General features: G+C 31.1%; 3 protein-coding genes and 2 long non-coding RNA genes across 8 annotated transcripts in view; 3 read left to right on the top strand and 2 right to left on the bottom strand.

Annotated features, from left to right (window-relative positions):
• The window catches only part of LOC146999329 (uncharacterized), a 6,535-nt gene extending 5,853 nt beyond the window's left edge, over positions 1 to 682 (top strand). The window contains exon 8 of the mRNA XM_085822005.1: positions 415 to 682. Within this exon, the coding sequence (XP_085678131.1) occupies positions 415 to 599 (185 nt within the window). The 3' untranslated portion in view covers positions 600 to 682. The remainder of the gene's footprint in view (positions 1 to 414) is intronic.
• A 35,116-nt stretch (positions 683 to 35,798) lies between these two features.
• On the top strand, positions 35,799 to 38,632 carry LOC118180320 (uncharacterized). Of its 2 annotated transcripts, XR_015042603.1 has the most exons (3): positions 35,912 to 36,055; positions 36,837 to 36,997; positions 37,885 to 38,631. It is a non-coding gene; the product is annotated as an uncharacterized LOC118180320 (long non-coding RNA). The 2 variants fall into 2 exon arrangements; XR_015042602.1 differs by lacking the exon at positions 36,837 to 36,997 and having other exon boundaries at positions 35,799 to 36,055; positions 37,885 to 38,632.
• Positions 38,633 to 43,454: 4,822 nt separating this feature from the next.
• Positions 43,455 to 60,252, bottom strand: LOC118180323 (uncharacterized). Of its 2 annotated transcripts, none has more exons than XR_015042604.1 (3): positions 59,921 to 60,252; positions 55,620 to 55,767; positions 43,455 to 49,407 (listed from the first exon to the last, which is right to left on the bottom strand). It is a non-coding gene; the product is annotated as an uncharacterized LOC118180323 (long non-coding RNA). The 2 variants fall into 2 exon arrangements; XR_004756631.2 differs by having other exon boundaries at positions 43,455 to 46,062; positions 59,921 to 60,201.
• LOC118180322 (uncharacterized) lies at positions 55,774 to 59,912 on the bottom strand. Its single transcript, XM_035349429.2, has one exon. The coding sequence runs from the start codon at positions 59,239 to 59,241 to the stop codon at positions 57,946 to 57,948; it is 1,296 nt and encodes a 431-aa protein (XP_035205320.2). The 5' UTR covers positions 59,242 to 59,912; the 3' UTR covers positions 55,774 to 57,945.
• Positions 60,253 to 61,374: 1,122 nt separating the features above from the next.
• Positions 61,375 to 64,038, top strand: LOC146999328 (uncharacterized). Of its 2 annotated transcripts, XR_015042601.1 has the most exons (4): positions 61,383 to 61,628; positions 62,406 to 62,566; positions 63,517 to 63,661; positions 63,767 to 64,032. XR_015042601.1 is itself a non-coding variant. In XM_085821985.1 (3 exons), the coding sequence occupies exons 1-3, from the start codon at positions 61,520 to 61,522 to the stop codon at positions 63,840 to 63,842; spliced, it is 330 nt and encodes a 109-aa protein (XP_085678111.1). In that variant the 5' UTR covers positions 61,375 to 61,519; the 3' UTR covers positions 63,843 to 64,038. The 2 variants fall into 2 exon arrangements, 1 of the variants encoding a protein (XP_085678111.1); XM_085821985.1 differs by lacking the exon at positions 62,406 to 62,566 and having other exon boundaries at positions 61,375 to 61,628; positions 63,767 to 64,038.
• The last annotated feature ends 8,051 nt before the right edge of the window (positions 64,039 to 72,089 follow it).

The following is a 72,089-nucleotide window of genomic DNA, read 5'->3' as shown; positions in this document are numbered from 1 at the left end:
GGTTTTCCCCATGTGTAACGTATATACGAGCCAGTCTCCCTTAGAAAGTCCTCTATGAAGGCATCCCTCTCTTTAGGCAGATAGCCTTTCAGGCTTTGCCATAATCACACACACACACCTTAATTTAGTTTATTTCTTAATCTTTTAAGTTGAAGCCCGAGTGTCGGCTGTATTCTACAACTCCAAGTCGGGAGTTCTGTTAAATCTTATTTGAATAATAAAAGGGTCTTTTAACCCAAGTTTATTTACTGTCTTACAAACTCAAGCGTTGCTTCCTAGTTCTTAACATTTTTCACTTTCAACTGTAACTTAGAATTACACACTGGGGAATCCTACAAGCATGTTGAAATAAAACAGAAACTATCTATTATAAATTAAATTTTTAAATGATAATTTAAAAAATTTTATTTTTAGATACAGGTTCTACAATAAGAAATAGAAGAATGAAAGAGAAAAGGAAAAGAATGGAAATGGAGAAAATTGAAGATGAAGAAAAGGACATCATTCAGACTCAAAAAAATATCTGCTATTTATTAGCTCAGATGCACAATTCAAAAAAATATCTGCTATTTATTAGCTCAGATGCACAATTTATTTGAGAAATCTGTAGAAAATCAAAGAAAAATTATTGAAAACCAACATACAATCATAAATATCTAGAGAAAATGAATAAAAAATTTTAATATAACTTTATTTTCTATTCTAATATATTTTTTAAAAACATAGTTTTGAACTCAATACTGAATCATAACAAAAACTGATTTCTTTGCTTAAAATTTAGAAATTCACATATTTCTTGATTAGTTTTGGCATTATCAGATCTTTAATGATTATAACAAATTCACTTTTGACCAACTTCATGTAATTTTATTCTCACGAAACATGTCAGAGTGCTCAATTTGTAAATCCAGTAAAAGCATAATTATGTTACTAATAACTACACATTATGACCAATGTATAATGATACTGATCACTACACTTTAAAAATACTTTTATTTCACATAATAATCAAAACATAATGAAATAACATTGAAGAAAAAAACTGTATAGATGATCTTGCCATCTTCGAGAGGTAACACATTGGTCATAGAACTTCTTGGACGTTCTAATTTTCGTCAAAGAAAATCTGCAAGTATCCTAAAAGCACTTATTTTCTGAAAGCTAACCAAGCATACTATATAGACAGTCACAAAAACAAGTGCCATTGGGACTCCATACAGTACAGGGCGATACTATATTAAAATATACGAACGTCAATATACATTCATAATATTTTTGCACAGACATAAAACCATCATTTAACTGCATAACTCAAATTTAAACTTTTGTTTTAATAATAAAATATACAAATTATTCCTGAGAAAATTTCAGCCATTAATGAGATGAGGGAATTGAATATAATAAAATTCCTTAGACAACAAAAATTTAAAATAATTTTATAAACCTGCTTGAAACTGAAAACATTAAACATTAGAAAAAATCAAATTTGACTATGGATAAGATATTCAGATTTAACTATGGTTACACACACGATTAAATATAAAATATTTTTATCAAAAATATTTAAAAGATTTAATACCAGAGATTTTCTTCTTATTATAAAAATACACAGGTTTTATGCCAAAGTAAGTAGAAAAATAGTTGTCCATAAAAGCTGCTTCACATGTCTTTCAAAATCTGAGCAAATGGAAAAAATGAGCTTTATAATTCTGTACATTCAAAGACAAATATTCTTTAATCTATTTTGTCAGAATCTCTGGTTATAAGTATTTTACATCTCTTTTTAGAAAGCTTAACTCTAGGCACTAGAATATAATTATAATTAATATAATATTAGTTTGTATATAAAACACTTAATCTAAATAACACAACATACAGTATAAAACAGCAGAAAATGATTAAAAATGACTAGAATAATTAAAAAATCAAGTCAAATAACAACACCTATAACCACAGCAAATTCTGGAAATCAAATGGCAGACAATGATCTGTATGTCTACTATTGGCATAAAAATATAACTAAGGCAACCTTTCAACCAATATCGCCAGGTACACTTTCCGTGTTTGTCTGTACATAATTGTGCAAATTGTGTAAAGTAAAATGTGTTTCATCAAAGAGTAAAATCTTCTATTAATGATTTACTATGAATAAATTATTAGTAGTTATGTGTACATTTGAGAAAGAGTATGAAAATCATCAGTACAGCGAATATGTTATACTGATATTATCACTTAACGCAGTTACCATTTGACTGTTAATAGACAAAAATATAAAAATTTCCTCAATTTATTTGCAGAATGAGTGTGGATGAATCTAAACAACATAGGAACATTTCTTTAGATCAGGGGTTTTCAACCATGGTATACAAAGAAGCAAAGTATTTTTAACTATTAATTAAAAAATTAAAACCCATCATCCTGATTGAGTTTTTTTTCTAACACTCGTAAATTTATATGATTTGAGCTTTGTTCAGGAGTGGTGGTGATATTAAAGGTTTTCAATTTTTGTTTAGATGGTACGCGTTAGTCAAAAGGTTGAGAACCGTTGCTTTAGATTAAATATTAGAAAAAAATGATAATTGCAGTTTGTCTAATTTGTAGATTTCCACAATGATTTAATATTTTGGGGGGTTAACATTAATATAAATAACTGTTGTAATCTTAAAACACTGATGGCCCTTAAAAGCATAACATTATTGAAGACGGGAGATAAAGCCATATTTATTATACAAATAAATTTTAATACATGGCTTAACTGTACATGTGTAAGCAAATCAGTTAGACTTAAAGTACATGGTTTAAAAAACAGTTAAACTTGGAGTATACCACCTCGTACAGCCATTGCATGAAGATAAACAGATAATGGATGTGCACCTAGAATATGTGAGAAAAGTAGATTTCAGTTATTACCAGTTTTCAGCTGATGTAGCCATGGGTAGACTGCGGTACGTTAGTTTTTTTATAATCATAGGCCTGATATATTCAGTAGATAACAGATCTGATGAAATCATAGATCAAGGGATTAATAGATCAATAGAAAAAATGGTGGGAATTTAGGATTTGTTCTCTGTTATGTGCCATACATTCCTTGTTGATCACTAGTTCTAGACAACCTCTAAAGATAGACAGCAGTGAGCTTCGAAAACCTCAGAATAATAATAAATGATTCATCAGATTTTAAAAACACTGCCTTTTCATAAATGGTATACATACAATAATCAATTTTTGGAAATGAACTAGAAACTAAAAAATTACTTTATAATGTTCTAACGAGGGTTTGGTTAGGTTACTTGAACATGGCAAAGCATCTAAGGGCTGCTTATTTTTTCTACCAAAGTTAGCTGAAACAATGGTCACTTTAAAAAAAACTACTTTAACTTTTTGCTATGTAGCACTTACTTAGTTCTGAACTGAAGAATAATATAACTGTAACAGCCATACATACAGATTATGTATCTTAATCAATGAGTCAAACTAGTGAGTTCATTCACCAACTCAGGTAGGAAAACCAGATCAAGTAGGATAGTGCGTTTTTTTTTTTTTTTTTTTTTCCTTAACATAATTAAATATAAAGTATAAAGCATATGTTGTTTAAAAATGATAATTCAAATTGTGACAAAGGTATCTATTTATTATTAATACATGTCAGATTTTTAGAGGTAGTTATTTCCCAGCAATGATGTCTGTGCGTTTTCTTTGGTGGTAAAATAAAAATCTCATAGACTGAAATAATAATCATTCCAAAAGCATATTGCAATGGTAAAGTTCTGATATATGCAAATACATCATTATGTGGAAGAAAGGAAATTGGTTTGAGGGAAGCACAGCTTATTAATTTTTGTTCATCACAGTTCACAAAGTGTATAACTTACTCAAAATAATTCTAAAATGATGAATTTTGGTACTTTCTAATTTTCTGAACCTCACCAGAATGCTGTGAAAAAGTATTGATGGTCTAAACCATGATGCGAAGAAAAATTTATGTGGCTACACATGTTACTAAAAATCATTTATATGGCAACCCAAGTATACACATAGCATTCTCCCAGACAGCACTTCTCCAGATATTTTCACCAGTGCGGTTGCAGATTATGATCCCTCCTATGGGAATTTCAGTACTTCAGCATTCGGGTGGACCACATACAGCAGTTTCTGTTGTCTCTGGTAAAATCTTTGGCGATGTTGCTTTCTGCATGCATACAACATAAAAGGCATCACATGCCTCTCTTTCCTTTCTCATTTTAGAATACTGGTGCCAAAATTTTGCAATTTTCTTTTTTTTTTTTTTTTTTTTTCTTTTTTTTATTACACACATTTATAGGGAAAACAACGGTGAAAAAAAAGCCTAGAATTGTGCGTGTCTTGTATTGAAGAAGAAAAATGTAAAACAATAGGTGGTGGTGGATGCATCGTTGAAATAAATTTAAAGATATGCAAACAAACATCCCTCTCCTAACTCACCAACAAATTTGCAAATGCTCTTCAAAGTTGCCAATGAGTTCATGACTTACCACATCTGTGGTAAGAATGTAAATTCCATATATTTTATGGCTGTTGTTAAAGATGGAATTAAACACAGGAATTTTAATTTAAATATAGGAATTTTAATTTAATAACTTATATTATTATATTTGTTTCCCTTAATGGGAGAGCAAACATAAATATTGGTGCAAAATGTAGTTTAAAATATTAATGGTAAATTTAAAATACATTCAAAATGCAATTTGTCACACTAGATCATCCCCATCTTAAAAAAAAAAAAAAAAAAAAAAGGGGGGGGAAATGAAGTAGAAATAGATAATGGAAATGACACTGTGTATTTTAAAATATAAATGAAAATTTAGGATAATCCAAGCAATGTTTATGTGTCTAAAAAGTATATTCCTTACTACCTAATGCATACTAAAAGTTACTGATAAAATTAACTGACAAGTTACTTTTAAAACAAGAATATTAAGAGCGATTCAAAGGTTATATTTAATTTAATGGACAGTAGGCAATGTAGGCATATATATTTTGCTGTAAATTGACTGGCAAATGTTATTCAGTAAAGGCAAAGATCCCACGTGTGCTTTCTCTATATAACTACTTTGATCTAGTCCATCATTAACAATATTTTTCCTGGGATTCCATCTCAGAGTGAAAACCGAGATAAATTTAGGTGTATAATTGTAAACTTTGTAATCTTGTTCTTAAAAATGTGGTTGTATCACGATAAAAGATTAATAAACTATGTTAAATATTGTTTTTCCAACATTCCATTAGCAAAATGCTATATGGATATAACCCTCTCAAGCAAATAACCCATTTTCCTTCCTTTGTAATGATCCGGTATTTCTCAAGTGTGTATTGCATAAAGTGAAAATATATATTAACATATGAATTAATTCAGTTGTACATAAAATCACCTCTGACTTAACTGATTTTTTTAAAGGATTAAAACATAACCGCTCTAATCCGAACAAGTATGGCTGGAGTACGAGAAGCTTTACCACGTGACAAAACAAATGACGTCGAAAGCTCTATGTTACGTCTAAATTCTTCTAACCAATAGCAGCGAAGCAGCTCTCACAGCAGGAGGTACAGCGAGTACGTATTAGGAACATGCGCGCGGAATTTAGCTTCTCGTAATCAGAAAGGACAATTAGAGTTCCTCCTCGATTGGACTTGTGAGAATAATGTTTAATTTTTTATTATTTTGCAATACTCAATCCCGAATTTCATATTGCAAGGTGGGAGAATGAACAATATTTTGACTCTAATATTTTTGTTTATATATATATATATATATATTTTTTTTTTTTTTTTTTTTTTTGTAACTGCAGCTTCTGAGTAATATTGCACGAGCTTCAAGCAGATGTAATCGTTTTCTTTACTCTATAGGTTTTTTTATTCATTATCTATGTTTCGTAACAGTTCATGTTTCAGAGAATGGCAACATGCTATGATGTTCTTTTTTAGAGAGTTAAGTGTAACTTTTGTTTTCGTCATTTGAGAGTATGAATAAAAGAACTATTTAATTATTGTAGAATCTTAAATAACTAAAGAGATATAGATAGTTATTTTCGAGTAATAAATAGTTTTTGAGGTAACAAATTTGGTGAGAACAGCCAAACTGATACAACCCTCATATTGAACATGCGCGCCGCACTGTGACCCTGCTGTACCTAGACGCTTGTTAAACACCTTTTCCTCGTGAAGATCTTCTGCTATGAACGACTTTCGTAAAACAAAATATACAGTTTGTACAGGGCGTTCTGCGATTTGTTATATAATGTGTGTAACAAATTATTTGTATTAAAAAAGAATTTGAAGACGCACATAGGAGAAAACCGTTTATGTGTGATGTAAGGGAACTTTTTCAGACTAAAATATAGGTTAGAGGTGTATATACATTTTCACACGGAAAAGAAACCTCATGTATGTTGGAAGTTATTCTCACAGAATTTCAGCTTAATGTTGCATATGTCTAGCCATTCAGGAGAGAAACCTCATGTGTGTGATACATGTGGGAAATCGTTTACAATAAAACCGTATTTAACATCTCATATGCGTACCCACACAGAAGGAAAATCCCTTGTTTGTAATTTGTGTAATAAATCATTCAAAGTAAAGCAGAGTTTAATGTCACATATCTTTAACCATACAGGAGAGAAACCATATGCATGTGATATATGTGGTAAATCATTCACCCGAAAGAAATGGTTTGTGGCACATATGCATATCCATACGGGAGAGAAACCGCACATGTGTGATGTATGTAACAAACCATTTGGATTTAAGCAGAGTTTAGTTTATCATAGAAAAATCCATTCAGGAGAAAAACCTTACTTGTGTGATGTATGTGGCAAGCCATTCAGAAAAAAGATGCATGTAGTAAATCATATGTGTATCCACACAGGAATAAAACCTTACGAATGTCATGTATGTAACAAAACATTCAGTCGAATGCATAGTTTAAAGCGTCATATGTGTAGTCACACAGGAGAGAGACCTTATGCCTGTAAATTATGTGATGAAACGTTCACATACAAAAGGCAAATGGAGACACATGAACATCATAAACATGCCAAAGAGAAATCTTATTTGTGTGATATAGAATTGAAATTTTCTGAAATGAAAGAACCAGAAAAAAATTTGTGTAGTTGAAAACAACTAATATTTTTTTATTCATCAGTTCAAAATTCAGACAGAATTTTCGGCTTCCTATGTGTAATATGGAACTAGTACAAAAGTAACTTGAAATATTCATTCAGTGATTTCAACTTTATATCTGTAATACTAAAGTAGCTTGTAATATCTGATACAAGCCCAGATAAGAAAATAGGCTTTACTTCTTCTGGAATGTGTTCGTAGCATTTCTGTTTTTATTTCTGAAAAGCTAATTTGACAGTGTCATCCTTTATAATTACAATTAGGGAATGCAGTAGTTAAGTTTTAAAGAGTATTAATAAGGAGTTTAAAGGTTATATAAAAAATATATTATGAAGTTTAATTTTACCTGCTTTACAAGAGTTTTGCAAATATCTTGTTTTGGTGTAGTTTGAGCAACAACAATCTGAAATAAATTTTCATGAAAAACTATATTGTAATATAATCCCATACTTCCCAAATTTGGTACTTAAAACTCATGTATGAATCACAACAATATACTAGATTTTCACTGTATATGATAATCTGGAATTGGCCATTTATCCATGAGAAAAAATATTTTTTATCTTAAAACATAAATAACATTTCTCATAATAAATTTTCAAATAAATAACAACCTTAATTGAGTAAAACAGTAAAATACAATACTGTGATGTTCTTGCATTTGCTGCATTGAAACAAAAATAACTTATTATCTTGGAAAAGCATTATCATTACACTAGTCATAGGATACCATCCTTATTCTTAACATGCCCATATGGTTCAGAATGTTATGTATTGTGCATTTGTGACACATTTTGACTTTGAAATAACTTCTACACTGAAATTACAATGTAACAAATATGATGTGCTAAATGGTGTCTTTCAATATGCCTACACAATTAACAACTCAGTTTAGCCAGTGTTATGTTTTTATAAATGCACTGTATATAATATATATTATATTAAGGATAATGAAGGGATTGCAACTCATGTTTCTTTAAATTCATGAATCTGAATTAAAATTTCATGACCTCAATATTTTGCTTTGTAAAGCATTTGGAATCATGACCCACGGTTTAAGAAATGCTTTACTAAAGCAATAAATTAAGAGTACTCTGAATAAGATTAAAATTGAAGACAAAGCAAAAAAAAAAAAAAAAAAAAAAAAAATCCATACTTAAACATCCAAATTCTGAAAATAAAACAAAAACTTTGGAAAGTTAACATTATACTGTGTCCACCAAAATATACATTAAAAAAAGAAAAAGATATTACAAGGAAATATTAGTGATGTGATAAACTTGTTAGACAACAAGCGAAATGTCCGTACGCAAAACATATATGTAATTTAAAGATAAATTTTGATGGAATTTACAAAATTACTTATTAAATTAAGATCTATCTTAATTTAATAAGTGTCTGTAGTTTAACCTTTAATTCCTGTGACAATTTTTTTGGCGTAAATACTGTGAGCGGTCTCAGAGACCACTTTGAAGAAACGTGTAAAAATACATACTTTTATGCGTTTTTAAGGAATGTTATAGATACTTTATGCATATTTATGGTTATAGATACTTTATTCATTTTAATCAATATATTTTAAACATAAATCATTTAATTTTATGCAGTTAAATTCATATAAAATATGACTATTTTCTTCGTTTTAAGAAACAAAGGCTTGAAAGAACAAAGATTTTATTAAACACGCATGAAAATATGTGACTTTATTAAGTATTACTGTCAATTAAACCACAATTTTACAACAGTGAATTTAATTATTAATAAATAATAGATTAGTACGTCTTTGTTTATAAGGATGAATCATCAGATTATATACAGTGAAAACACATTTTTTGAGAGCACTGAAGACACACTGTTTCTTTGCATTCCAAGCATTTGCATGCTGTTTTTCTCTTACAAGGTGGGCACAGATTACATGTTTTACTTTCTTCTTGATTTGATAAATCAATTCTTTTAATTTCCTTCTGTCCAAGGATTCTTCTAATTGTTAACTTCAGTTCCTTGGCAAAAAGGCGAAAGTTATCCCAACTTCCAGATGCCGTTTAATAAGTTGATTAGCTAATAAAAGCATACAATTGTTTTCTTTTCAGTTTTGTAGCATCAGGATATAACTGGAACAATATGTATGAACATAAATTCCAAGCATCTTTGGGCTCTGCTCTAGAGCCTATTTTTGCAGGATGTTTCAAACCAGGGAGCCGAACTATTATGTTATGTTTTGGTGTTCATACCGCCCCATTTGGTTCACAGTCATTAGAAAAATTATGATATTTTATCTACAGAAACTTTTGCTTTTGCTGTGAATACTACATGACTCTTCAGAATCAGAATATTCTACATCAAAAATATTGTTGACAAGATACTCAATTTCTTTTTCAGTGAGATATACCGGACGTTTTCTTGTAAAACTTGAAGCCATATTTATCACTTTTACGAAAAACAAGCATTCCCATAAATAACATCTATCGTCAGTAAAACTGGTACGCATCTGTTGCAAGTGGTTTCCCAGACACCTTAAAAATTAAAAAAAAAAACGTGATAATTGAAACCATAATAAAGCTAGATGTGTGACCTTGTGGGATGAGTTTGGGAAGGCAGGAGAAAGGACAGGGACCATTCTCCATTTTTAGGGGTGGAAACGACGGTTAGAAAATCCTCAGCAGTCTATCAGACTGCTCACAGCAGTTAAAGGTTAATACAAATTTATATAAAACTGCAGACATTGCAATCCTTGTTTTATTTCAAGAACAAAGCAACTTTTTTGGATTATTACATTTCAGAATTGTAATTTTGCTAGACAATATATCTAAATATTTGTTATAGGAATGTGATAGATGGTTCTGCATAAATTTCAGTCATAAAATGATGTTAAGTTATGCTATATATTAAGATTTCATAAGCACAGCAAATATAGAACAATAACTATTGTGCTACAACCTAATATTATTAAAAAGACACTTCAAAATATATTTTATAAATTAATTCATATATATTAAGATAGAAACTATATGTTTCTAAAACTCAAGTTACACATTAAATGTTTTGGCAACTTTGAAACAGTGATTACCAAAATTCAGAAATAACAAATACGTAAGAATTGAGTTTTGCATTTTTCAGAATGTGTTACAAGACAGGAATAATACAGAAGCTCATTAATATAATAGATTTTCCATACTAACTGTAAAAGATTAGTAGTTTATTTCAAGCAGCAAGAATTTGATATCACAAAGCACTCCTATATAACTGGTTAGGTACACAAGGTTGCAGTATGGGGTCTAGCTTCTTAATTTCTGCATGCATGTATTCTAACATGGATTGCACTTTGCTTTGTTTAATGAAAAAGGTTTGTTTACACTTGGCTGTTCATTTCTATGAACCCTGTGAAGCATCATTTTAGATATTTTTTTTTTTTTCAATAAAAGTATTATGATGTGTCTTTCTTCTTGTTGCCTTAAATTCTTCCATGGTAAATAAATTCTTAAAACTTTAAAATTAATTCTTCCATGGTAAATAAATACCACTATTGTTAAAAAATATTTAGCTCTTATGACTCTTACCTTTATATGCTTTTCACCATTTTCTTGGAGTGTTATAAATCATGGGGAGTAGTGGCAAGCCAGGGTATTTATAATGCCACTGAATGAATGTCAAAATTCACTACTTACATATTTTTACATACTTACTCCATCCTTGCTAAGTGCTCTTCATTCATTGATCCCGCTGTTTTCCATCAAGGTTTGATAAGTGGTGAGTCATAAAAACGAACTGATTCAGTTGAGTTAGCAAATGGTTCTGACCTGACCCCTAAAAGGGTGATTTTCCCCATTATTTTATCTCTAGATCCACATTTTGACCCTCATGTGCATCAAAGTCTTTTAACGAGGAATGTCGGTAATTCTGTATGCTGTTACAGGCAGTTTTCATTTCTATCAGGCAGACCATTGATTTTTCTATACTACCTTTTCCATTTTTTATGCTTTTGCAAGAATTAAATGTATTTATTTGATAATTTTTCAAAGTCATTAATTACATTTCATAGCCATACTAGGTGAGATTTTTAAGTTACCAATGGTAAATCTACTGAACCTTGCTTTCTCTACAGGTTTTTTTTTTTTTTTTTTTTTTTTTTCTTCAGGTCTCACCACCACAGAGTAAGCATTTTTTTATTGGCCTCATATTTGTACTATTAGCTATGTAGTTTAAGATTCATAATTGCATCCAGATTGCATTTGTAGTGCCTAATTTGTACGTTATTAAATTTTATTTCATATATGTATCTTAAGAGTTTTTTTGGGGGGGAGGAGGGCATTTTTTACATGTGTAATTTACTAGCTAATGGTTACTCTTATAATACAGAGTGAATCTGAAAAAGTGAGCAAAACTTTACAGGGTGACCGAATGCAGGTGTATGTGCAATATTCATCAAGAGAGGTGTTGCCAGAGCTGCCGCGTCCGATTCCAACCCCCATCAGGCTGAGAACATGTTTCCAGCACAATGGTGCACCTGCTCACTTCAGTTTGGATGGGTGAAACCCTGTATATTCAATGTTCCCAGGGTGATGGTTTGGTCGGGGTGGTCCCATAGCTTGGCCATCAAGATTGCCAGATCTCTCATTTGGACATTTTTCTATGAGGCCATATGAACAGCCTAATCTACGAGTGTCCCACTGAAACCAATAGTATGGATTTAGTTGCCAGGATCACTGTTGTTGCCGGTGTTATTCGAGAAATGCCTGGTGTCTTCACAAATGTGCGTCAGTCCCTATCTCACAGGTGTGAAGTCTGCATTACAGCTGGCAGAAGCTCTTTTGAGCATGTGCATAAATTACTATCCTGTTAATAAAATGTTTTCTGAAGTATGTGTTAATTCTTTAAATGTCACAGTGGAAAATTACCTTTTAACTTCTCACCACTTGTGTTCCGATCATACCTTCTATGATGAATATTGCTCGTATTGCTGTGTACTATCACCTGTATAGTTTTGCCTACTTTTCCAGATTCACTTGCATTATTTCATATTTTTTAAAACTGCTAGTTGGTAGTTTAAATAAATACAGGTGGTCTTCTTAATTTTTCAGAAATACACATAAATTGAGCTTTAAAAAATAGACATCCTACTAATTAGGATCAACCGAAATGTATTTTTAAATAACTGGATTTTAGTTGAAAAATTAGGTTCAAACTGAACAACCTCCTGATGAAAAGTTTCGGAAGAAAGAAATAATTCAGATAAAATCAATTCTCTAATTTTTCTTGTATTTACTTTTTAATTATGCCTTAAAAAAATCCCTACCTTCCTCTCGTTTGAAATTTCTAACACTGTCTATCTTAGTTAAAGGCTGTTGACAATTATACTAAACAGTCTTTTAGATTATTTTAGTTTTAAATTTCAAATTTATTGCAAATTGTCTGTACTTATATTAATTCATTATTACACACGCATATGCACACATATATAAGTTTCAGTTGTTTTTATAAAAGAATCAGAATATTTTTTGTCTGAGAATCAATTTTAATATATACAGTCAAAAGTCTTTAATCCGGACTCGTCGGGACTTCGGTGATTCCGGATTATAGATCATCAGTTTAAATCTGTTAAGATGGCATGCAGAAATTCTAAAATTAAAAATATGAAACCGTAATTTATGAAATAAAGAACAATTATGATCTATAGGGTATCAAAATTTAGAAAAAAAGCTTAATATTTATTTGTTTACTTTATTAAACATTTCTTTCAACGCGCGCATGCGTAAAGCATACATTACGCATAGTCGAAATTAGAAAATTGCAACCAGAAAACTATTTGATGTGTATTCGTGATAAATATAATGACGAGGGATTTGATTTAAATCATATCAAAGACATAGTACATCGAGATGCAATACTACGAGGCGTATTCGGAAACTACGTACCGTTTTGAAAAAAATAGTAAAACAATTTTTTCGAATCCAATTTTATTTTTACATGAAAATGCATGTCCTAAACTATTTTTCAACATAGTTTCCGCCAATGATCAAACACTTGTCATAGGGGGTGACCAGTTTTTGTATACCATCGTCAAAGAAACTTCCCGCCAGTTTCGATAACCACGACTCCACAGCATTTTTCGTGTCATCGTCAGATGCAAAGCGCTTGCCACCAAACTCTCGCCTTATGTGCAGGAACAAGTGATAGTCGGACAGCGCCAAATCTGGGCTGTACGGCGGGTGATCGAACTGCTCCCAATGAAACCGTCGAATTAACAATTGAGTGACACCAGCAATATGGGGCCGAGCATTGTCATGGAGCAACACAATTCCTTTACTGAGCATTCCTCTTCGTTTGTTTTGAATGGCACATATTAGTTTTGTTAAAGTCTCACAATATCGTGCCGCATTAATGGTTTCACCTCTTGGAAGAAATTCAGTAAGCAAAACGCCTTTCCTATCCCAGAAGACAGTGCACATGATTTTTTGTGATGACATTGTCACTTTGAACTTTTGTTTTTTCGGAGAATGAGTGTGTCTCCACTCATTCGATTGTTGTTTCGATTCTGGTGTGAAATGACACACCCAAGTTTCATCACCTGTCACAATTTGGTTTAAAAAGTTTTCTCCCTCATCACTGTACCGCATGAGAAATGTCAGAGCACTACCAAGTCGCTTTGTTTTGTGAACATCAGTGAGCATTTCTGGAACCCATCGGGAACAAAGTTTGCGGTCAGACACAATTTCGAACAAAACAGTACTTGAAATTTGTGGAAATGCCTCTGAAAGAGTTGTCATTGTGAAGCGTCTGTTCTCATGAATTGCTTCATTAACTTTTCTTACCAAATCATTGGTGACAACAGAAGGCCGACCACTCCGAGCCTCGGCGTGGACATTTGTTCGACCTGCATTAAACATTCTTACCCACTTTCTCACCATTCCATCACTTATCGCATATTCACCATAAACTTCTGTCACTTGATGATAAATTTCGGCCGGTTTAACATTCCTCGCGTTCAAAAATTTAATCATGGCACTAATCTCGCAGTCAGCGGGAAAACCAATTGTCTTAAAATTTTGACCTTTATCCATTTTTTGCAGCAATTCCACTTTTTGTTTGATGGGCATTGAAACATGCTTTCACTTTGTAGATCCTTTGGCAGCTCCAGAATCGGAAATTCTATTTGACATAATCGTAAGTTCAAGCTAACTTTTATAAAATTGCTCTAACAGTCTGCAAAAAATAATAAGCCGGATCCAATTAGAAGATTAAGGAACAATGCAATCTGTACATTAACTGAAATAGATAATTAGACAATTTTAGCTTAGCTTATACTGTCCATTATACATTAAGCACGCATGCATAAATGCATAATCCGCTTACGCATGCGTAAAAAGATTGTAGCTTTGAGGTCCGGATTATAGATCATTCCTGATTATGGACTTCCGGATTAAAGACTTCTGACTGTATACACTTGTGGAATTTGCATAAAAGGGAAGAAATTATGTAAAGTTTTACACAAATACACTATATTTGCCACTAAATGTCTAAAGGGAAGTTGCTTTGAATCTGTTCTTTCTAAATCTGAAAGTACAAAATTTTAAAATAATATAAAAAAAAAAAAAAACAATTTAACATTTTATTCGATTATATATTTTCCTCCATTATCTACAATGTCTCACCATCTTACAGGCAGCTTTTTTATGCCATTGCTGTAGAAAGGCTCTGGTTTTGATGCAAAAAAAAACTTGAAAGTTCATTGTGTACATCCTGTTTAGAATTTAATTTTTCTCCCAGTAAAAAATTTTGTAAGGCACAAAATAAGTAAATTCACTTGGGGCAATATCTGGGAAGTAAGCAGGATGTGGCAAAAGCTCCCAATTAAATTCACTAATTTGCAGCATAGTTCCAGCCGCATGTGGTCTAGTGTTAATCATGATGAAACAACACTTTCTTGATATTCACCAATCGTGGGCATTTTTTGATCAATTCCGAGTTTAGACGGAAAAGTTGTTCACTATAAACTTCTGAATTAATCGTTTGATTTGGTTGTAACAGTTCAAAACGTCCTGAACGGGGTTCATCATCAATGCTGCTTTTTTCAACTTTAAATTTTTTAAACCATTTCTGGGCAGTCCTTACATTAATAGTGTGTTCACCATACACACTATCAATTTTTATCGCTACAAACCTGGCAGATTAATCACACGAAAATAAAAAATGTAGCACAGCACATGTGTACTGATTATCTATATTTATCTTCTATGGGTACTAAAATGTGTTTGATATTTACGAAAGTTGGTGATGAACTCAATAACAATATATTAATCAAACAATGGCAAGTTTTAATAATAGGCTCAAAATTGTATTGTTTTAGTAAATGCATAGTGAATTCCACGCATACTCTTAATGCGCATCAACTTATGGACTGACCCGATAATATCTGCCAAAATTAATTTTAAAAAAATTTTTCCGTTGATCTACTGATTGATTTTTGAGGGAAAAACTCAATTAAATTAACATTAACATTTGAATTTTTATTTATAAATAATTTTCAAATATTTAATAGCAATTTACAGCTTCTTAGAGCAGCTAAAAAGCTATATTATCCTTATACTTGTGTTAACTGAAGAATATCCATTACTGAACTTTTAAAATTTGCGGATGACAAAACTGCAATCATCTGTACTTCCTAATCATTCAGTGACAAAAACATTAAATAAATTTAAGTTGAAACCTAAAAATTGTCCAAATTAGTATAAATATATTTTTGAAACAAGTTATTGTTAATTATCATTCTGCAACAGCATCATGTGGAACAAAGGAATTCTTTATCATAAAAAAATTTACCGAAGCCTTCTGAAGATTGTGTAATTACACAGTTCAAGAATATTTAGTGAAATAGCAGAGGAATATTGGTAGAAATTAAGGATATGGGTTGCTAAATCAATTAAAAGTTAAAAGAGTAATAGCTGAATCAAAATATTTCAGAAAGAGTAATGAAATTAATTAAAACTCTGCTTGAATTGTGTTTAATTAAATAAAATATTTTTTGGATATGCAATTACTAGATTAAACTGCTATAACCAATATTGTGTATTAATAATTACTTATCCTCTTGTTTTTCCTTCAAATTTTTCAGTTCCATATTTCCTGAATATTTCTTATTTTGTAACATAAAATGTTGTTCAGCTCAGTAAATTTTTGTGAATGACCATTTCTTTCTTGTACAGTCAAAAGTCTTTAATCCGGACGTCCATAATACAGAATGATCTATAATCCTGACCTCAAAGCTACAAACTTTCTGAGCATGCGTTTACATGTGCGCATATGCCTTTACGCATGCACATAATACGTTTACGCATGCGCATTTAATGTATAACCAGTGGTATAAGCTAAGCTAAAATTATCTAATTATCTATTTCAGTCGCGTTATTTCAGATTGCATTGTTCCTTAATCTTCGAATTGGATTCAGCTTATTATTTTTTTGCAGACTGTTAGAGCAATTTTATAAAAGTAAGCTTGAACTTTCGATTATGTCAAATAGAATTTCTGATTCTGGAGCTGCCAAAGGATCTACAAAGCGAAAGCATGTTTCTGTGTCCATTAAACAAAAAGTGGAATTGCTGCAAAAAATGGATAAAGCCATGAAGAAAGTGACAGAGAGGTGATTTGTTTCTCTAACCATTCCGAAATCTGTTTATTAATTTCATGCTGCTCTGAGCGGGGGGGGGGACGTCGCAGTGCACAATGAACTGGAAGTTGATCTGTCAGCACTATCCTCATCTTCAGGGCAGATGTTTTTAGTTACTAAATGTCCTTACTAAATGTAGTGTTTCATCTCGATGTACTCCGATATGATTTAAATCAATTTCCTTGTCATTATGAATATCACGAATATGCATAAAATAGTTTTCTGGTTGTAATTTTATAATTTCGACTATGCGTAATGTATGCTTTACGCATGTGCGCGTTGAAAGAAATGTTTACAAATAAATATTAAGCTTTTTTTATGTAAATTTTGATACCCTTTAGATCACGATCGCTCTTTATTTCATAAATTACGATTTCATATTTTTAATTGTTTAATTTCTGCATGTCATCTTACCAGATTCAAACTGATGATCTATAATCCGGAATAATTGATAATCTGGAATCGATGAAGTCCCAGCGAGTACGGATTAAAGACTTTTGACTGTATAATGTTTTATTATTTTTTTTCCAATGGTAGGCATTAGCCACTATAGGCATTGGCTAAAGGCTAGAAGCAAGTAGTCATTTTATTACGGAGGCACCTAATATGGAGCAGTATTGTTTCCTAAGAAGGGACAATGCTGGCGGATGATCCGCTTCCGACTTGAGGCTGTTGCCAAACGGAATTAAATGCCGCTCCACCAAACTTACAATCTACAATGTGATCACCCCACAGACAACGGGCAGACAAGGCAGTACCGGTACGGTCCCTGGCGAGCCTTACTCTGTCTCGAGAGCCCTCAGGCCTTCTGTGAAGTCTGTTTTTATATCCTCGTAGTTGAGACTGCCTAGGTATAGCTCCTAACCAGTACTTCCCAGGCGTTCGACTGAGTCAACCCCTGGGAGGAACCTAAGAAGAGACAGAAAATTTACATCTATGCCTTCATCTGGGATTCAAAATGAGGCCTTTCAGTATGGCAGTCAGAGTCATTAACCACTTTCCTGTCTGGACAGCATGTACAGTCAAAAGTCTTTAATCCGGACTCGTTGGGACTTCGGATTATCGATTTTTCCGGATTATAGATCATCAGTTTAAATCTGGTAAGATGGCATGCAGAAATTATAAAATTAAAAATACTAAACGGTAATTTATGAAATAAGGAGCAATTATGATCTAAAGGGTATCAAAATTTACAAAAAAAAAATTATATTTATTTCTTTACTTTATTAAACATTTCTTTCAACATGCCCATGCGTAAAGCATACATTACGCATAGTCGAAATTAGAAAATTGCAACCAGAAAACTATTTGTGATATTTATAATGACAAGGAATCATATCAAAGACGGAGTACATCGAGATGAAATACTACATTTAGTAAGGAATTATAAGCCGAATAAAAAATAAAATCTGCCCTGAAGATAAGGATAATGCTGACAGATCAACTTCCAGTTCATTGCGCACCGCGTCATTCCCCCCTTTCCCCGCAGAGCAGCGTGAAATTGATAAACATATTCGGAATGATTAGAGAATCAAAGGATATGCCTTTATCCATTTTTTGCAGCAATTCCACTCTTTGTTTGATGGACATAGAAACATGCTTTTGCTTTGTAGATCCTTTGATAGCTCCAGAATCGGAAATTCTTTTTGACATAATCAAAAGTTCAAGCTTAGTTTTATAAAATTGCTCTAACAGTCTGGAAAAAATAATAAGCTGGATCCAATTAGAAGATTAAGGAACAACACAATCTGCAACATTAACTGAAATAAATAATTAGATAATTTTAGCTTAGCTTTTACCATCCCTTATACATTAAACGCGCATGCGTAAATGTATTATGAGCATGCGTTAACGCAATATGCGTTGATGCATGCGCAGAAAGTTTGTAGCTTTGAGGTCCGGATTAAAGACTTTTGACTGTATAGTGTTTTATCAAACACAGAAATGTTTGAAAAACTTTACACTACCATATGCTGTAGACACTTGCTCTAAACTCTTGATCTAATACAAAGTGAAGGTTCTCACAAGTAAATATACATACTCTACAAAGTTCTCAGTTTTGAAACTTTTTATAGTAATGTAATAGTTTTGAAACTATTACATAGGATTCTATTCCAGCAAGTTAATTGGTTACACAGCGCTTTATGTAGTTTTTCCACATACAGTGTAACTATTCCGATTCCCTTACAAAATCCTTCATGAATGTATTCCCCCCTTATAACAAGCAGCCCTTATATACTTTGCAATATTCAAATAAAGAAATCTTTGTTTCTGTGCTGAAAGCCTGAATGTGCGTGACTTGTAATTGTAGGAAGTAATGCTCAGAAATGTTCAAGTATGCAAATGGGAATCATTAGTGCAAAATTTGAATCATTTAAATCTAATAAAATATGAGTAATTTTTGCTTTAGGCCTACCATTTTAGCATCAGTGATTTATATGTGTGATTCACTCAGCCCGCCTTCGAAAAAGAGAATTAAAAAAAGTGCAGATATAGGTAAGCTACAATATCTAAATAGCAATTTATGTGACACTGCTGATAGACTTAAAAATCCATATCATATGCAGTTGACTCAAAATTCTTCAGTTTTTTTTTTTTTTTTTTTTTTTTTATAAATCTTAGATTTTTTCAATTTATTGAATTTCATAATATACCTAAATAAATTAAATTATTGGAAGCCATATTTAGAAATCTTATTGTAATTTTAGTTCCCCATTAATTTCTCACCTGCCTTTAGTCAGAAGTCTGCAATTATACAGTCAAAAGTCGTTAATTCGGACACCCATAATTCGGAATGATCTATAATCCGGACATCAAAACTAAAAACTTTCTGCGCATGCGCCACGTTGACACATGCGCAGAGGCGTTCACGCGTGCGCGTAAGACCTTTTACGACTGCGCATATGAGTGTGCGCAAGTGCAGAATACGTTTTCGCGTGCGCATTTTATGTATAATGGACGTATAAGCTAAAATTATCTAATTATCTATTTCAGTTAATGTTGATGATTGCGTTGTTCCTGAATTTTCGAATTGCATCCGGCTTATTATTTTTTGCAGACTGTAAGAGCAATTTTATAAAAGTAAGCTTAAACTTTCGATTATATCAAATAGAATTTCCGATATATATTTGTTAATATGTAGAGGATCTAAAGCGAAAGTATGTTTTGAAATCCGAAAGCTGTTTATCAATTTCACGCTGCTCGGCGGCGGGCGCCTAATGAATTGGAAGTTGATTTGTCAGCAGTATCGTTATCTTCAGAGCAGATGTTTTTATTTTATTTGGCTTATAATTCCTTACCAAATGTAGTATTTCATCTCGATATGCTCCGTCTTTGATATGATTTAAAACAAGTTCCTCGTCATTATAATTCGCTTCCGATAGCGAAGAAAAGTGACAGAGGTTATTGAAAACAAAAAAATTTCGATTGACAAATTAGTCGGTGTTCTTGACACAGCAATTATAGGACTTGAACGGCGGAACTTTGTAACTGAACAAGAAATTATGTCTGTTTAATAGAATTAAATAGAAAGTATCATCACATGAAACGAAGCAAAACGTAAACAACTTACATTGAAAGAAATGTTTAATAAAGTAAACAAATAAATATTAAGCTTTTTCTTTTTGCAAATTTTGATACCCTTTAGATCATAATTGTTCTTTATTTCATAAATTACGGTTTCACATTTTTAATTTTAGAATTTCTGCATGCCATCTTACGAGATTTAAACTGATGATCTATAATCCGGAAAAATCGATAATCCGGAATCGCCGAAGTCCCGACGAGTCCGGATTAACGACTTTTGACTGTACTTAACTTACACAAGTGTCAGGCCTGTTCAAATAATTATAATTTGTTAAGTCTATTGGCTAATGAATTAAGGTAAAGCTTATGAGCTCTTTAATAGGAATTATGCCATTGTAAAAGAACTTCTAAGGAAAATTTATTCATATTGATTTACAAAAGAAGAAAATAACATAACATCTATGCTTCCAGCTGCTTTTCAAACTAGAAATGAAAGTATTCAGCAAATTGATATTGCTGGCCAACAGCGAGGGAAACTGTCTAGAAGTGTGGGAATTGAACCAAAACCTAGGTTTAATTTTCCTACATTTGTAGTAGGAAACCTTCAGGTAAGGTTGCCGCTTTTTCGGATGGCCTAGAGTCTCCTTTTCCCATCGATAGAAAGACTTGTGTCAACGATAGGGGAATGGCCGGTTTATCGATTACGAGTTTCAAAGTCCGTCTCGTGTATGAACCTTTGTGTTTAGAGTAGTGCTGTAAAAGTAACGAGAAATTGAGTACCCGTATGTATTCGTTACTCAATGAATCAGTACTCGTTACTTTCGTATCGTTACTCGTTACTTTCGGTAGAATCGACTATAGTAGGTATAAAGCGTCGCATCGCATTGAATCACGTGAACGGCTGAATCCCGCAGGAGTTTTTTTGCATCGCATTTTTGGGTAGAAATAATTAACTTTCTTTTGGCTATTATTTTGTGGTACACTCATATCATTAAATATTTAATTTTCTATTGGTGTCAGGGCTTAATTTTTAAAATCAGTAGTTCGGAAAGCTACGGAATGACGTTAGGAATGCAGAAAAAAATAAAGAGGGAAATAAAATAAATTATACAATAATAACATAATTATTAAATAAAATGATAAAAAGTAGTTATTAAAATACGTAATAATTAAAATAATAAAAAATTAATTAATTCTTAAATTTATAATGAATAGTTAAATAATAAACTAAAATACCAGATCTCATCTTACTGGCTTAATAACATTTCGTCCTGTATGGTTTCATCCCAGCTCGAAAAAGTGTCTTTTTGTCCACTGCTTTCTCCCCAATTCCCTCTTTCCGTCCTCCAGGAAGGTATCCTTCCATTTAGGCAGATAGCCCTCGTGTGCTTTGCCATAATTAAATAATCCAATTCAATCCATCGGCTGTTCGAAAAACAGGTGTTCACTTTACAATAAGGCGAACGTCTGTTTACTTTAATTAAAATGGTTTCCAGGAGATAACTGTTTCTACTTTGACTTAGCTTTTCATTTCTAATACTATTTAATATTTTACGCAAACAAATTATGCTGAGCAGAATAATGAATTTCAGACGTGTTCAAAAGGTGTGTATGTGAATATAATAACATTTTTTATATATAGTATCCATTTTTTTTAATTTCACGCATTTCTAAAGCAGCAGAACCACGGTATCACTATTTTGACATGCACGCACACATACACACACACACACAAAAAAAAATGTGCAATTAAGATTCATGTTACATTCTTTATTAAAAGTAATGGGTTGTCTTTAAATGCAACTCTTCATGCTTTTAGAGAAATTCATGTGATGATCTTAAAAAAGGTGATGTTCACTACCAATGTATGTTTATGTTCTCAAAAATGCAGATCTCTTTTAGAAAGTGACCTCTTCGTTATCTTGATGTCTCTGATGTCGTTAATAGATGTCCTCTTCTCTTGATGTCGTTAATAGACAGCCCACCAGCGGCCGAGCGGTAAAGTCGCTGAACACTGGTAGTTCGGTCCGAGGTTCAAATCCCGCGAACGGGATGGTTGCATGGGTGTTTTCGTGGTTTTCCCCATGTGTAACGTGTATACGAGCCCATTTCCCTTAGAAAGTCCTCCACGAAAGGCATACCTCCTCTTAGGCAGATAGCCCTAGTGTGATTTCCCATAATTAAATACACCACTACCACACGTTAATAGATATTTTTATAAATATTTTCTAATAGATTATAAGGTATTTCTCCCGCCTTCCTAGCATGTATTCGTGGTGTAGTGGTTCTGCACGCTGAACCGGTATTCCATAAGTCCGTGGTTCCATTCCCAGCGAAAGCGGTTTCTAATTTTTCAATCTCCTTGCTTTCAAAAAATCCTAATGTCTCTACAAGATAATGGAATGAATGTAATTTAATGTCAATTTAAAAAGTGTACCTTTATATTAAGACAGATTTATGGCTCTAATATTTCTTTCGCAATTAACTGTTATGTAAGCTTAATTGTTTTCTTATACCATTTATTGTACATAAATGAAATATTTACTTTGAGACAGGCACACACACACACACGTAATAATAATAAATCCTATATTTACAATAAAAAAATCCAAAGAATATTCTCTATTACATTTTTATTTCACCACAGCAGATTTAAATTATTTTGGAAATGAATATGATGTCTCTTTTTGAAAAAAATTCAAAATCAAAATTCTCTTTTTCGAAATCTTTTTGCATACATGTACACATATATGTATGTTTCTCGCATTGTGTTAAAACAACGGTACCTAGAGCCATCCGATTTTGAATAAGGTACGTCTCCACCCGAATATGGGCATCTGGAAGCCCAAATTTGGATTGGATTATTTAATTATGGCAAAGCACACGAGGGTATCTGCCTAAAGGGAGGGATGCCTTCGTTTAGGGCTTTCTAAGGGAAACTGGCTCGTATACACGTTACACATGGGGGAAAACCACGAAAACACGCATGCAGCCAGCCCATTCGCAGGATCCGAACCTCAGACCGAACTACCAGTGTTCAGCGTCTTTACCGCTCGGCCGCTGGTGGGTCCCAAATTTGGAATTTGGAAGTTCTTTTATTTTCTATTTCATATTTTGTAAAAAATTTAACGAATTTTTGATTAACAAACTCAAAGATTTAAAAAGCGAGCAATGGCAATATTCTACGGGGGGGGGGACCTTTTTATCACCAGCGCGCGAAACTGTGTATCAGAAATTCTAAAGATATTCTCATTTTAAAATTATTTTGCGATATTACTGTAGAACTGAATTTTATGGTTTAAGTGCGAAGAACATGATATTTAATAAAAGATGACAACACACAAAACTTAAAAAAAAGGCCCCTTTGGACGTAATTTAATATTTGAAACCTTACAGATTTTAAATTTTTTTTAAGATCCAAAGGGACAGTTTGCCCTGAAAGACTATTAATTTCGTTTTGGATTTTGCGTTGGAAACTTTAAAAGGGTGCATCACTTTTCAAATCGTTGCCACCATATATTATCGCTCTGTCTTATATTTAAAGAAATTATATAATGAAGAATCTACATGAATGCGTGTATGTTCCTCGCATTGTGTTAAAACAACGGTACCTAGCGCCATCAAAATTTGGATAATATAATTTTCCATAGAATATAGGCATTTGGAAGCTTCTAGTTTGAATTCGAAATTCGTTTTATTATCCAATTCGTATTTTGTAACACTTCAAAGAATTTTTTATTAACAAACTAAACGATTTCAAAGTGAGCAATGGCAAATACTGTACGGGTAAAAAAAAAAAAAAAAAAAAAAAAAAAAAAAAAATCTCCAGCGCGCGAGACTTTCTATCGAAAATTCTAAAGATGTAGAAACATTAGGTTACTTCGATGTAAGCGATGTGAAAAATAAGCAATATCCTCGCCGGAAATTGTATTACCCACCTCTCGAATACGCGCCGAGCGTCCTGACCACTATACTACGAAAGCCTGCTAAGAAGGAGGGAGAAATACCTTATATTCTCACCCTTTTAAAGGGCGACTGGGGATTAGGCGACCCAGTTGCCAAATCATGGTGGTGGAGAATCATTGTTGTGAGCTCCATGATTTATATTTGGTAACGACATTCATCAGCCGTTGTGTTCCTTAGACAGTTATTTTTTTATTTTTATTTTTTTTTTCAGTTTGGCAACGGTAAGAAAGCTTGGAATAATGTTTTGATTTCCTTAAGTGTGTAAGAAAATAAAGTTTGGCTTTCTTAAGCAAGAAAACGTAATTGTTTATTTAAAATATTTCTTCTCACGTGTTATAGAATGGAGTCAAATTTAATTTAAAGGCAAGAACGACTGAATGAAACAATATTCAGGTAGATTCAACGCAACAATCATCATTTACCATCTTTTTTAGTTCGGGCGCCATTGTATAGACATCAGGTTGTTTCGAAGCGAGATGAAAAATGAGCAATGCCTTCGCCGGGACTCGTAACTACGGACCTCTCGAATACACGCGGAGAGTGCGGACCACTGCATTACGAAGGCATGCCAAGAAAGCGGGAGAAATACCTTATAAAGATATGCTCATTTTAAAATTATTTTGCGATATTGTTGACCCAAAATGTTCAAAAAACGCCTCTTTGGACGTAATATAAATCTGAAACTTTTCAGATTTTTTTAATTATTATTTATTAGTCCAAAGAGGCAATTTTCCCAGAAGGACTATTCATTTCGTTTTGGTATTTTGCGTTGATTCACATGCGTTGTTTCACTTTTAAAATTGTTGTCACCAAACACAAGTATTATCACCCTGTATTATATTTAAAGAAATTAAATAATGAAGAATGTGCATGTAAGTTTCTCGCATAGTATATAAGTACCTAAAGACATCAAATTTTGAATAACGTAATCCTCCTGAGAATATGGGCATCTAGAAGTGCAAATTTGGAATTTGTTTTATTATCGATTTCATATTTTGGTAAAACTTTAACGAATTTTTTATTAACAAACTCAAGGATTTCAAAGCGAGCAATGGCAACGCTTTACAGAAAAACAAAAAATAAAATAAAAAAAAATTATCTCCAGTGTACGAAAATATGTATCGGAATTTCTAAAAATATGCTCAATTTAAAGTTATTTTGCAAAATAGCTCTTGAACTGAATTTTATGGTTTAAGTGCGAAGAACTTGGTAAAGGTAACACACAAAATGTTAAAACGACGCCCTTGTGAAAGTAATTTAAAATCTGAAATCTTTCAGATTTTTTTAGTCCAAAGGATCAATTTACCCAGAAGAACTATTAATTTCGTTTTGACATTTTTCACCGCTTCACGATAAGCGTTGTTTCAATTTTCAAATTTTCGCCACCAAATATTAACTCCCTGTACTATATTTAAAGAAATTAAATAATGAAGAATCTGTATGAACGTAAGTATTTTTCTCGCATTGTGATAAAACAGCGGCACCTAGAGCCATCGAAATTCGAATAACGTAATCTTCCATAGAATATGGGTATGTATAAGTCCTAATTTGAATTTGCAATTTGTTTTATTATTGATTTCATATTTTGTAACACTTCACTGAATTTTTGATTAACAAACTTAGAGATTTCAAAGTGAAGAGTGGCAACAATGTACGAAAAAAAAAATATTTTTATCTCCAGCGCGCGAGACTGTGTATCGGAAATTTGTTCATTTTAAAATTATTTTGCGATATTGCTGTTGAACTGAATTTTATGGTTTGAGTACGTAGAACATGATATTTAATAAACAAAGGTAGCACGCAAAACGTTAAAAAAAGGCCTCTTTGGACGTAATTTAAAATCTAAAACCTTTCAGATTTTTTTATTTAACTTTTTTATTTATTTTCATCTCTCCTGATAGCCTTCCGTAGGCTCCATCATTTCTAATTTTAAAAATTAAACCCTGACTGCAGCCAACGATTGAGATGATTGCGAAAATAAAAGCCATATAAGGAAGATGGATATAATATTATATATGATATATAGACTATATTCCTCTAGTTTATATTTATATATATATATATACTTTTGCATTTAATTATAATTTATTTAATATATATATTTACGTTTGATAGTATCGGCGATTGCAATAAAAATGGGTGGTGCACATCTAGATGTTACAGCGGTCCCATATACAAATTTTCAACGTTCTACAAGTAATCATTTTGGAGTTATGAGAAATGTATACATACATACGTACACGTCATGAAAAAAATCCCTTTTAAGTATCAGCTTAGAATCATATCCCTTTAATCCTACTTAGGGGCGAATTCAACTGCAACGCTCTGATAAATTGCAAATGTTAGCTCGCAAGAGGCGTTCCTGCTATCGGCTGCTAAAGTCCAATTCAAGTGCAACGCTTTACCGCTCTGGTAACTGATGACATCAAAATTGCAATGGGGAGCTGGTTTGCTCTCGTGCCAGGAGAGCTTGTCCGATAAACTACATCAATATCCAATGAGACTGCGTGTCGATGTAAACAAAAAACATCAGCTCCCATGATTCTTCTGAGCTTATGGTGAAGTGTTTACTGCGTTGTAGTGTGGTGTAACGAAGTGTTTCAGTCCTGAAAACGAAGGAAATATACAGACATGTAATGTAATGTGTACAACTTTATTTACTTTATAGATTCCCTCCAAAGTAATCTAGAGCAACAGGTGTGTGTAAAATATATTTTACTTTTCAGACAAAAATACTTGCTTTTTTAAATATAAACCACAATTTTTCCCATTTTCAAATTACAGCATTTGGTTTTTATTCTTCTAATAGTAAGTTTAGTTAAAAATTCAAATTTGTGTTATATTTTTATTGTTCAATGTAGATGCATGATTCTTCAGTGACAGTAGGCATGTTTACCATATGAAATTTAACTAGTTCTTGAATTATATAGTAATTAATAAGCCCATCTATGTGCAAGCAGATAAGCCTGCTGAACACTGCTATCCCAGTCTCTCTTAAAATCCAGGTGAAAAAGCTAGCTGCATGAGTGTTCTCTTCATTTTTTTAATGTATAACATGAATACTAAGTTTTCCATGCAGGCATTCCTTCCCTTAGACATTCATTATGTGATGCAACGGTTAAGAGCAATTTTAAGGTTTATATTGTACATCGTTGGGAAAATATAAAAATGAAATTAAAGGTATTTCAATATAATACAATAAATAAAAATTATATGAAACTCTGAATTGATGCTAGTTCTAATGTGATATTAATGTAATATATACATCCAGAGTAAAGGTTTAATTTATAAATTATGCTTTGTGTTCTGCTCATTATATTGTGCATTTACACACTTCTGCTTCTTAGTGAAAGTTTGGACCCATTCTCGTTTGATATCAGTTATGTTCAGATTTATTTATTTCATAAAATTTCAAAAAAACAATTTTTTGCTATTAAAAGCTACAAGTGCAGAAACAAAAGCTTAATTTCTTTACTGTAACTGTGTCATGCTTCTCTGCTGATAATGAAAGTTGTCTTTTAATAAGATTTCTTTCATTTCATATATTAATTATATCTTTTACCATACTGGTTGCCATCTTTCATTGTGCATTCTTCAATATTTTTTGGTACTCACATATTAACACAAATACCTGGATCAGTTTGGTGGTCTTTATAAATGAAAAGAGAAAAATACTTATCAGGAGAAGTACGTTGTTTTTGCAGCTTGCTTTTAGCATAACCAAACTATCAATATTTATCTAAGTTGGCAAACATATCAAAGGAAAAAAACATTTAACAAATTTTAAAATACTAATTTGAATTATTAAATAAAAATTATATGATAGTTTAAAAAAATACATTTTCCACAAATTTTTTGTCTAATTTTTTAGCACTGTTCTTCACTGCTTGTGCCAAGTGATCAGTTTCCACTAAAAAAAAAAAAAATCAGAGAATTACATAAACTTGATACTGCATGCCTTGTCTATGTACCAAATTCATCTCATAGTTGTTTCCATTAGAAATTTTTGTACTAAAATATTCTATTCCTGCAGAACTTTTAACACAGCTTCTTCTTTTGATGGTAAGCTCCACAAGCAGTATTTTAAATCTGAAATTAATCTAAAACAACTATTCGTATTTAAAAACCATTGGAACTTGAAATACAACATAAGAAACACATATGAAAATGGTGACATTGCTTGAATGAAAAATTGTCATGAGCATGTTACCTGAAAAATTTTGATGCATAATCATTGCCAGAGTTTGGCACATTTTTGAAAATTTGGTAACTTTTATTAAGATGGTTTCAATAATATGCAAATATCTTTTATTCTTATGATTGCTTCATTGTATACTTTTCCCCTTTCCCTAGAGTGCAGTACAATATCACAAGTTTTCCAGCCAAATGCGGTATGCATTTCAAGTTTCTATACATTTATATAAATTTTAAAAGAGTAAAATATTGACAAAAACTGCATTAAGTTTTCAACTCTTGTTTTGTTTTTTATTAAAAATTTGCTACGATTACATATAATTCATTTTTTTTAATGTAAATGTTTTTAAGTATTTGTAGGATAAAGGCAAGTTACACTTATTCATTCTTTCTTTGATATAATACATGTAGCTCTTTACCTGAAATCAATGTTTGTCAAATTATTGTGCATAAATTAGAAGTATGCATGTTTCTCTTAAGTCAGTTATGTTTCAGGAACTATCTTTAGTGAATTGTATAGAAAATTGTGGACAAGGTGTTAGGTGTACAGGAACATGGTATATTATAAACATGTATAGTATCTCGTAGTATATAAACTCATAACTTTGATTATGCAGTATGCTTTGTATATTATTTCTGAAAGCATGCATATTTCAATCAAGATTGTTGAGTAAACTTTTCTGACTTTATGCTATCTCTGAAAGCATGTATATTTCAATCAAGATTCTTGAGTAAACTTTTCTTACTTTATGCTATCTCTGAAAACATGTATATTTCAGTCAAGATTGTTGAGTAAATTGTGCTTATTTTATGCTTTTTTTCTTTTTTACATTAGAAAATTCCACACTTTTATCACGAGGATGACATTTAGGAATGACAAGTTTGTATCTATTACATAAAATCTAATGTTTTCTGGATTCTTCTTTTCTTTTTCTTCCCAACAGAAAAACTTTAATGGTATAAATCAGTGGTTTTCAACCTTTTGACTTATAGTGTACCATCTATGCAAACACTGAAAAACATTAATACCACCACTAATTTTACAATGATTATTTTTCAATTCCTCAATAGAAATATTAAAAACATATATATATTGCCATTTGCACACTCTTTGTATTAAATATGTACACATAAAAAACTATTAGATTAAAAACTGATGATTACTTAATTATCAAAATTAAATTAATTGTTCACTTGATTTTCAAAATTTCAGTTATAATACTTTAATATTTAATTTCTTTATTTCTCCTCTTATTTCATTTAATGGTAAATTAGGATCCACTTTTTATTTTGGTGAGTATTTATATTTCAAATTTAACATGGAAAAAATCATTTTTCACACAAACAGGTCGTGCGAAAAGACGATACAAATTTGATAGCTTTATTTGAAATGCCTTTAAATTCTTTTTTTCGGTTCAGCCAAAAGTTAACAAGTGTGTCATTCAAATTTTCGAGTCAATTTCGATCAAAGGAAATTTCTATTAACTATTCTTTTCTTTATGAGATTTTTGAATTTAATAGTTAAAAATACTTTGTTTCTTTGCGTACCACCGGCTAAGAACCGCTGGTATAAATTAATTATAACAGATGTAAATTAATATTTCTCATACAAAAGAGTTATTTCAATTCTTTTATTGTGAACATTATATACAGAGTATGTCTATTATTAAGAACAAGATTTTAAGAATTTAAAATAATAATCATTAAATCCTCTTGATCTATAAACAGTCTTAAAAATTATAAAGGGAAAAAAATTGAAAGTTAAAGAAATCCCTATTATGAATTGTTCCTTTTTAGAGAAGTTTCATTGTTTAATTAATTATAAAAAGTGTTTTACATTATGAAATATAAAAATTAAAAATATTTGAATTTGAGTGAATATTAAATTTTCCCTCAGATAGAAGCTCAACTATTCGAAGCAGGAGACCGAAGAGAAAAAAGGAAGAGAGATGATATTACAGCTGCAGAAAAGGAAATAATTGAAATGCAGAAGAATATATTAATGTACTGTGTGAAATATGTGACTTGTATAAGCAATCAGTTGCAAATCAGACTGCTGTCATAGAAAATCAAAATATAATTATTAATTTATTAAAAAAAATAAATCATGCATTTCAAATATTACAGTGTTTTCATTCTTGTATATATTTCTGCAGTGCGGAATTCATATTTTAATTGTAAAATTTACTACTTCCTTAATTTTATTAAATTTTGTGATTATGAAAATTATTTAAAAGAAATTCACAGATCCATTATATGACATAAACATTATAATAATTTTAATACCACTATTATAAGTCTCGTGAAAATATTTATGCATTTTACACAGCAATTATCTTTTTCCTGGAGGAAATGAGAATATGACCTAGACAATGTATTAGAAATTTTAATTTTCAGATATAACATGAAATGAATTAAATTGTTTTTCAATTATGTTAATAAGTTATATGAATGAGATGTGGTATTAAAAATTTCATTTCTTTTTATCATTGAAGAAATAACATTCGATATCCTGCAGCTCCATAACAATGGCAGATAAAATTGGCATTCTAATTTCGAAGTTCTAAAAATACAGAGTAACTTAAAGATGACAACTATTAAAGTATGGCTAATGTCTAGTTTACAATAACAATGTTAAGTGAATCAGACTGTATTTATTTTCCCCTTCTCTTTTTTTGGCTGAAAAACAATTTATTATACACTCATGATTTTATTTAAATGTATTTCTTTTAATGGCAAACCCAGAGGTAAGTATGCAGTAAGTTATTATAGTGAATGCGTAATTATGATATAAATCTAAATTGAGCAAACAATCTCTCCCTTACTTTAATGTTTTAAAATCTAGAATTAAAAGAAAAATGTATGTTCTTTAAATAATACAAGAGGATATGGAGGCATAAATCATAGGCTGTTTATTCTTTACATATTATGCTAATCAGGAATTGCAGCAAAACCCTGCTTAATCGAAGAATACGCTCACAGGAATGGTGGAGGAAAATTGAACTGTCCAATATTTGTTTTGCCCACCACCAAGAAGCCTGGGTATACATAAACAGTATAGAGTGAAATAATTGTTTTTAGGAAATGCATTTAAATATCTTTGACAGAATATGTCAGTTTTAACTTGAATAATAATAAATAAGCATGAAGTTCTTATGCTATTAAATGTGTATTGTCACATGGAAATTTTCTATCTTGTCTCACGGAAGGGAAACATTTGACTTTTTGGAAAAAACTGAATTTTGATGCAGTAAATCTTATTGCCAAGTTTGAGATAAATTAAGTGCAATGCTAATTCATAGTGACTTACTATTGTAAATCATGACTGGCATACCAACACTGAAATATATATATATCGAGTCTATTAAGTTATTTCTGGTAGTCAAGAGTTTTTAAACATAAATGATGGAAACGAGAAATTCAGAGGGAAGAACAATAATGATAAAATTTGTCAGTATGCATTTGAAACCAGGGCAAATAAAATTATTTAGGATTATTATTATCAATTAAAATCAGAGTTGTGAATTTAGTTACAGGTTCAAATATAAACCATGGCTTGTGGGTCCCCAAGAATATATTATGAAAGTAATTTTTTCATAACAATGATTTATTATCCATGAAGGGGGTTTCACCTTTGCCAGAGGTTCATTGTTGCCCACTTTGGGTTTTTATTATAGAGTTTCAAAATTTAAAATTAATTCATTGTGCAATGCAATTTCAACATGCACTGACTGAAAACTTTCTGAAGGTACCAACTCATCATCTTCAAACACATCAATCTCAGGATTTTCAACACAATATCTTAAGCATATATTATGTAAAATGGCCACCAGATATGACCATTTTACATATTTTGCTTTGTGAATACAATAGTGTTCCACCAGTAACGTACAGTACCCTAAATCTTGATTTGATCTCTATAGCTGCAGGAACTTTTCTGTGCTTCTCATTATAGAGATATTCCCGTGATAAAATGGGATTATAATCCACTATCTCCCAAAGATATGCACAATGCGACAAAATACTATCTAGATTTTGTTAGAGTCCACTCAAACTCCATATAAATGCATCATGAGTAGTGCCTGGCCATTGTCCTACAGCATAGAGAACTAACTCTCAGACCAGCATCCCATACCTAGAAAAACATAAATCCTAAGTCAAAAGAAAGTTTCATCTGAAATTTTAATACACAGATTTTTAACATTGAATATAGTTGATATATTAATAAATCAGTCTTTTTAAGGAGTTTACTTTCCATTTTTAACAAAAATATGTCACTGTTTTTTCATTATTAAAAATATGCAATAAAACGTTAAAACAAAAAAAAAAAAAAAAAAAAAAAAACATTATAGCTACCCTTTTTTCATTAAATTGTAGTAAAGAGGTGATTCTAAAAGCTTTTGTATTATTTAATATCAATACTTCACTATAATTATAGTATAGATAGCTTTTTGTTATTATTATTTGAATAATAATAATAATAAAACATTCTTGCAGTAATTTGAAATGACTATAATATTATACTTATTATCATATATTTCTTACCTTTTCACCATTAATGGAAAATTTATTTTTCCGGTTAATGAAGACAAAACAAAAATTAATATCGCACCACACTCGCAACATCTGCGGTTTCATTTGAATGTAACCCAAAATAATTCTTGGTAAGCTAGGTAGAATCACATTTGTGATTGCACTCCAGTTCTTTTACAGCTGGTCGAGAGAATTAACATCTACTGTATGTGGAAATAGCGAACGAAACAGTAAGAAATTAGAACAATTACCTGTAGACAACTTGTATTCATAGCATTCTAAAATGAGCTTTTGGTAAAATTTGACCGCAAATAAAACAGTAGTAATGAACGAATGTTTTTTCACGAAGTGGGTCCAATACTTTCACAGCAGGGCTATTTCATGTATTCTGCAGAGAGACTGATGTATGGTTTGTTGTAACTGCTGTATACAAATGTCTGGCTCAGAATTCCACAGCAGCAATTGGCACAACTTTCATGGTTGATGGTATAATATGGAGGTACCAAAAATTAGTATTATCACAGTAACTGCAAGATGGCTTACATTTCTAAAACTCAGTTAACACATTTCATGCAGAAAGAAAATATTATCCAGTTACATACTTAAATCAAGGTCACTGAAATGTGGTAAAAGCAATCTGCTTAAGAAAAGAGATGCCTCTGTAGAGGACTTTCTATGGAAAACTGGTTTTCATTCCCATTATACATGGGCAAAACCAATGTCGTGTAATATAATAATCTATTAGTACAATAAATACATTTAATTTCTTTGCATTTATTTATGTCATGCTGCTTTTTGTGTAATTTAGTATGATAACCTTATAAGTTTATTTAATTCTGCTCATGGTCTACGGAAGTAAGTTAAGTCACCTGTTATGAGAATATCAAGTTATTAATATTTATGTGAAAGTCTGCAATAACTTTTCATATCATAAGAGATTTACGAATGTGTATATAACTTACATGTGTAGTTATTATGCAAGATCTATAGAAAGTATCCAAAATTACCATGACATTAATCACACTGTACGAACAGGCAAGTCAATATACATTAGGAGAAAATTAACTAATATTTTGGGGGATGAAATGCTATTTTACACATGGGAACTGTTTAAACAGCTGAGAAAAATTCATGCTTTTTCCCCTACAGTTACAGAATATATATATACATTGTTTCATAAGAATAAAAAGTAAAGTTAAATTTAAATAATTCTCATGCGCCATTGCTGCAAAGAATTAAATTTGAATTTAACAAATATTCTCTCTTCATATAAAGTTAATTTAAATTATGAAATTTTAATTGCATACATATCAAAGATTAATTATTGCTGTGAATTAATTTACTATATCATTGAAATTCTGAGAGCATATGTAAATTAAATGCACGTATCTAAAACCATGAAAAAATATATAATATTCCAAAAAACTAATCCCTAATATATACATATATATATATATCTCAAAGACAGGCATATGCATAATTTCTGTTAGAGAAACAGTTTCTCCGAGATTACGTTTTAGAGTAATTAAAACGAAAAATTAATGATGATATTATTACTGCATTCCAAAATTCGCAGTAATTAACGATTTCGATCATTACTACGAAAAAAAAACGGGATGAAAAAGAAAGAATCCTGATACAATAACATTAAAAATTTGTGTGTTTACGTATAAAAATATATAATATTCTCAAATAGGTCATTTAAGCATAGTCTTTGATTCGGAAACATTTCCAGAAGTATTTCAGTTTTCATAATCTAAAGTAAAAACAAACCTGCTTTTGCAGAGAATATCCATTGGCAGTTGCCTTCAGAAAAGGTTTCAATTCATTGAAGCAAACCGATTTAATCTGAATCAACTGATGAATTCACGCTCCGACATTTCAAAAGCATTACGACTGTCTCTTAAATGCCAAGGAATTTGATCAGCATTTTCCCGATATCTTAAACGTCTGAGCAAAATCACTTCAGCCATCTTGTTTACAGTCGCTGTTAAAAGTTTGCGGCAGGTCAGGAGTAGCCGCAAAATTCCTCTATGGTAGTGACGTATTTTCAGTAGGCGTGTCCGAAAAGCGTTGCACTTGAATCCGATTTTGCAATGCAAGTGCGATTACCATGACAAGCGTTGCACTTGAATTCGCCCCTTAGCAATCCGTTTTGGGAAGAAAGAGTCCTTCATTGTGTCCGTACGTACATACGTCACCCAAAAACATTATCCACATGGATTATGTAATGGTCAAAAATGGATGTTTCCGTAGAAATATGATGCCCAATATTTTTCGCGATTACAGTACTTACTTCCTTTTTACTTCGTACAAGTAAGTAAAGAACGTATATTGACCTACATATTCTTATATAAACAATACCTAAGTGCAGTATATAAATATTTTAAATCAATAAAAATATCCCAATGGCACCCTCAAGAGAAAATCAATAATTATTTAAATTATCCAAATTTTCAAATTACAAACATAATATGCACTATAAATCTTAATGTAAGTACAAAATAACGCTTCACGCTGTCAAAATGGCTCATCTTATTAAATATCATCAACTAAATATTATTTCAACTAAAATACAAACACATAATATAAATAAGAGTTTACCCGATGAATTACACAAAAAAGTACGAAATTATCAATAAAAAAAATATGCGCGCATTGTGACGCACAGGTATTGTTAGCAACCTCATCATTCGTATTCGAACAGCAACCGCATTCGTATTCGAACAACCGCATCATTCGTATTCGAGTAGAAACCGCATCATTCCTACTCGCATCGTATGAGTAACGAAATGGATGCGAGTAACGAAATTGATTTGTGAGTACCGAATCGGTACTTCGAGTCAACCGATGTACCCGTTACTCGGTAACGAATACATGCGGTTTGCTCCAGCTCTAGTTTAGAGGCAAAATGAATTTTGCGAAATCTTGGGGCGAATTTAAAGAAATACTTCGCAGACACGAAGTAGAAACTGTAACAAAATATGTTTACTACTATGGAAAGTCATTCGATAAAGAGAGTAAGTAATTTTTGAAGATGTAATGAGTAAATAAAAATCCTCTAGAATGTAAATGCTTTCTTTGATTGTTTAGTTGATATTTGGCCATTTTGTTCCAAAGAACTTATCAGCACTAATTTGTATTAATTTTATTGCGTAAGATCTAGTTGATGTTGCGAGATTCGGTCCAAGTTGAAAAAAGGGTTTATAGACGTTCATATTCATTAATTTTGTTGCATAACGTGTAATAGCGTTATGTTTGATTTTTATTTGGTTTTATTGTCAGGTATTGCATGTTTTTTTTTTTTTTTTAATAGCTGATGCTTCACGAAACATTCCGTACTATATTAAACATTAAACAAGATATACCGTGTTAGATTTGAAAATTTTTATTGTTGTTTCTTGAGAAACTCGACAATTGTCTCGATGACTACTATATTTTTCATCCTATTTTAGTGTATGAATGCAGTCTGTTGATTTGAAATATAATCATTTAATAGTCTATAAAGAAAATCCATTCTTTAGTTTTATCATTAACAACATGTTTCAAAATAACCTTATAATAAACACTACCAATTCAAAAAATATTCTGTTTTATTTTCAGGTAATAGTTCACCATAAAATTATAATGCATTGAAATATCAGGAAGTTATAATAATAAAGATATTAAATTTTAGAAAACAGGAAAGTTTTCTGAAATGTATATATATTTCTTTAGTGATGTGATATATATATTTCTTTAGTCAATGAATGCTACTTATCTTGTGTGTCAAATCACATTACTGTCTATTTTGACTCTTAGCACCAATGGACTAGCAGATAAGATAGCTGAATACTGGATGTTTGATCAAGGTACAAATACTGTTGAATGGATTAGCTGCATGGGAATTTTCCTGTTCTCCTTATATATAAGTGAATACAAGACAGTTTCCCATTAGACCTTCTCAAAGGCATCCCTTTTGCGTAAGGCAGCTAGCTCATTCTATACTTTACCTAGCATATATAATTTTAATATGAGACAAAATGACATATTTTTACATAATAGTTTAATGCTTTTAATATCTCTCTATGTTTGCAGTAGGTGCTGCTTAATGTGATTACATTTGCCCATTTTTGATAATATAAGATGATGAGAAAAGTATCTTTTAAAATAGGAATTGAATTAACTATAAATATAACTAGCCACTTTCTTAACATTTTAATTAGGAAAAATAAAAGTTTGTTTATCAATTGTTTACAGTCTTCATTGCAAAAGTTCATTTGAGTAGTCCATAATGTTTCTGAAATTTATTGGACCAATTCTATACCTATAATCTTAATACTTGGAGGGCATCCTTGTTTAAAGAGATTTTGCCAATGTAAAATCTGAAATTGGGCAAAAACGCAAGTGTATTTTGGCAAAGATGTTTTCAGGAATTGTTACCTCCCTTTTGAAGAAGAGGGAACTGTGCTGAAGCCCTTCCAAATCAATAGCTATTGAAAATTCGTATGAAATTAAGTTTTTTTTTATTTTATTGTTTTGCGCTTTTTTCTAAATGCTTGATTAAAATCATTTTCGTTCTTCAGTTTAAGAAATTTATTGTATAATATTTTGATTATATTAACCAAATTGAGCAAATAAAATTACAGCAAATGATGCATTTTTTATGTTTCCATGTATGAAAGAGCAGAACTTAGAAATTCAATAGCAATATACACGACATCAGCTGCAATACATTAAGCAGTGTCTACAGTATGTAGTATATATAGAGACAGTTAAATGTATATTATGTTTATAGAGATCTGTAATTTCTTTCTTTTAAAAATCAAAGCTTATCAAATTGTGATCTAAATCAAAATTTTCTTTCCAGTTGAACTAACTCCAGATTTACGATTAAACTGGTTAGATGATATTCCCTATTTCCACTTTGGGCGAAAAACCTATGTTTGCCATCAAGGAAAAGATCTGAATAAACGTCAAAAGGAAAATTATGCTAAAGAAAAAAAAAATGAAAAGGTAAAATAACATTGTTATATTTAAAAATTTATACAAAAATATCACCTCTTGGATTATATATATATATATTTGTGTGTGTGTGTGTGTTTTTTATTTTTTTTTCTTTTAGTGTCAAACTGATCATGCTTTTGGTAAAGCATATTCCAAGAACCAGACAACTAAAAAAGTTAATTGTCCAGCTGTAATTAATGTTACCCGAATGTACAGGATGCCTCAGTTCAGGGTAGAAGTTTATTTAACTTTTTGTTCTAAGATGGTCTTAGTAATTTTAGAGAATTTTTTTTTAAGGAAAAAATATAATTCTGTCACGTATGAGCAAGATGTATTGAAGGTATTCTATGATAAAGTATACATACTTTTTGACATAAAAACAAAAGGTATTTTTAGAGTCACAATGTAAAAAAGAGAAATGATTTTTTGTGTCTCTTTATTCAACATATTTTTCTAAATAGTTTTTTTTTTTTTTTTTTTTTTTTGGCCTAAAGAGGGTTTTTAACAGTAATATTTTCCTAAATAAATAATTCAGTAATTGACATGCAAATAAAATGATGTTTTCAGGCCAGAAATGCTAATTATATTCTAACCAATTTGCTACAAATAGAAATAAGTTGTTCAAAGTGAAGTTTTATTGGTTATGTTGCTTTGAAGAAGTAATTTGATCTATTGTTATAAAAATGGAAGATCCTTTTTACAGCTTTTTTTAAAGGAAAGAAATGACTCCTCTGTGTTTTTTTTTTTTTTTTTTTTTGAATAATTTGCTATGAACAGAAAGTTTTTAAAATTGAACCTTTATCAATAATTAGTTTTAGATGACTGTGCTGGAATTTCTAAATTTTACTGTGATAAATATGTTACAGGTAGTGCCAACCCGAAAAAGAAAGATTATGATATCTCGGAAAATTAAGGAAAAACTAGCCAATAAAGATAGTATTGCTGGTGAAGAAGTTTTCATGTTTAATTTACCTAATAGCCAAGATCATCAAAATCATCTAATGGGTAACATGGCTGCAGTAATAGAACCTATAGATGCTAGAGTGTGGCATTTCATAGCTTCTGAAGTTAAGAATGGAAAATGCAATGCCACTGTAATTGCAGAGCTATTAGAAGTATACGTTTCAACTGAATTGGGAGAAACTGATAAAACGCACAGACGATTTTATCCAGAAATGGAGGCAATAAGGAAAATAATAAGCCAAGCAAAATCCGATATTAGAACTAGTAAAATTGACCAGGAAAATACAGAAATGTTAATAAATAGCTGGGATACTTCCAAGTGTTCTGTTTTATTTAGACCATGTACTGAAAATACATATGATGGTACTGAGCCAAATGACTTTACAGATTCAAAACTAAATCTGCTATTTGTACATCAGAACTTAGAAATTCAATAGCAAAAGTGAAGAAATGAAAAATTTATATGTCTTATATGGTTCTAATCTTGTTCTTCTCGACGCGACCTATCGAACCTGTAAGTATGCTCTCCCACTTTATTTTTTAGTTGTCAAACAAATGTGAACTATCAAATAGTGAGCATAATAATTACACAAAATGAAACAGCCAAAGCATTAGAAGAAGCTCTTATAATTATTAAAAATTGGTCGCCTCTCGTTAGACCAAAATATGGGATGGTTGATTTTGCAATGGAAGAAATTACAAGTTTGGAAAATGTCTTTACAGGAATTAAGGTTTTTATATGTAGTTTCCATCGAGAGCAGGCATGGTCAAGATGGGCTTCTAAGAAAAAGAATGCAGTGGTTCCCAAAGAAGAGCTTTTGTGTAAATTACGTGCCATAGCAAATGCTCCAACTCAAGATGAAATGGTTGCAGCAATAGAGGTATTAAAATCATGGAACCAATATGAAGCTGTGAAATATTATTTTGAATTAACATGGTTCAAGGAAATTGAGAGATGGGCTTTGGCTTACAAACCAAATGACTTATTCATAAACTCGAACAATGGTGTTGAATGAGGAACTAAAATATAGATATCTTCAGGGATATAAAAACTGTATGCTGTCTGAAATAATTAAGATCTTGGTTGAGAAATTTCTGCCAGAAAGATAGAATTTACGTCAGAAAAATCTGAGTATGCTTTCGCAGGCCAGATTATACAATGAACATGTACCAAATTATTTAATCAATAAGCCAAAATGGTTAATTGATCACATAAAAACAAAATTAAGAGCTGCTGAAGTTTATGTGGGTAGTATAAAAAAAAATTCACATGGCTTCTTTAAAGTTTCTTCTGAAACTAAGCATGATGCAGTTTATTCTGTCACGTTTGATGAACAGAAACAACTGTGTCAATGCACATGCTTAGATTTCAGAAGGAACCGACTGCTGTGCAAGCATATTGTGTTTGCTGGCATGAAGTTTCCAGCCTGGAGTTTGGAATGTACTGCAGAATGGCTATTTTCAACACCTATTTTCAAAGTTGATGAAGATTTAGTCTCAAGAAGTATTTCAGGCACCAGAAAACGAAAATATTCATCAACTGAAACTCCTTCAGGTGGAACATCAGATAATTTACCCACCATATCTGAAGAAGCAACATTGAGTAAAAAAAGAAATTTGATCAATGAGTGCGATGCAAATTACAGATCAATTCGGTCACTCCTTTGGAATTTAGATAGCGAAAATTTACACAATGTAGCCAACTCTTTGAAGGAGATTTTCGAGTCTGCTTCAAAAACAGTTATGCTAGATGAAAATACTGGTCTACCGCTTCAAATTGAAAAAAAAAATAAAAGAATTGTCAAGAAGTATGGTCAACTAAACCTCCATCGCCGTAGAAATACCAGAGTTGGAATAAAGGTGGATATACATAAAGAAACCATTTCAGTAGATGGCCAGTAATTAAAATTAGTATAAAACCTAAAGCAGGCTACAAAGAGCCTTTGGCAAAGGTGACACCCCCACCTATGAGTGGATAATAGAGTAATCTCGGGGACCTGCATGCCATGGATACACTAATACTTATTTTCAAATAAAATAATAAATTTCATACTTTTAGGATAATCTTAAATACTGAATATTATCATACTTGAAATACTTTAGTATGTGCATTTATTTTCAGATTCTTCAGAATTTATAGTGAAAAAACTGCTACAACTATATACTATCAAATACCAGATTTCAGACAATTAAAATTGACGATAATTCAAAGTATAACATATAAGTTTTGTACAATTCAATAAACATAATACATGTTATTATTTAGTAATATTTATTTCCTGAACAACTTTACAAACACTTATTTGAGTCATATAACTTATTTCTATTCAATAATGCTGCAGCTGCATTGATTGTCACGATCAAGACATATGAGCAATATAGTATTTAATGCACTCAAAACTGAATCTGGTAAAGACTTACCGCATATTGGTTACCAAATGCATCTAAAGCAAACCAGTATGCAGGGTTAGTTTTACAGGTTCACTTGTTTTCAAATTAGCAACTCTGTAAAAGTTTTACTCTTGGTTGTACTGACACTGCCTCTTCTTTCTCATATCTAATTGTAGTTATTTGGTTGTAATATGCAGTAAAGGTAAGAACACTGGTGTAATATGCTGTAATTTTTATGTTAGATAGCCCAGTTACATGACTACAACATTTTTCCACTACTTTTTTTACACTGTAAACTCGGTTTAGAAAGTTATTTTCCATGATTTTGGGGTGTTGTATAATACATCATATGGAATAACTACAGTTAAATGTATTCATTCAAAAGAGGATATATTGTGTTGCTGAATTTTCCTGTACTTATTGTTTGATTTAATATTTCCAATGTGGTGGATTGACCATCATGGAATCAATAGCATCCAGTAGATCTTTCAATATAACTCCATTCAGATATTCACATTTATATTATTGTAAATTAACGTAGATGACAGATTGACAGATATTCTCAGTTCATAGTGCCAAAGTGTTTTTTAATAATGCTAAAATACAATTAAAAAAAAAAGATTACTCATCTTATTATGTAGAATTAATGTTAAAATTCCATACAAGAAAGAAGCATCGATTAATTGTGTTATATAGAATTAAAGAATAAACAGTCAGGTAGAAATTTATAAATGCATAAAACACAACAAAAGGCAGGGCTGCATTTATTCATCCAGTTCATTGAAAAAGTTGTGGCTTTCCTAGACCCCTACCCCTTGTCGAACATGTAGGTTGTTTCGAATGTTGTCATGAGTAACTACATAAAATATAATTTTTTCCCCAAATTAGTATGTTATAATTTTTGAATAAAAGAAGAGTGAGATAAGTGGTTATTCTAGCCGAAATAAAGTGTGCGTCGAGTTCCAGTAAAGACCCAAAAATGTCATCTGGGAAAGCTGAGAAAGGGGAAACGAGCTAGCTTTAACCTGAGTCTAGAGATGCATATAATACATACATACAATACAGATAAGTGTGAGTAAACTGGTGCACTTAAATTATAACATAAGTCACAAATGTACATTACAGGTAAAGCATGTCAATTTAAATAATATGTGTATTAAGTATGGCCATAGGCCATTTACAATTATTTGGGTCATTCACATTATAATCGTAAACCCTTATAACAGGGTTGTCTTCAAATCTTTAAATTCAGAAAAACTTCTAAAATCGTAATTTTTTCTATAGAAGAATTTCTATCCTCAGAAAAATAAATGTTAAAGAATTGAAATATAAAATTTGTGCATTTTATGCAGAAAGTAAAAAGAAATTCATTATTTCATTATAAATTTAATCATAAACAAAAATCTGCTTAATATTTTTTAACAATAATAAGAGAATTTCAAAGATTATTTCAAGTACTTCATTTTGATGTCCAGTGATATTAAAAATTGTTTTAAATTTTGACTTACAGATGCCCTAGAGGAGTTGCATGGTATCTAAAATTTCTGTGAAACACAGTTTGAAAACCTTCAGACTACTCGAAAACTTCAGATTATGTGAAAAAAGAAATGTAGATGTAAAGAGCAGTGATTAAAAAGTTTTAATGACCAAAATATTTTCATTCCATCAGATTATTTGTGTATTTTGAAGAAGGCACAATCAGATAATAAGATCACAAATAGAGGATAAGTTTTTTTTTTTTTTTTTTTCTTTTTTTTTGGGGGGGGGATTATTGCATATACCATACATTTTAACATATAGAATATTCTTGGATTGTCTACTGAAAAAAGTACATAATATATGTAAATTTTAATATATAAGAAGTAATGCAAATATTTCAATAAATGAATGGATAAAAAATGGCCTTCTTAAACAACCTCATGTTTAAATTACTTAGAGGAATTTATGCGAACATGTTTCTGTTGGCATTAATTAAACATTAACAAATGTAGATGAACACAAATTGCATAATGTATTTTAATTGAATATATGTTTTGGAATGAAAAATGTAAACAGCCTTAATATACTTAATAACTCGGATTTGTAATGCATATATTTTTATTTCCAATGGCAGACAAAAGTATTTATACAGACACACTATCAAATAAACACACACAAACAAATATATCACACACTAAATAAACAGAGAATAAGGAAGCCTATTTACTACTGCTTGAACATACTCTAGGCTTCCAGTAACAGCCGCAGAGATCCTGTACAAAGAGAGCCATGCATTTTGCAGATGGTGGAGGTTCGTATCTTGGGCTTTTATCACAAAGGACGAATACAGAATTTTTTAATCAAAAAGTTTTGCTGAATAATGACGAGTTAAAATACAAGTTATTATGATGGAATTAGCCTTTGGGTATCGGAAATGAATATGTAGTTGAAGAACGAAGGTTTGCTTTAAATTACAGATTTCTAATACATTAATTTAATTATGTGTTTTAAAAATATCATTTTAATATAATATTTTTCTAATACATTTATTTTATTATCCAAAATTATTTTCTAATTAACAGAAAGATACAGCATAACTTTCAGTGATCCATTGTCAAAAAAAGGCTTCTTCTGGACAGCTTAATAATAGTACAAGGAAATAAGCTTATTTTATGCATGCCTTGTGGCATGAGATAATGAATTTCTGAAGTATTTTAAAAACTGTAAAAATATGTACATATACCATAGAAATGATTTTTAACACTAAATAAAATTCAATATGTGCCCATAGTAAGATCAACTTATGAAAGCTTTTTTACCAAACTGGAAATCATTGCATAAGGAGGAAAATTTCCAAAAGCCATTTTTTAATTTTTATAATATGACTAACGATAAGGTATTGCTTTTTGATCAATAACATGGGTTGTTTGAACTAATAAAGAAAAACAGCTGAATGCGCATATTAGTAACCTTAAATTGCATCAGTATTACAGCGAGTTAATTCTAAATCACAAAACACTTCTGTAAGACAGTCAGACACAGCTGCTACAAAAAATTTTCTATGGAAGTGGTTGTCTTAGGTGATATTTGATGTCAATGTTATTAAATTACCACTTTTGTTATCATCATAGTGTGATATGCATCTCTCTGTGTATACATTTTGAATCTGAAATAATGCATTCAGCATAGCATATATACTTTAGGGATAATTGGGTGTAAAGAAAAGTCAATAAATACAAATTTATTCGCATACAAAAATAATTGTATGGTTAAAATGTACACAAAATGATGAAAATACATAGTTTTTTTTATTATTAATTACCAGACATAAACAGCGCATAAATCTTAACACTAAGCAGGATTATAATTTAAAAAGAAATCAATAGCAAACAAAAATCCACAAAATATTAGTTCACTTGAAGCACTACACATCTTAATATCTGCTGCAAGAATGAAAAAGAAACATGTGCCTACATGAGAAGCAACAGAAAGAAATTGGAGAGTATGGTTAAATAATAAAAACCAAATCCTTAATATCATCTACTGACAGAAAGAGAACAAAATGCAAATAAGAAGCAAATTTCTTAAAAGCTAACAATAAAGAAGAGATTAAAATTAGGATGAACTGTCATATTTTTATTGACATAAAACATCAGATGCCACTTGAAATCAAATGTTAAGTGAAGTGGTGCCCCCACCCCAGTATAATTTTTCGATGTAGAGAAATGAAAATCGTAGACAAAACAAAATTTATAAATTTCTTTCCTCCAGACATAAGTTTGTGCTGTTTAGTACAAAATTTAAGACACGCATCTCAGCTGTTCGGAGCAAAATTTTAACGCTGTCTTTGCTTGATCATTGTATATGAAACAACACAGTCAGAGAATATTATAGATATTCAAAGAAGTATTCAGTTGGTATTTCTCTAAGATTACATTACATATATAAGAAAGTGCTTGTGTGGTATAGTATTATAATGTTTATAATAACACACAATTATTTTACTAAATCAACCCAAGTTTTAAGGCCCGTTTATTCGTATATATATGCACACACAATTAAGTACACAATATATTAAAATAGATATATCCCTATGAACAAAACAAAAATTATGGGTCATTCAAATAAATAAAAATTCAGTGATTCTTTTGCTGTGTTCTACCCTACGTAATTATTACTTTAAATCGTACATATACAATCAGTAGTCTAATATATATTTTACAATCGGGTATTATTACTACTTAGTCAACAATACAGACATATCTAAATTTTCATTATTGTTTACACTCATTACATGCACAATTGCGGTTTTTTATTTTAACAACAGAAATGAACTAAACATATCAATACTCTTGATCATAGTATCAGCAATATGAGAAAGTTTCTGTGTATCATACAGATTTATTCGCATTGCGCCCAGTCTCGTATACCGCAAAAAAATAAATAAATAAAATAAAATATGAAGGTGAAGGCCCTTTTCCGTTCCGCAAAATTTCCACAATTCCGCCTAAAACGTAAACAGAGTATCGAGACTTCGTAATCGATTACAAAGTGCAAAGCTATCAGCTAGTCGTCATCGATGGGGAAAGGAGACTCTTGGCCATCCGAAAAAGCGGCGACCTTCAGGTAAACCCAGTGAGTTGGTTTTAGAAGTCTCAGAGAAGTGCTCTAACTTGAATGCTCATGAAGAAGCTACAGCAAGGAACATCTAAAATGTAAAACCTTTGATCACTAGAAACTTTTTTTTAGAAATTTTTTTAATGCTTTACACTTGCATATTTGATATTTTTTACACATAATACAATGTGTGGTGAATCCCGATTCTTAAATTTCACTTAAGCACTGAAAGTGGCATAGCTACAGAGGAGCGGACTTTCCTGGGCTGCACATTTTTACTGATCATGCACAGGTGATCAGACATGGGCTGATATATACTGACTACATGCAGGTGGTCTGCTATTAACATTTACCAATGTATGAGAAAGTACCTATACTGAAATTAATGTTGTAATCCATCTTCGAAAACATACTAGATTCATCTCTACAAATTCATCCAATATAGCTTTATGCTAATCCTAAAATAAACCTAATACTTGGATTCAGTGGGTATGTTTTTTGTTTAGGCTGATAAATCAACCTCACAGTAATATACAATTATGTTAATGCAGTGATTTTAGAATGTGAACTCTGATCAGTATTACTCAAAAAAAATGGAATTATACCATTTTTACATATTTCTCATATACACATTTTCACATTATGTATGAAGCAACAAAATACATACATAATCAATCCTCCATGTCCATTCTTTGAAGCAAATTGCAAAAAATACTACATATGTGATACAAATGCATGTTTATGTACAGTACAAAGTCCTAAATCCAGAATGATCTAAAATGTAAAACCTTTGATCACTAGAAACTTTTTTTTAGAAATTTTTTTAATGCTTTACACTTGCATATTTGATATTTTTTACACATAATACAATGTGTGGTGAATCCCGATTCTTAAATTTCACTTAAGCACTGAAAGTGGCATAGCTAAAGAGGAGCGGACTTTCCTGGGCTGCACATTTTTAGTGGCATCATTTTCTGCACGAAACAATATTTTATAATGTTTAATTAGTTTTGTCGTCAGGGCAGGTGAAGAATAATTAGGTTCTAAATTGCCACTAAATTATGAAAAAAAAAAAGAGTTTTGAGTCTAGATAAAATATTTAAAGAAGTCACAATGTGATTTCAATAGCTACATTTGCTTTATGTTTTCATTCCGTCAAAACTTTTTAACGCAAAATTGGAATGCCAACAGAATTTTGATAATGGCAATATTAATAAGGAAGAATTTTTTTCAAGTACTCTTCTGTTACTGGAACCATATTCAGAAATGTATGTATGCATGGATGGATGTGTTCATGCATGCATGTATATATGTATGTGCATGTATATACACACATACATACATTTCTGAATCCGGTCTTGATAACAGAAGAGTACCATTTTTCACTCAGAAAGAAGTACTTCAGAGTTTTATTTCCATTATTGCTAAGAAAATGAAAACAGGAACATAGAAGAGAAATACTTTTGAATTTCCACATTTTATTCTAAGTTCCAAATATTGTAATACTAGAACAAATTGTCCTCTCAGTTGCTGCGTTTCTAGTTGTGAGATGTATTTTCTGAATAAAAATCATTTAAGAAGTTTAAGAACTACAAATGAGTATTTTGTTTTTAAGGAATCTTTCTCTACTGTCTAGATAATAGCAAGAACAACCAAACAGACCTCTATAGTGTTACTGGCGATTCTGCGAACAAGGAAACACGTAAAATAACAATATAATTTTAAAATGCAGTAATTATTATTTTTTTCTTTTTTCAAAATTAAATGTAGAGTTTTAATTTATTTCCCTACATGTAGTTTTCACATTTTTTGTAATTATGTATTTGGATATCAAGAGCAGCAGAAAATTCTGGAACTGCCTCTAATGACTACATCATTCGACACTGACAACAAATTAGCCAATTATTATTTATTATTTTTTGCTTTCATTACCGGCAGTGATGTCTAAAGCAATTTTTAAAAAATGTTGGAACATTAGAGATTGAATACTGAAGAGCACGGTAACATTTTATGTTGACATATGCTTGCCAATGTTTACAGACTTAAGCTAACTCTGCTGTAAAATGTTAAGCAACCTGGCGAGCAAAAATTTATCCATATGCAAAAAATAAATTTCAGCCTATAAGTAAATGATACTCATAGGCCAAAAGATTATATTTAGTGCTACTTAAAGTGAGATTGACAGATCTATTAAAATAAACTCAAGACCGGAGCCAGAGTTGGTTTGACAGATTTAGGGCAGCCAAAATCTTTAGAATTTAGGGAAGGCACTGGGACATAAAATTTAGAGTCGGCAGAATTTTTAGAAATTCGGGAAGTACTTGGCAGCAGAACTTCAGACTTGCAGAGACTGCACCAGGCCACAAAATGTCAGTGCTAGCTCTGGATCAACTCTAAGTATATATGGGAATTAATTTATTCGTTACTTAGTTACAACTTAAGCATGCGTGAGAATCAGTTGCAAGTATAATAAATAATATAATTCAAGCTTAATTTCATCAACATATGATAAAGGCAAGGTGAAACTGGGTGGAACAACATGTCCTCAGTTGCCAATCTCCGGATACATCGCCAACAGCCACGTTTGAAAGTTTTTTGGATATCAAAAATAAAAGCCAAAATTTTCTAATTAATGGAATTTGTGAAGAAACAGGGAAAAGTGGTAATAACTGAAGATGATATGACAGAAGATTTCTATCGCAATGACAATCCTCCATTCCTCAGTCAACAAACGATGGACAGCAAAATCTGTAGTATGGTTTTAAATCCAGAAAACATCGTTACCAATAGCGGCCAGAGATTACTGAGGATGAAAAAATTTCAACTGACAATTCAGTAGGAATTCTCAATGCACCAATTACAAGACTTAAACAATGGAAATTTGTAAGGGAACAAGAAATTTTATCTACCTATAAAATTAAAGACAGAGTATTAGAAAAAAAAAAAAAAAAAAAAAAGCAAATAAAACAATTTACATTAAAATAAGCATTTAATAAAGCAAACAAATAAATATTGACCTCTTTTTTTTTATTAATTTTGTTTCCCTTCAGATCATAAATGCTTCATTACTACATAAAGCACTATGTCATATTTTTAATTTTACAATTTGTACATGTCATTTCAGTAGATTTAAACAGATGATGCAATCAGGGTTGCCATTCAAACATGAGAATGAACTTCCCAGACTTTTCCAGGTTTTCAACTGTATTTTAAGAAAATTCCACTCTGTTTACGTGGTGTGTATTGGCTGTGCTGAGAAGAAAATTAACTATGGTACCATTCGAAAACACAAAAATTTGGCAATTACATATGACTATATATATATAAAAAGCATTATTATTATAACTATAATGGGAGTTGGTTTCTCCACTGAAGATTGAGATAAGAATCTGCCCAATCTGGATTAAAAAATGTCTTTTTTGCAGACATTTTGCAGCTAAACGAAAAAAAGAAATCTATTTAATGGCTGAGAAAATTGCCTGAAATTTGAAAGTATTAGTAATTAATAACAAATAAATTTAGAGGGAAGAAGCCACATTAAATGATACAAATAACATTAAAATAAAGTTAATTACTTAAAAATTGAATTACAACAATCAACAACATTTTGGCGAATATAGTTCTGTTAAAATGGTTAGCCTAGATGACTGATTACTATTTTTTTATTTCACTACAAAATGACAAATAAGGCATTTATTAAAAAGGAAAAAAAAGAACTTTAAAAGATTTTGTGGTAAAATCTTAGTATACATTATGGCTTTGGCGCGATTTTGAAAACTGGTACATATACCAAAATAGCTGTTTACTGCTCATTATAATGTCGCCAAATCCCATACATACAGTATACTAGAATTAAACCGATTTTGTTTTATAAGAGAATGGGAAGGTATTTTCTTTAGTTCAACATGCACTGTACACACTCATGCGAGTCTCTTGATTCTCGGGGTTACTGGAAACCAAATTTCCTGGAAACTTGCTTTGCGTTTCTAAAAGACAATTTTATTGAAGTATTACAAAAATTGGCTCTATGGCAGCTGCCCGAACAATGCTTATGCAATACATAATTTGCCGAGAAAGTGATTGCTTCCAAAGTTGACGCAAAATTCACTTTCTGGGGGATTGCCGTATGAAATTCCCTGATATTTCCAGATTTTGACTAAAATATTTAAATTCCCTGACTTTTCCCGGCTTTCCAGGTGACGTGGCAACCCTGTCTAATATCTGGAAAAATCCCAAATCTGGAATCGCTGAAGTCCTCACGAGTCAGTATCTCAGACTCTGTACCGTAGTTCTTTATGGGAATACATATTTAGCTAGTTGGTACTATTTCGTTTTGAGGACCATAAAAAATCGCCAAACTATTGTTGATGCCAGTGCTGCCAAAAATAATTGTGGCAACCCTAATGCAAGAAAGGAAGTATAATAGTAAATAACTATCTAACGATTATTGTTTTAATTTAGATGAAAGGTTAATTTCATATAATACTTTTTATTATTATAATTTATATAAAAAGGCTAAACATAACTGAATGGAAGCATAAGAGTAAAGAACTATTTCAGATCATTATTATAATTTATATAAAAATTGCTAAACATAACTGAATAGATGTCTGCATCGCTATTTCGCTACCGAGTTATTGCTAAAGCACAATTTCATCTCATTGGTTGTTTAAACATAATTTACTATAATGAATGATGACTTTTCTTTGAAAAAATTCTCGGATAAATAAGTGCAGAATCGCCCACTTATTTGTTTGGTGCTTTTTACAAGGGTAAAAATAATTGGATTTTTGTCAATTTTGTTTTACTTTTCAAGTGAAAACAGGTCTATGTGTACATAGATAAAGTCAAGGGTATGTGCAATGCTATTTTTGTGCAATTCTGGGATTTTTATAAGAGAATGGAAAAGTATTTTCTTTAGTTCAACATGCACTGTACATGCTCATGCGAGTCTCTCAATTCTCGGAGTTACTGGAAACCAATTTTCTGGAAACTTGCTTTGCATTTCTAAAAGACAATTTGATTGAAGCTGCAAAAATTGGCTTTATGCCAGCTGCCCGAACAATGCTTATGCGATACATAATATGAAAGTGAAAATAGGTCGGTGTGTACATAGATGCCGAGTATGTGCAATTCTTAAAAACGCACCAAGCAGTTAGTGATTCTGCACTTTCCCCAAAATTTTATTGCAGACTTCTCGTCATGGGCAATTCCCAAATTGTTACATCCATAGGATATCAAAAAAGGACTTAAAATCAAAAAGCGATTTAAAAATTAAACTAGTATTTCAAACTCGTCTTAAGAAATATAGAACTATTGAAACATACGCAATTTGAAATCAGCGCGTACGCTAGATTTGGCGCACTGTTAAATGAGCATGTTTGCTAGATTTCGCGCTTTTGCGCATACATTTTCACAGCAATTTTTTACGGTTCTCAAAACGGAATAGTACCAGCTAGTTTTATAAGTATTTTTGTTTCAAACACTCAAAAAATTGCAATTAATTCTATACTGTTAAATTACGTATGTGAATACTAATGCAAATATTTACATATAGCTAGCTCTATTATGTTAATTAACTCTATATTGTAAATTATATAAATGCATACTAATGCATTTACATTATTATTATTTATTTATTATAGCTCTATTACTTTTACTCAGTTATTTCAGCATACTACCCATACATCTCAACATAAGCAACTATTTAGCGTTTAGTACGCATTAATATCTGTATCTGTATACAGTCAAAAGCCTTTAATCCAGACGTATACACTCAAAACTACAAACTTTCTGCGTATGCGCGATTATGCATGTGCATCATACCTTTACGCACACGCATAATAGTTTACGCATGCGCGTTAAATGTATAACAGATGGTATAAGCTAGACTAAAATTATCTAATTATCTATTTCAGTTAATGTTGCAGATTGCGTTTTTCCTTAAAGTTTTAATTGGATATGGCTTATTATTTTTTGCAGACTGTTAGAGCAATTTTATAAAAGTAAGCTTGAAGCATATTATAAAAGCAATTTTATAAAAGTAAGCAATTATGTCAAAAAGAATTTTCGATTCTGGAGCTGCCAAAGGATCTACAAAGCGAAAGCATGTTTCGATGTCCATCACACAAAAAGTTGAATTGCTGCAAAAAAATGGATTACGGCATATCCTTTGTTTCTGTAACCATTCCAAAATCTGTTTATCAATTTCATGCCACTCTGCGTGGGGCAATGATGTCGCGGCATGCAATGAACTGGAAGTTGATCTGTCAGCACTATCCTCATCTTCAGGGCAGATGTTTTTTATTTCATTCGACTTATAATTCCTTACTAAATGTATTATTTCATCTCGACGTACTCCATCTTTGATATGATTTAAATCAAATTCCTCATCATTATAAATATCATGAATACACATCAAATAGTTTTCTGGTTGCAATTTTCTAATTTCGACTACGCGTAATGTATGCTTTACGCATGCACGCGTTGAAAGAAATGCTTAATAAAGTAAACAAATAAATATTAAGCTTTTTTTGTAAATTTTGATACCCTTTAGATCATAATTGCTCTTCATAAATTATGGTTTCATATTTTTAATTTTATAATTTCTGCATATCATCTTACCAGATTTACACTGATGATCTATAATCCGGAAAAACCGCTAATCTGGAATCGGTGAAGTCTCGACGAGTCCGGATTAAAGACTTTTGACTGTACTATATTATGTTGCTTAGAAATGCATCTCAAGGCTTTCACTTATTTTTATTCATATTATCAATCCTTTTATTCCCACTGAAATAATACCCATTGTTTCCTTTAAAACAATAATTCTTGTCATTTTTTATCTACTTACACTCGCTGCCAGCAATAAATGAAAGTGGAAAAAGTCAATCTTACCTAAGGCAGATTCTGCTACAGTTAACCTGCGAGTGCGCACACTGATTCTAATGGACTATAATAAAATACTCGTGCATAATAAAACATGTGGCGAGTCCCGATTCCTAATTTTACTTCGGCACTAAATAAAATACTTCGTTACTGAAGAAACAATCATTTTAGCATTAATCTGTATATCAATAATTTAGATCCGTACCTGTGTATGTGCTTGGCATACATCTCAAACCGAAACATTCTACATAGATATAAAGTTGATTTTACGCCTACGAATATTTTATATCCCTGACACCAACCTGGTGAATAATTACCGTATTTGACGGCATATAAGACGCACTGACATATAAGACGACCCTTATTTAGACGGCCACACCCAAGGAAAAAAAGTTTCAATAGCGTGGTTTCTTTTAGTTCTCACGTTTCGTAAAAGCCAAATAAACAATTATTAAATGCAATTACCTTCACATATAAGAATGTGTCCTTCACGTATAAGACGCGGGTAACTTTTTTGAGACCAAATTTAGGGAAAAAAAAGTGCGTCTTTTATGCTGTCAAATACGGTATTTATTATATATTGCTTTCATCACCGCATGTTTATCAACACATGACAACTTGAGTAATGACTCGTGTAGTGACACCTAACCAATTTTTTTATGTTAGTAATTGAATAACAAAGAGTATGCTAACCTTTCATGTTGACATTATGCTTGGCGATGATTTAAGTTAAATGCGCTGAAAAATGCTGACAGGAAAAATTTAACAATAATTTCTTTCCATATAATAAAAATACATTTTGTTAGTGATACTCATAGGCCAAAAGATTACATTTAATACTATTTGAATTAAGAACAACTGATTTGTTTTTCAGATCCAGAACTAGCGCCAGAGCTCGTACGGCCGCACTGAGTGGCAGAATTTAGGGAAGACAAAAGGGAGGTTCTTGGTAGCAGAGACTTCATCAAGCGGTAAGATTTCTACTGCCAACACTGAATAAGCCTTAAGTATATGCGGAAATTTATTTATTCAGGACTCAGATAAGCCTTAAGCTTGTGCAAGGAATAGGCGTAAGTATAATACAGTCAAAAGTCGTTAATCTGGACTCGTTGGGACTTCGCCGATTCCGGATTATCGATTTTTCCGGATTATAGATCATCAGTTTAAATCTCGTATGATGGCATGCAAAAATTCTAAAATTAAAAATATGAAACCGTAATTTATGAAATAAAGAACAATTATGATCTAAATGGTATCAAAATTTTTTTAAAAAAAAAAAGCTTAATATTTATTTGTTTACTTTATTAAACATTCTTTCAATGTAAGTTGTTTAAGTTGCTTCGTTTTATGTGATAATACTTTCTCTTTAATTCTATAAACAGACATACTTTCTTGTTCAGTTACAAAGTTCCGCTGTTCAAGTCCCGTAATTGCTGTGCCGAGAATACTAACTTGTCAGTCGAAATTTTTTCGTTTTCACTAAACTCTCTGTCACCTTATTCATGTCTTTAGCCATTTTTTGCAGCAATTCCACTTTTTGTTTGATGACCATCGAAACACACTTTCGTTTTGTAGATCCTTTGGGAGCTCCAGCATCGGAAATTCTATTTGACATAATCGAAAGTTCAAGTTTACTTTTATAAAATTTCTCTTACAGTCTGCAAAAAATAATAAGCCGCATCCAATTTGAAGATTAAGGAACAACGCAATCATCAATATTAACTGAAATAGATAATTAGATAATTTTAGCTTATACCGTCCGTTATATGTTAAACCCGCACGCGAAAACGTATTCTGCACTTGCGCACATGCCTATGCGCAGTCGTAAAGGTCTTATGCGCATGTGTCAACGCGGCGCATGCGCAGAAAGTTTTTAGCTTGGAGGTCCGGATTATGGGTGTCCAAATTAACAACATTTGACTGTAATTAACTAAACTAATACAATTTCAGGCTTATCTTAGTGCACGATAGAAGCAAGATAAAATTTAGCAGAACAACTTGTCTTTAGTCGCCAATCTCATGATACATAGCCAAATATATACAGTGCACTATAATTTAAATTTTGTGATTATAGCCGCGAATCTGAAGGTTTTCGGATATCGGAAACCAAAGGTGAAATTTTCTAATTAACAGATTTTGTAAAGAAATGTGGAGAAACAGTAATAAATGAAGATGATATAAAGGAAGTTTTTCATTGTGATGACAATGCTCCTCAATCATCAATCAATCGACTGATGGTGAAACCTGTAGTATTGTTGTAAATCCAGAAAATACTGCTACTGATAGTGACGTTACTGAAAACAAAAACATTTTGATTGACAAGTTAGTCGAAATTCTAGACACAGCAATTACAGGACTTCCAACAATGGAACTTTCTAACTGAACAAGAAATTACGTCTGTCTACAGAATTAAAGAGAAAGTATTAGCACAAAAAATGAAGCATATTAAACAACTTGAAAGAAATGTTTAATTAAAGTAAACAAATAAATTTAAAGTTTTTTTCCTAAATTTTGATACCCTTTAGATCATAAATGCTTCATTATTTCATAAATCTCAATTTCATACTTTTTATTTTATTATTTCTACATTCCATCTTACTAGATTTAAATTGATGATCTGATATCTGGAAAAATCCCAAATCTGGAATCACAGAAGTCCCGACGAGTCTGGATGCAGAACTTTGTATTGTATCATGTATATTTATGCAATTTGGCACTAAAAACACATAATTATATGCTGATATAAATATTTGTACATACCTCTGTTACATGCACTTATATTCTGATATATATTTGTATTCTTTTTGACAATTTTTGTTATTGTATTCCAGTATTTTTCCTTAATATCAATTAGTATATATAACCAATAGCAGGAAAGAATTAAGCAGTTTATCTAGTAGACTTTATCCTATAAAAGAAATTGTTTAATATCATATTCTGCCCATGTTAAGTACAAAGAAAAAGAACAAAATGTAACATTAGCACACATGTATTTGTGAAATTAACTATATCTTGCAGATAACACTAAATAAGAAAATGCTGTTGTAAATATTTACATATATACATAAAAACATACTGCCTGTTTCAACATATTTGTGTCTCTGTTCTAATAGGTATTCTTGTATGGAAAGTTCTGCATTTATGTGTTTGAACACCTGTTTATATGCCTTGAGTATTAAAGGAAGGAATATTTATATTGCATAAAAGCATACTATTTATAGGAAATGGTGAAGAAAACAGATTACTTACGAAATGTGCCAGATCATATGATCTATGTCACATTCCAGAATTTTAGAAGTAGGTGATAACACCAAAATGATCCACATAACACAATCTGACAGGAAGCTGATACAGTAGAAAGTCTTTAATCCATTAACATTTAAAAGAAAATTATGGCTTTTTTTTTTTTTCCGCCTGCTTTGACAGAAGTGAAAAATGTTAATCTGCAGGACTAAATGGATGTCAAAAAATATATTTTCCATTTTTCTAAGCACAAAATGCTCTTAAAAGCATAGTTCAGTGTTTTAAAGTGTAGTGTATAATTCTAAATACCAGACTATATCTCAAAACTTTTCAATTGGGCCTAGACCCATCAACTTTAGGTTTTCCTTTATGTTACAGAACAAAGTCATTTTAAAGAAATGCGACCTAAAGCAATAAATGTTTTAGGTCATGGCATTTTTAAAATGACTTATTTATGTAGCATGCATGAAGATTTCTCTCTTGTAGAAACAAATACGATATTTTTAGGCATTTAAATCAAATTACAAAATACACACCTCACATAATGAGATTTCTTTACTACATGGAAAAGTCCTTACAACACAGAAATGCTCTTTCTTATTACTCTAACCTCTGCTAAAAAGATATCAGGCTTCTTTTTCTGCAGATGAACATATATTTTTTTGAATATTTCTTTCCCATGCACATGAATTGCTATATAAATAACCCACCAGGTTTCCCTTCTTCTGAGGAAACACATGCTTGTTTAAACGATGTTTTAGTACAGTACAAAGTCTTTAATCCTGACGTCCATAATCCGGAATGATCTATAATCCGAACCTCAAAGCTACAAACTTTCTGCGCATGTGCATAATACGTTTGTTTAATGTATAACAGATGGTATAAGCTAGACTAAAATTATCTAATTATCTATTTCAGTTAATGTTGCAGATTGTGTTGTTCCTTAATCTTCTAATTGGATCCAGCTTATTATTTTTTGCAGACTATTAGAGCAATTTTATAAAAAGTAAGCTTGAATTTTCGATTATATCAAAAAGAGTTTCCTATTCTGGAGCTACAAAGCGAAAGCACATTTCGATGTCTATCAAACAAAAAGTTTAATTGCTGCAAAAAATGTATTAAGGCATATCCTTTGTTTCTCTAACCATTCCGAAATGAAATCTGTTTATAAATTTCACGCTGCTCTGCGGGGGGAGGGGGATGTCACAGCGCGCAATGAGCTGGAAGTTGATCTGTCAGCACTATCCTCATCTTCAGGGCAGATGTTTTTATTTTATTTGGCTTATAATTCCTTACTAAATGTAGTACTCATCTCGATGTACTCCGTCTTTGATATGATTTAAATCAAATTCCTGGTCATTATAAATATCCCAAATACACATCAAATAGTTTTCTAGTTGCAATTTTCTAATTTCGAATATGCGTAATGTATGCTTTACGCATGCATGCGTTGAAAGAAGTGTTTAATAAAGTAAACAAATAAATATCAAGCGCTTTTTTTTTGTAAATTTTGATACCTTTAGATCATAATTGCTCTTTATTTCATAAATAACGGTTTCATATTTTTAATTTTATAATTTCTGCATGGCATCCGGAATCGCCAAAGTCCCGACGAGTCCGGATTAAAGACTTTGTACTGTATAAATAAGTTGTTAAATGCATGATGAAGTTGGAAATGGAAGAGATTGTTAAATACATACCTCTTCCATGTAAATATGCATGTTTTTTTAACTTATGCCTGAATAGGTTGCTGTATACCATATACAAATGAAGCTCCTTCCTAGTGTAGATAAGCATACACTCATTTAAATCACCTTCTTACCTAAACAACTAATTACATATTTTATATACAAGATTTCTCTCTTGCGTGAAGAATTAAATGTTGCTTTAATTTTTCATTTCGTCGAAATGACTTTTTACATATTTCACACACATAAGGCTTCTCACCCGTATGAATAAGCATATGCATATTTAAGTGACCCTTTTGTGTAAATGATTTGCGACATATTTCACACATAAAGGGTTTCTCTTCTGAGTGAGTAAGCACATGTATGTTTAAGTGACCCTTTTGTGCAAATGACTTGCCACATTTTACACACATATAAGGTTTTTCCCCAGTGTGGATAAGTATATGGATGTTTAAATCACGCTTTTGTCTAAAAGACTTATTACATACTTCACACACATATGGTTTCTCTCCTGTATGAACAAGCATATGATGTCTTAATCTATCTTTTCGCCTAAATGAGTTTTTACATAGTTCACACAAATACGGCTTTTCTCCTGTGTGGAGACGCATATGCACCTTCAACTCTAATTTTATTCTAAATGATTTGTTACATACTTCGCACGCATAAGGTTTCTCGCCTGTGTGAATAAGCAAATGCTCATTTAATGCAGGTTTTAGTCTAAATGACTTTTTACATATCTCACACACATGAGGTTTTTCTCCAGTGTGAATAAGCATGTGCTTCTTTAAATTGTCTTTCTGTGCAAATCCCTTGTTACATACCTCACAAACATAAGATTTCCTTCTTGTACGAATACACTCGTGCTGGTTTAAATCATCTTTTTGTCTAAATGATATTTTACATAACTCACATACATAAGGTTTCTCCCCTGCATGGCTAAGCATATGCTCATTTAAAATATTCTTTTGTATAAATGCCTTTTTACATACCTTACACACATGAGCTTTCTCTCCTGTGTGAATAAACATATGCTGGTTTAATTTATTTTTTTGCCTGAATGACCTCTTACATACCTCACACACATGAGGTTTCTCTCCTGTGTGAATAAACATATGCCTGTTTAATTCATCCTTTCGTTTAAATGACATTTTACATATTTCACATACATGAGGTTTCTCACCTGTGTGAATACGCATATGGTAACTTAAACTATTCTTTTGTGTAAATGACTTGCTACATACCTTACACACATGAGGTTTCTCTCCTGTGTGAATAAACGCATGTCTCTTTAAATCGTGCTTTAGTCTAAAGGACTTCTTACAAACCTCACAAACATGAGGTTTCTCTCCTGTGTGAATAAGCATATGATCATTCAAAGTACCCTTTTGCGTAAATGACTTGCTACACACGCCATACATATGAGGTGTCTGGCGTACGTGAATAAGCATATGGTCGTTTAAATCACAATTTAATAATGATTAATTTAATAATAATGATTGATTACCTAACACACATACGATTTCACTTGTGCGTAAATAACCGAAAACTCGTTTAAAGAAGGCTTTAGTCTAAATGGCTCTTTACAAACCTTATACACAGATGGCATTCCTCTGGTTTGTAAATATGCATGATTTCTTTTTAAATTCTAATATAAATTAAATTTTTCTAAATAAATATTTCTTTTTTCAAATGATTTCTCATGCACCTCCTAGAGAAAAGTTTCTTCCCTTTACAGTAAGTACACGATATCAGCCTCGGTACTGTTTTATCTTATTAGATACCACAATATTATTAGTATTTATCGCGGATGTAAAATGGATTGAGTCACAAAACTTTTATTCAAAGTAATTCTTTCCTTACTCACACAAGTTTTAAAAGAAACATTTAAAATCAATGCATACGAAAAATTTTAATAAGGGAAATTTTTCATACTACTAAGTACCCCAATTTCGAAACCATAACATTCTCTTTTGATGGCAGATACATCAACATCAGGATGGAGTGGCGATCACGAGGCAAGCGGCTGGACGTTCGCAGCGCTCCGTAAAAAAGTGAAAAAAAATTCCTTTACCCTTGGGGAATATCAATTAAATTACATTGAAATACTGATTCTTCTACAATACCTACACGTTTTCAAAAGTTTTTCAGTTGCGATGTTGATGAGAATGAAACAGCGGACAATGTGAGGAAGTACAAAGAAAGGCTGGAATTTTAAGATAAGTACCCTTCTTTCATCTAAACTCAATCAAATTTCTATAAATATGTGCCTTTAAATCAATAAATTTTAACTTTTAATCAGTTTTTAGCATTAAAAAATACTTGAAATTGCTTATTGCCTGTGGCTTCCTTTGTTAAACAATTCCGAACAGACGCCAACGTTATCAGTTCATGTCTGTCGTCACTTACAAAGCCCCCTTATCTTGCTTTGAGGAATCTCGTGAGAGGGAAAATAGGAGACTCACGGCATGGCGCTATTTCCTCTCGGATCCTCTGGATTCTTTTTTTTTTTAGATCGCTTAAATATTTTTTGCCTTTAAATAATATTATACCTCACCGATTTTTTCTCATACTGTTCCTTGCTATCTGTTAAATGTCCATATGTAACGGATGGATTATTCGTCACTGCCTTAAATAAATTCTTAGAACTATGAGCTTATATAAACAACAGTGTCCCTCATTGTGTAATTAATTAAGTAATTAATTGTGTAATTAATTAATTAAGTAGTAATAAATTATGATAGCAAAATAATAAATCTTGTAATAAATTATGATATATAAATTAATAAATACTATGTTTAATTTGTGTTTTTAATACATATGCTCAGTAATTTACATACACACACATATATCTCTCTCTCTTTTTTTTTTTTTTTTGTGTGTGTGTGTGTGTGTACGGTTGTGGTCTTGTATTGTATATGGTTCTATTTTGTTTGTCTGCTGCTGTTTTTTGCAAAAATGTATGAAAATGTTGGGAACTAAAATAGCACAATTTACTTTAGTTAAATTAACATATACTTTGTATGATGACTTTTGTTGATATCTCAGGATGCAATACATATTACTTTGCACATACTCAGCATACATATTACTTTGTATTTCATGCTAAATACCTTGATACGAAGCAATCAATATTTTTTTCTCCCCCACTAACACATCTATTCATCATTACCAAACACACTCACCACACACACACACTTGTGAGACACTATTTATTGTAAATGAAGACAAATTTTCCTCCTTTAAACTACACTCATGGACACAATCGTATTTTAGGATATTTTCTACTTCTTTTCCTTTCCTTTCTATAGGCCCCCCTTTTTTTTTTTTTTTTTTCTCTCTATTATTTTTAGGCCATTTATTTTAAATTTTATTTTGTCCCATCTTTTCTTCCTGACCTTTTGAACTCGTACAAGATGTACGAAGTTCCCTTTTTACTCTCCTCAGATACGAAATTGCCCCCTTTCTATATACCTTTCCTTCGCACCTATGCTTGATTTTTCGCCCATCGGCGCAGAAAGACTTAGCGGGTGCAAAACAAGACATCTGTCTACTTTGTCTGTCTGTCTGACATCAACATCCAGGAGGGGTTGCCGCTTTTTCGGATGGCCTAGAGTCTCCTTTTCCCATCGATAGAAAGACTTGTGTCAACGATAGGGGAATGGCCGGTTTATCGATTACGAGTTTCAAAGTCCGTCTCGTGTATGAACCTTTGTGTTTAGAGGCAAAATGAATTTTGCGAAATCTTGGAGCGAATTTAAAGAAATACTTCGCAGACACGAAGTAGAAACTGTAACAAAATATGTTTACTACTATGGAAAGTCATTCGATAAAGAGAGTAAGTAATTTTTGAAGATGTAATGAGTAAATAAAAATCCTCTAGAATGTAAATGCTTTCTTTGATTGTTTAGTTGATATTTGGCCATTTTGTTGTTCCAAAGAACTTATCAGCACTAATTTGTATTAATTTTATTGCGTAAGATCTAGTTGATGTTGCGAGATTCGGTCCAAGTTGAAAAAAGGGTTTATAGACGTTCATATTCATTAATTTTGTTGCATAACGTGTAATAGCGTTATGTTTGATTTTTATTTGGTTTCATTGTCGGGTATTGCATTTTTTTTTTAAATAGCTGATGCTTCACGAAACATTCCGTACTATATTAAACATTAAACAAGATATACCGTGTTAGATTTGAAAATTTTTATTGTTGTTTCTTGAGAAACTCGACAATTGTCTCGATGACTACTATATTTTTCATCCTATTTTAGTGTATGAATGCAGTCTGTTGATTTGAAATATAATCATTTAATAGTCTATAAAGAAAATCCATTCTTTAGTTTAATCATTAACAACATGTTTCAAAATAACCTTATAATAAACACTACCAATTCAAAAAATATTCTGTTTTATTTTCAGGTAATAGTTCACCATAAAATTATAATGCATTGAAATATCAGGAAGTTATAATAATAAAGATATTAAATTTTAGAAAACAGGAAAGTTTTCTGAAATGTATATATATTTCTTTAGTGATGTGATATATATATTTCTTTAGTCAATGAATGCTACTTATCTTGTGTGTCAAATCACATTACTGTCTATTTTGACTCTTAGCACCAATGGACTAGCAGATAAGATAGCTGAATACTGGATGTTTGATCAAGGTACAAATACTGTTGAATGGATTAGCTGCATGGGAATTTTCCTGTTCTCCTTATATATAAGTGAATACAAGACAGTTTCCCATTAGACCTTCTCAAAGGCATCCCTTTTGCGTAAGGCAGCTAGCTCATTCTATACTTTACCTAGCATATATAATTTTAATATGAGACAAAATGACATATTTTTACATAATAGTTTAATGCTTTTAATATCTCTCTATGTTTGCAGTAGGTGCTGCTTAATGTGATTACATTTGCCCATTTTTGATAATATAAGATGATGAGAAAAGTATCTTTTAAAATAGGAATTGAATTAACTATAAATATAACTAGCCACTTTCTTAACATTTTAATTAGGAAAAATAAAAGTTTGTTTATCAATTGTTTACAGTCTTCATTGCAAAAGTTCATTTGAGTAGTCCATAATGTTTCTGAAATTTATTGGACCAATTCTATACCTATAATCTTAATACTTGGAGGGCATCCTTGTTTAAAGAGATTTTGCCAATGTAAAATCTGAAATTGGGCAAAAACGCAAGTGTATTTTGGCAAAGATGTTTTCAGGAATTGTTACCTCCCTTTTGAAGAAGAGGGGACTGTGCTGAAGCCCTTCCAAATCAATAGCTATTGAAAATTCGTATGAAATTAAGTTTTTTTTTATTTTATTGTTTTGCGCTTTTTTCTAAATGCTTGATTAAAATCATTTTCGTTCTTCAGTTTAAGAAATTTATTGTATAATATTTTGATTATATTAACCAAATTGAGCAAATAAAATTACAGCAAATGATGCATTTTTTATGTTTCCATGTATGAAAGAGCAGAACTTAGAAATTCAATAGCAATATACACGACATCAGCTGCAATACATTAAGCAGTGTCTACAGTATGTAGTATATATAGAGACAGTTAAATGTATAATATGTTTATAGAGATCTGTAATTTCTTTCTTTTAAAAATCAAAGTATAATGTTAAATGTATAATATGTTTATAGAGATCTGTAATTTCTTTCTTTTAAAAATCAAAGCTTATCAGATTGTGATCTAAATCAAAATTTTCTTTCCAGTTGAACTAACTCCAGATTTACGATTAAACTGGTTAGATGATATTCCCTATTTCCACTTTGGGCGAAAAACCTATGTTTGCCATCAAGGAAAAGATCTGAATAAACGTCAAAAGGAAAATTATGCTAAAGAAAAAAAAATGAAAAGGTAAAATAACATTGTTATATTTAAAAATTTATACAAAAATATCACCTCTTGGATTATATATATATATATTTGTGTGTGTGTGTTTTTTATTTTTTTTTCTTTTAGTGTCAAACAGATCATGCTTTTGGTAAAGCATATTCCAAGAACCAGACAACTAAAAAAGTTAATTGTCCAGCTGTAATTAATGTTACCCGAATGTACAGGATGCCTCAGTTCAGGGTAGAAGTTTATTTAACTTTTTGTTCTAAGATGGTCTTAGTAATTTTAGAGAATTTTTTTTTAAGGAAAAAATATAATTCTGTCACGTATGAGCAAGATGTATTGAAGGTATTCTATGATAAAGTATACATACTTTTTGACATAAAAACAAAAGGTATTTTTAGAGTCACAATGTAAAAAAGAGAAATGATTTTTTGTGTCTCTTTATTCAACATATTTTTCTAAATAGGTTTTTTTTTTTGGCCAAAAGAGGGTTTTTAACGGTAATATTTTCCTAAATAAATAATTCAGTAATTGACATGCAAATAAAATGATGTTTTCAGGCCAGAAATAAAGGCTTTTTATGCTAATTATATTCTAACCAATTTGCTACAAATAGAAATAAGTTGTTCAAAGTGAAGTTTCATTGGTTATGTTTCTTTGAAGAAGTAATTTGATCTATTGTTATAAAAATGGAAGATCCTTTTTACAGCTTTTTTTAAAGGAAAGAAATGAGAAATGACTCCTCTTTTTTTTTTTTTTTTTTTTTTTAATAATTTGCTATGAACAGAAAGTTTTTAAAATTGAAACTTTATCAGTAATTAGTTTTAGATGACTGTGCTGGAATTTCTAAATTTTACTGTGATAAATATGTCTAAATTAGAGGTAGTGCCAACCCAAAAAAGAAAGATTATGATATCTCGGAAAATTAAGGAAAAACTAGCCAATAAAGATAGTATTGCTGGTGAAGAAGTTTTCATGTTTAATTTACCTAATAGCCAAGATCATCAAAATCATCTAATGGGTAACATGGCTGCAGTAATAGAACCTATATATGCTAGAGTGCGGCATTTCATAGCTTCTAAAGTTAAGAATGGAAAATGCAATGCCACTGTAATTGCAGAGCTATTAGAAGTATACGTTTCAACTGAATTGGGAGAAACTGATAAAACACGCAGACGATTTTATCCAGAAATGGAGGCAATAAGGAAAATAATAAGCCGAGCAAAATCCGATATTAGAACTAGTAAAATTGACCAGGAAAATACAGAAAAGTTAATAAATAGCTGGGATACTTCCAAGTGTTCTGTTTTTTTTAGACCATGTACTGAAAATACATATGGTGGTACTGAGCCAAATGACTTTACAGATTCAAAACTAAATCTGCTATATGTATATCAAAGTGAAGAAATGAAAAATTTATGTGTCTTATATGGTTCTAATCTTGTTCTTCTCGACGCGACCTATCGAACCTGTAAGTATGCTCTCCCACTTTATTTTTTAGTTGTCAAAACAAATGTGAACTATCAAATAGTGAGCATAATAATTACACAAAATGAAACAGCCAAAGCATTAGAAGAAGCTCTTATAATTATTAAAAATTGGTCGCCTCTCGTTAGACCAAAATATGGGATGGTTGATTTTGCAATGGAAGAAATTACAAGTTTGGAAAATGTCTTTACAGGAATTAAGGTTTTTATATGTAGTTTCCATCGAGAGCAGGCATGGTCAAGATGGGCTTCTAAGAAAAAGAATGCAGTGGTTCCCAAAGAAGAGCTTTTGTGTAAATTACGTGCCATAGCAAATGCTCCAACTCAAGATGAAATGGTTGCAGCAATAGAGGTATTAAAATCATGGAACCAATATGAAGCTGTGAAATATTATTTTGAATTAACATGGTTCAAGGAAATTGAGAGATGGGCTTTGGCTTACAAACCAAATGACTTATTCATAAACTCGAACAATGGTGTTGAATGAGGAACTAAAATATAGATATCTTCAGGGATATAAAAACTGTATGCTGTCTGAAATAATTAAGATCTTGGTTGAGAAATTTCTGCCAGAAAGATAGAATTTACGTCAGAAAAATCTGAGTATGCTTTCGCAGGCCAGATTATACAATGAACATGTACCAAATTATTTAATCAATAAGCCAAAATGGTTAATTGATCACATAAAAACAAAATTAAGAGCTGCTGAAGTTTATGTGGGTAGTATAAAAAAAAATTCACATGGCTTCTTTAAAGTTTCTTCTGAAACTAAGCATGATGCAGTTTATTCTGTCACGTTTGATGAACAGAAACAACTGTGTCAATGCACATGCTTAGATTTCAGAAGGAACCGACTGCTGTGCAAGCATATTGTGTTTGCTGGCATGAAGTTTCCAGCCTGGAGTTTGGAATGTACTGCAGAATGGCTATTTTCAACACCTATTTTCAAAGTTGATGAAGATTTAGTCTCAAGAAGTATTTCAGGCACCAGAAAACGAAAATATTCATCAACTGAAACTCCTTCAGGTGGAACATCAGATAATTTACCCACCATATCTGAAGAAGCAACATTGAGTAAAAAAAGAAATTTGATCAATGAGTGCGATGCAAATTACAGATCAATTCGGTCACTCCTTTGGAATTTAGATAGCGAAAATTTACACAATGTAGCCAACTCTTTGAAGGAGATTTTTGAGTCTGCTTCAAAAACAGTTATGCTAGATGAAAATACTGGTCTACCGCTTCAAATTGAAAAAAAAAATAAAAGAATTGTCAAGAAGTATGGTCAACTAAACCTCCATCGCCGTAGAAATACCAGAGTTGGAATAAAGGTGGATATACATAAAGAAACCATTTCAGTAGATGGCCAGTAATTAAAATTAGTATGAAACCTAAAGCAGGCTACAAAGAGCCTTTGGCAAAGGTGACACCCCCACCTATGAGTGGATAATAGAGTAATCTCGGGGACCTGCATGCCATGGATACACTAATACTTATTTTCAAATAAAATAATAAATTTCATACTTTTAGGATAATCTTAAATACTGAATATTATCATACTTGAAATACTTTAGTATGTGCATTTGTTTTCGGATTCTTCAGAATTTATAGTGAAAAAACTGCTACAACTATATACTATCAAATACCAGATTTCAGACAATTAAAATTGACGATAATTCAAAGTATAACATATAAGTTTTGTACAATTCAATAAACATAATACATGTTATTATTTAGTAATATTTATTTCCTGAACAACTTTACAAACACTTATTTGAGAGTCATATAACTTATTTCTATTCAATAATGCTGCAGCTGCATTGATTGTCACGATCAAGACATATGAGCAATATAGTATTTAATGCACTCAAAACTGCATCTGGTAAAGACTTACGGCATATTGGTTACCAAATGCATCTAAAGCAAACCAGTATGCAGGGTTAGTTTTACAGGTTCACTTGTTTTCAAATTAGCAACTCTGTAAAAGTTTTACTCTTGGTTGTACTGACACTGCCTCTTCTTTCTCATATCTAATTGTAGTTATTTGGTTGTAATATGCAGTAAAGGTAAGAACACTGGTGTAATATGCTGTAATTTTTATGTTAGCCCAGTTACATGACTACAACATTTTTCCACTACTTTTTTTACACTGTAAACTCGGTTTAGAAAGTTATTTTCCATGATTTTGGGGTGTTGTATAAAACATATTTGGAATAACTACAGTTAAATGTATTCATTCAAAAGAGGATATATTGTCTTGCTGAATCTTTTCCTGTACTTATTGTTTGATTTAATATTTCCAATGTGGTGGATTGACCATCATGGAATCATAGCATCCAGTAGATCTTTCAATATAACTCCATTCAGATATTCACATTTATATTATTGTAAATTAACGTAGAAGACAGATTGACAGATATTCTCAGTTCATAGTGCCAAAGTGTTTTTTAATAATGCTAAAATACAATTTAAAAAAAAAAAGATTACTCATGTTATGTAGAATTAATGTTAAAATTCCATACAAGAAACAAGCATCGATTAATTGTGTTATATAGAATTAAAGAAAAACAGTCAGGTAGAAATTTATAAATGCATAAAACACAACAAAAGGCAGGGCTGCATTTATTCATCCAGTTCATTGAAAAAGTTGTGGCTTTCCTAGACCCCTACCCCTTGTCGAACATGTAGGTTGTTTCGAATGTTGTCATGAGTAACTAACATAAAATATAATTTTTTCCCCAAATTAGTATGTTATAATTTTTGAATAAAAGAAGAGTGAGATAAGTGGTTATTCTAGCCGAAATAAAGTGTGCGTCGAGTTCCAGTAAAGACCCAAAAATGTCATCTGGGAAAGCTGAGAAAGGGGAAACGAGCTAGCTTTAACCTGAGTCTAGAGATGCATATAATACATACACACAATACAGATAAGTGTGAGTAAACTGGTGCACTTAAATTATAACATAAGTCACAAATGTACATTACAGATAAAGCATGTCAATTTAAATAATATGTGTATTAAGTATGGCCATAGGCCATTTACAATTATTTGGGTCATTCACATTATAATCGTAAACCCTTATAACAGGGTTGTCTTCAAATCTTTAAATTCAGAAAAACTTCTAAAATCGTAATTTTTTCTATAGAAGAATTTCTATCCTCAGAAAAATAAATGTTAAAGAATTGAAATATAAAATTTCTGCATTTTATGCAGAAAGTAAAAAGAAATTCATTATTTCATTATAAATTTAATCATAAACAAAAATCTGCTTAATATTTTTTAACAATAATAAGAGAATTTCAAAGATTATTTCAAGTATTTCATTTTGATGTCCAGTGATATTAAAAATTGTTTTAAATTTTGACTTACAGATGCCCTAGAGGAGTTGCATGGTATCTAAAATTTCTGTGAAACACAGTTCAAAAACCTTCAGACTACTCGAAAACTTCAGATTATGTGAAAAAAGAAATGTAGATGTAAAGAGCAGTGATTAAAAAGTTTTAATGACCAAAATATTTTCATTCCATCAGATTATTTGTGTATTTTGAAGAAGGCACAATCAGATAATAAGATCACAAATAGAGGATAAGTTTTTTTTTTTTTTTTTCATTTTTTTTGGGGGGGGGATTATTGCATATACCATACATTTTAACATATAGAATATTCTTGGATTGTCTACTGAAAAAAGTACATAATATATGTAAATTTTAATATATAAGAAGTAATGCAAATATTTCAATAAATGAATGGATAAAAAATGGCCTTCTTAAACAACCTCATGTTTAAATTACTTAGAGGAATTTATGCGAACATGTTTCTGTTGGCATTAATTAAACATTAACAAATGTAGATGAACACAAATTGCATAATGTATTTTAATTGAATATATGTTTTGGAATGAAAAATGTAAACAGCCTTAATATACTTAATAACTCGGATTTGTAATGCATATATTTTTATTTCCAATGGCAGACAAAAGTATTTATACAGACACACTATCAAATAAACACACACAAACAAATATATCACACACTAAATAAACAGAGAATAAGGAAGCCTATTTACTACTGCTTGAACATACTCTAGGCTTCCAGTAACAGCCACAGAGATCCTGTACAAAGAGAGCCATGCATTTTGCAGATGGTGGAGGTTCGTATCTTGGGCTTTTATCACAAAGGACGAATACAGAATTTTTTAATCAAAAAGTTTTGCTGAATAATGACGAGTTAAAATACAAGCTATTATGATGGAATTAGCCTTTGGGTATCGGAAATGAATATGTAGTTGAAGAACGAAGGTTTGCTTTAAATTACAGATTTCTAATACATTAATTTAATTATGTGTTTTAAAAATATCATTTTAATATAATATTTTTCTAATACATTTATTTTATTATCCAAAATTATTTTCTAATTAACAGAAAGATACAGCATAACTTTCAGTGATCCATTGTCAAAAAAAGGCTTCTTCTGGACAGCTTAATAATAGTACAAGGAAATAAGCTTATTTTATGCATGCCTTGTGGCATGAGATAATGAATTTCTGAAGTATTTTAAAAACTGTAAAAATATGTACATATACCATAGAAATGATTTTTAACACTAAATAAAATTCAGTACGTGCCCATAGTAAGATCAACTTATGAAAGCTTTTTTACCAAATTGGAAATCATTGCATAAGGAGGAAAATTTCCAAAACCCATTTTTTAATTTTTATAATATGACTAACGATAAGGTATTGCTTTTTGATCAATAACATGGGTTGTTTGAACTAATAAAGAAAAACAGCTGAATGCGCATATTAGTAACCTTAAATTGCATCAGTATTACAGCGAGTTAATTCTAAATCACAAAACACTTCTGTAAGACAGTCAGACACAGCTGCTACAAAAAATTTTCTATGGAAGTGGTTGTCTTAGGTGATATTTGATGTCAAAGTTATTAAATTACCACTTTTGTTATCATCATAGTGTGATATGCATCTCTCTGTGTATACATTTTGAATGTGAAATAATGCATTCAGCATAGCATATATACTTTAGGGATAATTGGGTGTAAAGAAAAGTCAATAAATACAAATTTATTCGCATACAAAAATAATTGTATGGTTAAAATGTACACAAAATGATGAAAATACATAGTTTTTTTTTATTATTAATTACCAGATATAAACAGCGCATAAATCTTAACACTAAGCAGGATTATAATTTAAAAAGAAATCAATAGCAAACAAAAATCCACAAAATATTAGTTCACTTGAAGCACTACACATCTTAATATCTGCTGCAAGAATGAAAAAGAAACATGTGCCTACATGAGAAGCAACAGAAAGAAATTGGAGAGTATGGTTAAATAATAAAAACCAAATCCTTAATATCATCTACTGACAGAAAGAGAACAAAATGCAAATAAGAAGCAAATTTCTTAAAAGCTAACAATAAAGAAGAGATTAAAATTAGGATGAACTGTCATATTTTTATTGACATAAAACATCAGATGCCACTTGAAATCAAATGTTAAGTGAAGTGGTGCCCCCACACCAGTATAATTTTTCGATGTAGAGAAATGAAAATCGTAGACAAAACAAAATTTATAAATTTCTTACCTCCAGACATAAGTTTGTGCTGTTTAGTACAAAATTTCAGACACGCATCTCAGCTGTTCGGAGCAAAATTTTAACGCTGTCTTTGCTTGATCATTGTATATGAAACAACACAGTCAGAGAATATTATAGATATTCAAAGAAGGATTCAGTTGGTATTTCTCTAAGATTATATTACATATATAAGAAAGTGCTTGTGTATAGTATTATAATGTTTATAATAACACATTATACTATATTTAATTTTTTTACTAAATCAACCCAAGTTTTAAGGCCCGTTTATTCGTATATATATGCACACACAATTAAGTACACAATATATTAAAATAGATATATCCCTATGAACAAAACAAAAATTATGGGTCATTCAAATAAATAAAAATTCAGTGATTCTTTTGCTGTGTTCTACCCTACGTAATTATTACTTTAAATCGTACATATACAATCAGTAGTCTAATATATATTTTACAATCGGGTATTATTACTACTTAGTCAACAATACAGACATATCTAAATTTTCATTATTGTTTACACTCATTACATGCACAATTGCGGTTTTTTATTTTAACAACAGAAATGAACTAAACATATCAATACTCTTGATCATAGTATCAGCAATATGAGAAAGTTTCTGTGTATCATACAGATTTATTCGCATTGCGCCCAGTCTCGTATACCGCAAAAAAATAAATAAATAAAATAAAATATGAAGGTGAAGGCCCTTTTCCGTTCCGCAAAATTTCCACAATTCCGCCTAAAACGTAAACAGAGTATCGAGACTTCGTAATCGATTACAAAGTGCAAAGCTATCAGCTAGTCGTCATCGATGGGGAAAGGAGACTCTTGGCCATCCGAAAAAGCGGCGACCTCAAGGAGGTTAGAATAGAAGGAGGGAGGGTTGCATGTTCCTAAAACGTACTCGCCGTACCCCCTGCTGTGACAATGCTGAATCACTATTGGCTGACCGACTTTCTACGTAAAAAACGTCACTTGTTTGGTCACGTGACAAGCCGATTGCATGGTTTCTGAACTGTTGTGAAAGTGTAATTTGTAGTTTGCTGTATGGATTCTGAAGTGTTGTTTAAGTGTGATTTGTAGTTTGCTGTATAAGACGTAATAAATTTTGTGTGCATATACAATTCTGAATTAATAATAAACCACTAAAAGGTACAGCTTGTAAAGAATATAGAACACAAACCTCTTCAGACATAACGCTTGAAGTATTTTATTCGGACGGCATAAGATATGTTTACTAGGAAGACAAATTTCGGCAAACAAAATATATAATTATGCAAAAGAAATTTCGTTACCGGAGCATAAAAGTATCTATTATTGTATTTTAGATTTTCAAATATCAGAG

Source organism: Stegodyphus dumicola, chromosome 1, assembly GCF_044657685.1.
Source record: "Stegodyphus dumicola isolate Sdum_Otavi_A_Nest chromosome 1, ASM4465768v1".
In the NCBI taxonomy this organism is placed as follows: Eukaryota; Metazoa; Arthropoda; class Arachnida; order Araneae; family Eresidae; genus Stegodyphus; species Stegodyphus dumicola.
This window is presented reverse-complemented; position numbering and strand designations above follow the sequence as displayed.

Excerpts from the sequence above, each read along its gene's own strand:
- LOC118180322 (XM_035349429.2), bottom strand. The coding sequence starts at position 59,241 with ATGCTTATTCACGTACGCCAGACACCTCATATGTATGGCGTGTGTAGC.
- LOC146999328 (XM_085821985.1), top strand. The coding sequence starts at position 61,520 with ATGAATTTTGCGAAATCTTGGAGCGAATTTAAAGAAATACTTCGCAGA. Across the intron at positions 61,629-63,516 it reads AAAGTCATTCGATAAAGAGA|TTGAACTAACTCCAGATTTA; the intron begins GTAAGTAATTTT and ends TTTTCTTTCCAG. Across the intron at positions 63,662-63,766 it reads AAAGAAAAAAAAATGAAAAG|TGTCAAACAGATCATGCTTT; the intron begins GTAAAATAACAT and ends TTTTTCTTTTAG.